This window comes from Carcharhinus amblyrhynchos, chromosome 14 (assembly GCF_965287045.1).
Source record: "Carcharhinus amblyrhynchos chromosome 14, sCarAmb.v2.hapA, whole genome shotgun sequence".
Lineage (NCBI taxonomy): Eukaryota > Metazoa > Chordata > Chondrichthyes > Carcharhiniformes > Carcharhinidae > Carcharhinus > Carcharhinus amblyrhynchos.
In genome coordinates, this window is record NC_137337.1 from 68,158,583 (window position 1) to 68,230,671 (window position 72,089).

Genomic DNA, 72,089 nt, shown 5'->3' on the forward strand with positions numbered 1-72,089 from the left:
CTTCACTGAACTTGTGGCCTCGATTGGAAAAGAGTAACATATTTAAGTTTAAGTAAAATACTGTGGATGCTGGAAATCTGAAAGAAAAGTGGAAATTTGGGAAAATAAAAATCTGCTCGCTCCGTAGAAGAATCCTGGAAACTCAAAATGTTTCCAGCTCTGCTGAATTTTTCCAGCATTTTACCAGTTTGTCCATTCTCTCTTCATAAGACAGTCACATGCATCATCCCCAGAACAAGTCTACTGAACCTTTACGGCAATAATATCCTTCCTGAGAGTAAACTCAGGTAAACTGGACACAGTACTCCAGATGTGGTTTAACCAAAGCATTATATATTGAAATAATACTTCACTATTCCTGTACTCAAATCATGTTGTGATAACATTCCGTTAACTTTCCTAATAGCTTGCTGCACCTTCACATTAGTTTGCCTTCAGTGACTTATGGATAAGGGCATCCCAATCCCTTTGAACACCTACACTCCTTAATTTCTTACCTTTTAGTAAATACTTTGCATACCTATCCTTTCAGTCAAACTGGATTACGTCACATTCTCCACATTATATTCCATCTGCCGTGTTCTTTCCCACTCACTAAACCTGTCCAAATCACCCTGTAGCTATTTTACATCTTCCTCACAACACACATTCCTGCCAGCTTTGTATCATCCACACGCTTGGAAACATTACATTTGGTCCCCACAGCCAGATCATTGATATATATTGTCAACAGCTGGGGTCCAAGTAATGATCCTTGTGGTACATCACTAGCCACAGCTAGTGCCCCATTTAATCCTATAATCTGCTGCCTGTTAGCCAATCCTTTATCCATTTCAATACATTGCCTCCTATCCCATGTGCTTATATTTACTAATCAATCTCCTGTGAGGGACTTTATCAAAAGCCAAACATATTACATTCATTGAGTCTCCTTTATCAATTTTGTGAGTAACATCTTCAAAAAAATCCAACAAGTTTATCAAACCTGATTTCCCATTTGTAAATCCATGCTGACTATGCCTAATTAAATCATGATTATATACTTATCATATCCTTTGTAATTGATTCTAGCATTTTCCCTGCTGCTGGTGTGAGGCTAACAGGTCTGTCGTTCCCTGTTTTTCCTCTCCCTCCTTTCTTAAATAATGGGGTGACATTTACTCCCTTCCAATCTCCAGGAATCATTCCAGAATCTGTAGAATTTTGGAAGCTGATCACAAATGCATCCTCTATCTCTATAGCAATCTCTTCCAATTCTCTGGGATGCAGAATATCAGGTCCCGGGGAATTATCAAATTTCAGTCCCATTAATTTCTCCAATACAACCTTCTAATTTGTATTAATTTCTTTCAACTCCTCAATCTTCACAATCGATTAGATCTCTACGTCTGGGAGATTTTCTGGATCATCCTAAGTGAAAACAGATACAAAGTAATCATTTAGTTTCTCTGTTATTTCTCCATTCTTCATTATAAATTCTCCTGTCTCTGCCTGTAATGGACCCACATTTGTCTTCGCCAATCACTTCCACTGACCTTCCAAGAGAAGCTTCTACAGTCATGCTTACATTCTTTGCTAGATTGTATTCATAGTGTGTTGTCCCTTTCTTTATCAGTGTCTTGGCCTTCCTTTGATGTATTCTATGGCACGGTGGCACAGTGGTTAGCATTGCTGCCTCACAGCACCAGGGACCCGGGTTCGATTCCCGACTTGGGTCACAGTCTATGTGGAGTTCGCACATTTGCGCCATGTTTGTGCGGGTTTCCTCTGGGTGCCCCGGTTTCCTGCCTCAGTCCAAAGATGTGTGGTTTAGGTGGATTGGCTGTGCTAAGTTGCCCCTTGGTGTCAGGGGTCTAGCTAGGGTAAATGCATGTGTTTGTGCGGATAGGGCCTGGGTGGGATTGTGGTCAGTGCAGACTCAATGGGCTGAATGGCCTCCTTCTGCTCTGTAGGATTCTACGATTGTATGATTCTAAACAAGCCTCCCAATTCTCGGGTTTACTTCTATCTCTGGCAACTTTATAAACCTATCCTTTTAATCTTATACAATCCTTACCTTCCTTTATCAGCTATAGTTGACTGGATTTTTTGTTGTTTTTGCACCTTGGAAATGCTTGAAAGAGTTAACCAATCCTTACTCCACTTCAGTATATTGCCTCCAATCCCATGCGCTTTTATTTTGCTAAGCAATCTCTTGAGAGGGACTTTATCAAAAGCCAAATATATTACATTCATTGACTCCTTTTTTATCAATTTTGCGAGCAACATTCTCAAAAAAATGCAACAAGTTTGTAAAATATGATTTCCCATTTGTAAATCCATGCTGACTATGCCCTTGCTCTTCTTCAGTATTGTCTAACTCGTCATCATTGGGCGGCTTGGAGGCACAGTGGTTAGCACTGCTGCCTCGCAGCGCCAGGGACCCGGGTTCAATTCCAGCCTCGGGTCACTGTCTGTGTGGAGCCTGCATGTTCTCCCCATGTCTGTGTGGGTTTCCTCCGGGTGCGCCAGTTTCCTCCCACAATTCAAAGTTGTGCGTGTTCGGAGGATGTGTCGTGCTAAATTGCCCCTCAGTGTCAAGGGGACTAGCTAGGTTAAATGCATAGTATTATGGGGATAGGGTCTGTTGGGATTGTGGTCGGTGCAGACTTGATGGGCCAAATGGCCTCCTTCTGCACTGTAAAATTCTATGACTGTATCATGTATATTCGGCTGAAGGGGCTGACAGATCCTCGATTCAGCCCCATCACCAGGTTCAGCACCAGGTTCAGGATGACTTCTGGGCTGGAATCCGAGGAATTGCAAAAATTCCATAGGAAAGCCTGGAGAATGTGAATGCTGATACTGGAGTGCCCTCTGCTGGGGTCTGGCCAGATTAACTCTGCATCAGCAAACCTGTTTCTTGATTTGATTTATTATTGTCACATGTATTAGGATACAGTGAAAAGTATTGCTTCTTGTGCACTATACAAACAAAGCATACCATTCATAGAGAAGGAAAGGAGAGAGTGCAGAATGTAGTGTTACAGTCATAGCGAGGGTGCAGAGAAAGATCCACTTGACGCAAAGTAGGTCCATTCAAAAGTCTGACAGCAGCAGGGAAGAAGCTGCTCTTGAGTCAGTTGGTATATGATCTCAGACTTTTGTATCTTTTCCACGAAGGAAGAAGGTGGAAGAGAGAATATCCGGGGTGCATGTATCCTTAATTATGCCAGTTGCTTTGCTGAGGCAGTGGGAAGTGAAGACAGATTCAACGAATGGGAGGCTGGTTTGCGTGATGAACTGGGCTTTGTTCACACCTGTACCACACCGCTGGGATCTGAATAACAGCAACCTGCTTTTACATAGCACCCCTCAACATGGGCAGCACGGTGGCACAGTGGTTAGCACTGCTGCTCCACAGTGCTAGGGACCCGGCTTCGATTCCCAGCTGTCACTGCCTGTGTGGAGTCTGCATGTTCTCCCCGTGTCTGTGTGGGTTTCCTCCCACAGTCCAAAGATGTGCAGGCTAGGTTGATTGGCCACACTAAATTGACCCCAAGTGTCGGGGGATTAGCAGGGTAAATGCATGGGATTACAAGAATTGGGCCTGGGTAGGATTGTGGATAGTACAGGTTCAATGGGCCAAATTGCCTCCTTCCACACTGTAGGGATTCAATGATGTTCCCCGAACTGCCAAATACCTTGTTCTTGCGTGGGTTTCCTCCCAGTGCTCTGGTTTCCTCCCACAGTCCAAAAGACGTGCTGGTTAGGTGTATTGGCCATGCTGAATTCTCCCTTAGTGTACCCGAACAGGCACCGGAGCGTGGCGACTAGGGGATTTTCACAGTACCTCCATTGCAGTGTTAATGTAAACCTACTTGTGACACCAATAAATTCTACGATTTTATTTTTCAATGTGCTTTGCTGCAGTATGTATAAACATCAGCATTCCCCATTGAGAAGGGAAAACTCTGAGAGTTAAAATGTCTTTTCTTTTTCCACCTGCTCTGGTCCAGGATTTTATTAACGAGTTGCTAATTCGAATAAAGGGCCTCCGGAAAATGACGGTCTCTCAGAAGAAGTGACACAGAGTGCCACCATCAACGGAGTGGAGTTGCAGCAGCGGAACGGAGCATGTGATCAGACTTGCCCTCCCCACGTTTTGGTTAACAAAAGGGACCAAACAGGACTGAACTGTCAGGCTGAGGGGTCAAATTCGCGGGTTTTTAAAACGAAAACAGACACCGAGCGGGATACGTCTGTGACTATTTATGGATTTTTTTTGTTAAAATGTTAATAAAATATGACGTGTAAGTGTAATTTCTTCTCCGCTGTCACTCAAGCCAAGTAGGCCTTAAGCCTCGGGCCTTGCCGAATGCCAGCCTCTTATTTGGGATCCAAAGCGCACAGATTCAAGTCCCACACCAGGGAGTTCAGCGCTCAATCCAGACCGTCAATCCTAGTCCAGCACTGAGGGAGTGCTGCACTGTCAGAGGTGCCATGTTTTGCGTGGGATATTAAAGAGATTGGATGTTAAAAGATCCCATGGCACTATTCCTCTAATCCCCAGGAACCAACCCACCTCAGACACAGGGGTGGGGGTCAGAAGGCTGGAGAATTGCAGATGTTACTTGCTTGTAACTCCTGGTGTCCTGGCCAAAATTTATCTCCCAATCAAACAGCCAAAGAGACTTGGTTGTGATCATAGCATTGGTGGATGCCTCCTGTGTAAATTGGCCGCTATGTTCATCACCCCCTCCCCCCACCCCTCCACCATCATTGTAAGAGTGACGACACTTCAAAAATGATTTATTGACTGTCAAATGTTTTGCGATATTCTGAGGACAAGACAGACACGCAAGATTGTTCATTATTTAAAGATAAGTCATCTCACAACACCAGGTTAAAGTCCAACAGCTTTATTTCGTATCATGAGCTTTCGGAGCGCTGCTCCTTCATCAGGTGAGTGGAGAGTTGTGCTCACAAACAGGGCATATATAGACACAGGCTCAATTACAAGATAATGGTTGGAATGCGAGTCTTAACAGGTAATCAAGTCTTTACAGGTACAGACAACGCGAGCTGAGAGTGGGATAATGACAGGTTACAGAGATGTGTATTGTCTCAAACCAGGACAGTTAGTGAGATTTTGCAAGCCCAGGTCAAATGGTGGGGGTTACAGATAGTGTGACATGAACCCAATATCCCAATTGAGGCCGTCCTCATGTGTGTGGAACTTGGCTATCAGTCTCTGCTTGGCGATTCTGCATTGTTGTGTGTCTTGGAGGCCATTTTGGAAAATGTTTATTCGATGATTGGAGGCCGAATGCCCTTAACAGCTGAAGCGTTCCTCATCAGGAATGGGAAAGCTCCTGCTGATGCATCCGCTATCATAGAGACTGCATGGTCTCCCCAATGTACCATGCCTCAGGACATCCTTTCCTGCAGCATATAAGGTAGGCAACACTGGCCAAGTCGCAAGAGTATGAACTGTGTACCTGGTGGATGGTGTTCTCAGGTGCGATGGTAGCATCTGTGTCGATGATCTGGCATGTCTTGCAGAGGTTGCTGTGGCAGCGTTGTGTGGTGTTGTGGTCACTGTTCTCCTGAAGGCTGGGTAGTTTGCTGCGGACAGTGGTCTGTTTGAGGTTGGGCGGTTGTTTGAAGGCAAGAAGTGGGGGTGTGGGGATGGCCCTGGTGAGATGCTCACCTTCATCAATGACATGTTGAAGGCTCCAAAGAAGATGTCGTAACTTCTTCGCTCCGGGGAAGTACTGGACGACGAAGGGTACTCTGTCCCGTGTTTGTCTTCTGGAAAGGTCAATGCAGTTTTTCATTGTGGCGCGTCAGAACTGTCAATCAACGAGTCGAGCGCCATATCCTGTTCTTACGAGGATATGTTTCAGCATCTGTAGTTGTTTGTTGTGTTCCTCCTCATCTGAGCAAATCCCGTGTGTATGAGAGCTTATCCATAGGGGATGGCTTCTTTAACGTGTTTAGGGTGGCAGCTGGAGAAGTGGAGTATTGTGAGATTATCCATGGGCTGGCAGTACAGTGAAGTGCTGAGGTGACCGTGTCTACGTGGGTTTCCTCCAAGTGCTCCGGTTACCTCTCGCAGTCTGAAAGACTGGTTAGGTGCATTGGCCAAGCTAAATTCTCCCTCAGCGCTCACCCTGAAATTGGAAAATCTCACCCTCACCCACGACAATTCCCGTGGTGAGCCAAACGGGAAAATTCCCAGAACAAAGTCTCAAGATAACTCTCTCCCTTCCCTGGCGCTCTGCAATGTCTGTAACTCAGTGCATCTCAGAGCCCAGGTTGTTCGAGTTGCAAACACTTGCTGTGGGGGCGGTTATTTGGGACTATTTTGCATTTCACAGATTTCCACACGTCGCACGCCACCATCCCCGCCATATCTGTCTCACCTCATTTATTTAATTAGTCAGTTCCTTGGGGTTACCATTGACCAGAAACTCAACTGGACTGACCACATAAACACAACGGCTACAAGAGCAGATCAGAGGCTAGGAGTCCCGCAGGGAATAACTCACCTCCTGACTCCCCAAAGCCTGTCCACCATCTACAAGGCACAAGTCAGCAGTGTAATGGAATAATCCCCACTTGACTGGAATGGGTGCAGCTCCAAAAACACTCCAGAAGCTCTACACCATCCAGGACAAAGCAGCCCCGCGTGATTGGCACCCCATCTACAAACATCCACTCCCTCCACCACTGACGCTCAGTAGCAGCAGTGCGTACTATCTACAAGATGCACTGCAGAAATTCACCAAAGATCCTTAGACCGCACTTTCCAATTCCACAATCCCCATCTAGAAGGACAAGGGCAGCAGATACATGGGAACACCACCGCCTGCAAGTTCCCCTCCAAGCCACTCATCATAAGAACATAAGAACATAAGAAATAGGAGCAGGAGTAGGCCATCTAGCCCTTCGAGCCTGCCCCGCCATTCAATAAGATCATGGCTGATCCGTCGTGGCTCAGTTCCACTTTCCCGCCCTCTCCCCATAACCCTTAATCCCCTCTCTTATCAAAAACCCATCAACCCGCCTCTTAAATATATTTAGCGAGGTAGCCTCCACCACTTCAACAGGCAGAGAATTCCAGAGATTCACCACCCTTTGAGTGAAGAAGTTCCTCCTCAACTCCATTCTAAACCGCCCCCCCCTTTATCTTGAGGCTGTGCCCCCTAGTCCTACTGTCTTTTTTGAGCGGGAAGAGTCTCTCCATCCTGAGTTGGAAATATATTGCCGTTCCTTCGCAATCGCTGGATGAAAATCTTAGCGTTGCCTCCATAACAGCATTGTGGGTCAACCCACAGAACATGGACCGTAGTGATTCAAGAAGGCAGCTCACCACCACCTTCTCAAGGACAACTAGGGATGGGCAATAAATGCTGCCCATGAATGAATAAAAAAAGGTGGTAATTTTCCAATGCAGTCAGGCATATAATCTGTCACCAAAAATATCTAATTAGACCTACACTCCTGCAATAAACTAAGAACAGGAGCACCAAGGAACAGACCTCCCTTTGTTTTAGACATTCTGGAGTTAATGTATGTCAGCGAACACAGGGGTAACTGGGTGAGGAATTGGGACTTACTAATACCTTGAGGTGGCCAACTGGGATTTTGGACAAAAAAAATCATAAAACATAGGAATGCAAAAGGAGACAAGCAGAAGTGAACTTCAGTGTTTTCACGTTGAGGACATTAATCAGATGTTGTAAAGTGGTTTAAGAGACAATAAAACATAATTCTGGACAGAGAGAGGGAGAGAGGGAAGAAAGGACTTGGGATGACAACAAGTAGACTGGGGTTGTCCCAAGGAAATTGATGAATTTGTTAGTCTGAGACAGTCTTTACTGCTCTTAACACTGGGAGGCTTTTCGAAAAGAGGGGCTTCCATACTGTCAGGAAGAGACACTGCATTGTTTGAGTTCTTTGGCGGAGGCTTCTAAGAATGTTGTGGTATGAAAGTCAAGTTATCTCATCTTTAATGCTGAACTAACACTTGGTGGCACGGTGGCACAGTGGTTAGCACTGCTGCCTCACAATATCAGGGATCTGGCTTTGATTCCCGGCTTGGGTCAGTTTATGCAGAATCTGCACATTCTCCCCATGTCTGTGTGGGTTTCCTCCGGGTGATCCAGTTTCCTCTCTAACAGTCTAAAACACATGCTAGTGAGATGGATTGGCCATGCTAAATTCTCCCTCAGTGTACCTAAACAGGCGCTGGAGTGTGGCGACGAGAGGATTTTCACAGCAACTTCATTGAAGTGTTAATGTGAGCTTACTTGTGACACTAATAAATAAACTTTAATTATTTTGGTAACATTTTATTTGACCTTTATATACAGCTGATTACACTGCTTACAGGTTTGTTTAGCTTATTCCATAGTGGTTTGCTGCAGTCTTGTTCTATGGGAGTAGCATTGTCTTTCCAAACCAGCCAATGTGTTAGCACCAAATATAAGTGATGATCACTAGTCTGGTGACTCCAAACTGCTCGTACTCACAATGTAGCCATCTGCCAAGCTGGCACATTTATTGCAGCTCCCTCAGGAAGGTAAGTGCTCCCCCATGCGGACCAGGCGCTCATCAAACAGGAAATTACAAAACACTGACCCCCTCCCCTGCCCAACCTAGCATTCAGTGTCGAGGTGTTCTGAGATCGAGCACTCCCATGAACTCTGACACGCTCCACTTTAGGCCCACTGAGAACAAGACTACAGGCAAGTTAACCTTTGAACCAAACCCGTTCCTGCGATCATCAGAACACCAGGGCCTTGAGAATAATCCTTCCTTCTCGTGTCCCTTGCACTGAATATGGGCCCCTCCCCCTGCTATAACGCAGGGGTTTTAATCCCAGGACTCACTACGTTATCTAACTCAGGGTGGCCAGACCAGCGTAGTAGGCCACAGGACTGAACCTGTGCCTCACTGTGATTCAGCGCCTCCGATCCCAGATCCTAAACTATTGCAGTGGTTAGTTCAGTTCAGTTACAAAGCAAAGCTGTCTTCGACTCTCCCCGAGGAAACAGGATTGACTTCTCTGGTCACGCCCAGCGTGCGACGTGCTTCTCACCTGGAAGGAGAAAGGATCACCAGATTACATTCATTGCCTGTTCAATCCATTTCCTTTCCGCTTCACGTAAGTCTAATCACGACCAACAGGCCACATGTCCTTCTGTCTGAGGTAGAGTGGGTGCCACAGACACTGGAGGGGGCAGTTGCAGTCTCGGTTCAAAGTCTCGATGGTTGCTGGAATCATAGATTCCCCACAGCGCAGAAGAGGCCATTTAGCCCACTGGGCCTGCACCAATTCTGCAAAAGAGTATCTTACTTAGGCCCTCTCCACTGCCTTATCCCCACAACCCCACACATTTACCATGGCTAATCATCCCCTAACATATGGGCAGCACGGTGGCACAGTGGTTAGCACTGCTGCCTCACAATGCCAGGGGCCTGGGTTCGATTCCCAGAGTCACTGTCTGTGTGGAGTCTGCACATTCTCCCCATATCTGCATGGGTTTCCTCTGGACACTCCTGTTTCCTCCCACAGTCTGAAAGACGTGCATTGACCCGAACAGGCACTGGAGTGTGCTGACTAGGGGAGTTTCACAGTAACTTCATTGCAGTGTTAATGCAAACCTTACTTGTGACTAAGAAATAAACTTTAAAATTTAAACATCTTGGGACACCAAGGGTCGATTTAGCATGGCCAATTCACCAAACCTGCTACAGTACAGAACCTGCACATCTTTGGACTGTGGGAGGAAGCCAGAGCACCCGGTGGAAATCCACGCAGATACAGGGAGAACGTGCAGACTCCAAACAAGCAGTCACCCAAGACTGGAAATGAACCCGGGTCCCTGGCGCTGTGAGGCAGCAGTGCTAACCACTGTGCCACCGTGCCACACCGACAGTGTTCCAAAAGCACGGACGCTGGGATGTCAGGCTGGATTATAGATCCGTGGAGCTGAGTCCACGAAAAGGTCAGCCATGATCTCATTGCGATGTTGGCGTTGGACTGGGGTGGGCACAGTAAAAAGTCTCACGCCATCAGATAAAGTCCTGTTGGACTTTAAACCTGGTGTTGTGAGACTTCTTACTATGATCTTACTGAGTACAGGAGCAGGCTCGAGGGGCTGAATGGCCTACTCCTGCACCTGGTTCTTATGTTCCAGTCACCAGAGTGGGACTCAAACTCATTGACTGAGAGATGAGATTGCTACCCATTCAGCCCTGGCTGAAACTGAGCTAGTGACACGTCTCAGTAAGTAAATGAGTGCGGAATATCATCATGCCAACACTGACATTACTGAGGCACTTCAGGGCAAACGATACAATCGTAGGATCCCTGCAGTGCAGAAGGAGGCCATTTGGCCCATCGAGTCTGCACCGACAATAATCCCATCCTATCCCCATTACCCCATGCATTTACCCAAACTGTCCCCCTGACACTAAGGGGCAATTTAGCAAGGCACATCAACCTAATCCGCACACCTTTAGATTGCGAGTGGAAACTAGAGCACCCGGAGGAAACCCAAGCACACACAGGGAGAACATGCAAACTCCACACAGACAGTAACCCAAGCCGAGAATCGAACCTGGGTCCCTGGGCACTGTGAGGCAGCAATGCTAACCATTGTGCCACCGTGCTGCCCAATATTTGGAGGAAACTACACAATGGATGCTGGACATGGCTTTGAACAGGAGGGGGCAAGACGAGGTGCCTTCAGTGTGCTGCCTATCCCTCCACCAGCCAATTCTCAGTTTACCGCACTAGTACATGGCCCACTTCAGTAGAAAGAGGTGGCACTCACTGAACTGGCAGATGTATCTGTTCCGAGTCTTGCAGCGTTGGTCATTCCAATTGAAGGCACTCGAGAGTTGGAGCTCAACACAATTTCCAAAACTGTTAAACACAAAAGACAGTCCTGTGAGTGTGCTGTGAAATGCACCGAGCACACGCCCCCATCCCATTTCTGTTAAGACTATAATGTCCACTGTTCCACCAATACCGGAGGGTTCACTCTCACAGGGATAGGGGGATATTTCCCATGGTCTGCTCGTTAATGCTCCGTGTCAATGTTACACAGCAATGTCCTTCCACTATCACAGTTCTTCATTCACAATCCTTGAATTATTGGTGTGAAGAGGGAGAGTATCTGGCCCGTGCTAGTGAGGCTATCTCCCTGACTTACCCTTGGTTATCCGGCTGCCCAAAGGCAAAGCTGGAAAAAGTGGGAAGCTCCCCAGAGTCCCAACGGAAAGAATCCCTCGATGTTTTATACGTCAAACCTAGAAGCAGAAATAAAGAGCCAATTAACTTCAAACAAAAGGATCAAAAACTGCACTATCTAACTCCATCAGTAAACATTCACCGTGTTACTGACTATATCTCTACTGATGTTAATCCAGCTCCCTCACACTGTCACTCAGTAACCCCTCTCTCCCAGCACCCTGTGTTACTGACTGTATCTCTACTGATGTTAATCCAGTTCCCTCACACTGTCACTCAGTAACCCCTCTCCCCCAGCACCCTGTGTTACTGACTGTATCTCTACTGATGTTAATCCAGCTCCCTCACACTGTCACTCAGTAACCCCTCTCCCCCAGCACCCTGTGTTACTGACTGTATCTCTACTGATGTTAATCCAGTTCCCTCACACTGTCACTCAGTAACCCCTCTCTCCCAGCACCCTGTGCTACTGACTGTATCTCTACTGATGTTAATCCAGCTCCCTCACACTGTCACTCAGTAACCCCTCTCTCCCAGCACCCTGTGTTACTGACTGTATCTGTAGTGATGTTAACCCAGTTCCCTCACACTGTCACTCAGTAACCCCTCTCTCCCAGCACCCTGTGCTACTGACTGTATCTCTACTGATGTTAATCCAGCTCCCTCACACTGTCACTCAGTAACCCCTCTCCCCCCAGCACCCTGTGTTACTGACTGTATCTCTACTGATGTTAATCCAGCTCCCTCACACTGTCAGTCAGTAACCCCTCTCCCCCAGCACCCTGTGTTACTGACTGTATCTCTACTGATGCTGACCATAGAAATGTCCATTGACCTTGACGGGATTTTCCGGTTTTGGTGTGATTGCATCCAGAAAAAACTGCCCAAAATTTCTAGGGGCAATAAGTGACGTGAATAAACTCACCAATCCAGAAGTTACGTGTTTCGAAGTCTGGGTCTGTGACCTCATTTGTATTCTCTAACTGAGTGAGATAAAAGGCCAGAATATCTTGCACCTTCTGGTTTTTAACTTGTGCCAAAATCCCACCTCGTTCCTGAAAAGTGAGAACAGGGATGGATTTAGCTGTAAGTTTATCAGAAGAAGACATTTGTGCCATATTTTACCATCAGGCACCCCACTTGATGTAGAACAGGTTAGGTAGAGAATCAATCTCACAGAATCACAAAATAACTCATCGGAACACAAAATAATGTAATCTTCAAATCATTCATGTGCAGTAGGAGGTTACACAGCCATTGAGTCTGTGTCTGCATTGCACTGTCCAAGAAACATTCCCAGGACAAGTTAGACGCAGAATAAAGCTCCCTCTACTCTGTGCTCATCAAACACTCCCAGAACATATACAGCAAGGGGTTAGATACAGTGTTGGGGCTTGATCTACACTGTCTCCATCAAACACTCCCAGAACAGGTTCGATACAGAGTAAAGGTCCGTTTACACTGTCCCCATCAAACACTCCCAGAACATATACAGCAAGGGGTTAGATACTGTGTTGGGGCTTGCTCTACACTGTCTCCATCAAACATTCTCAGAACAAGCTTGATCAGAGTAAAGGTCCCTCTACACTGTCCCCCATTGTAAGAAGTCTCACAACACCAGGTCAAAGTCCAACAGGTTTATTTGGTAGCAAACACCACTAGCTTTCAGGGCTTTGCCCCTTCATCAGGTGAATGGGAAGTGGGGAGAACTCCCCACTCACCTGACAAAGGACAAAGCCCCGAAAAGTAATGGCGTTTGCTACCAAATAAACCTGTTGGAACTTTAACCTGGTGTTGTGAGACTTCTTACTGTGTTTAGCCCAGTCCAACGCCGGCATCTCCACATCATGACTCCCATCAAGCATACCCAGGGCATGTATAGCAAGGGGTTAGATACAGAGTAAAGCTCCCTCTACACTGTCCCCATCAAACACTCCCAGGACAGGTACAGCACGGGGTTAGATACAGAGTAAAGCTCCCTCTACACTGTCCCCATCAAACACTCCCAGGACAGGTACAGCATGGGGTTAGATACAGAGTAAAGCTCCCTGTACACTGTCCCCCATCAAACACTCCCGAACAGGTACAGCACAGGGTTAGATACAGAGTAAAGCTCCCTCTACACTGTCCCCCATCAAACACTCCCAGGGACAGGTACCGCACAGGGTTAGATACAGAGTAAAGCTCCCTCTACACTGTCCCCATCAAACACTCCCAGGACAGGTACAGCACAGGGTTAGATACAGAGTGAAGCTCCCTCTACATTGTCCCCATCAAATACTCTTGTGTCCCATCACAAGGGTAGATGAGAGAAGCAGTGAGGGGTGGCGTGTCTGATTTGTTTTTCTATTACCTGACACTTGTTCTTTGCTCCATAGTATGTGTTTGCTTCTGGAGAGACCATAAAACAATCCCCATCAATCCGGATATCACAGGTATGGAATGGAAACTCCATCTTTTCTGGGAAGGGAAAGGCATGCAGGAATTAGGAACTAAAAGGAAAATTTTACAGGGCAACTGGGAAAGGGCAGGCCTAATTTGAATAATTCTTTCAAACGGTTGGCACAGGCACGATCATATATCCCAAAGAATCATAAATCCCTACAATTCAAAAAGAGACCGTTCGGCCCATTGAGTCTGCACCAACAACAACCCATGCCCTAACCCTGTGACTTCATGTGCCGTGCCCAAGGTCAACAGATCTTTGACTAACCGTCAAATTTTCCATCCTGCCTGTGGCAGTGCTTCCCGCAATGGGCGGGACTGGAAAATTCCAGCCCCTAATTTCTAAATCCAACCTTAGCCCCTACTCCTAAGTCCCCATCCTTTTTCCCATGCCTAACCCCTAATCCTAACCCCCACTCCTAACCCCCACTCCTTACTTTGAACCCAATGCTATTTACTTTAGCGGTCTTCTGCCTCATGAGATGAGGGTGATGGACAGAGCAGAGAAGGCTGAGGGGTGACCCGATTGAGGTGGACAAAATTATGGGGGATTAGAGAGGGTAGATAGGAAGGAACTTTCCCACTTTGTCAAGGGGTCAGTAACTGGGGTGGGGGGGCGGGGGGCAAAGGTTTAAGACAAAGGGCGGGAGATTTAGAGGGGATTTGAGGAAAAACTTGTTCACTCAAAGGATGTTGGGAATCTGGAACTCACTGTCTGGAAGGATGGTAGAGGCACAAAACATTTAGATGAGCTCTTGAAACACCTCAGTGAACAAGGTTACGGACCAAGTGCTGGAAAATGGGATTAGAACAGATAGATGCTGGATGGCCAGCACAGACACAATGGGCCGAAGGACCACTTTTCGTGTTGTCAAACTGTGTGGCCAGAATGTTACCACTGGCAGGATTTTCCCATCCTGCTACAGTGAACAGAGGTTGGTAGGTTGTCAAATTCTCCAACCTCGGTGCAGCCGGAGTGTGGTGTGAACGGCCGGGAAGATCGCGCCCGATGACTCGGGTGGAATTTTACTGCCTCGCCCAAATTGTAGTGGGCGGGACTTGGACCTTGGTTGGGATTTTCCAGTCTTGGGGACAGCGCGAATGGAAAATCGAGCCCTCTGTGTTATACATTACCTGGCATGACAGAACTCTGAAACACTTACTACAGGTGAAGGCAGTCGGCTGAGAAGGTGCAAGAGCTTTTCAAATCTCTTCATCTCTTCCAGTTACCTTCCAACCAGTCAGCCTCCAGTGAGCATTGGCTATCGCTGGTTATCCCTGAGATATGTGTGTCAATGTCCACCAACTTTATGTCTCATTCGCTCACAGGTGAGATTTTCCAGCCTCCCGGCCCTGTGTTTCCGGCTGGCGAGAGCTGGCGCATTGTTTACTAGCGGTGGGAATCTCCGGTCCCACCATAATCAACAGGAATTCCCATTGACGTCATATCACGCAGGAAGGAAACCCCGTGGACGGGATGCGCTGCCGGCGACGGGAGCAGAGAATCCCGCCAGTGTGAACGTCCGGAGAATTCCGGCTGTTGCCCTTGTTGTGGAGATATGGACACTCTGCAGCTCATGACCCAGTGACCAGTTCACCATACTGGGAATCTGGAACTCACTGTCTGGAAGGGTGCTAGAGGCACTGAACATTTAGATGAGCTCTTGAAACACAACAGCATACAAGGTTACGGACCAAGCGCTGGAAAATGGGATTGGCATAGATAGGTGTTTGATGGCTAGCACAGACAGGATGGGCCGAAGGACAATCAGGTCACCCCTCAGTCCTTGGGTATGTGGCCCTCATCCATCTAATGAACGTGTTGAGGGTTAACCCAAATAATGCACGGTGAGTACTCAAATCTTTCAAGATTTTAATTACTTGTGCACAAATGAGAACACAATACAGTGCAAAGCATTGCAGGGTGTTCCATTGATTCTTCTAGAAAACACAATAGTTATAGTTCGCCGTATCTTGCTTTTTGGAATTTTGTTATTGAAAAGGGTTTTAGTTTCATCTTGTGGCCAAGACCAAAAACACGGTGCTTATGGAACTAACCCAAGGTTTAGTCGCTTATCCTGAGTACGTAAGCATTGGCCTTACTAAAGGCCTTGTTTGGCTAATAATCACTTTCCATCACTTAACAGAGTTGTTTTTGACAATTATGGAACAATTGTTGTAACCTTGCTTCCACAAATGTGGCTGAGCCATTGCGGACATTGTAATGAAAGTATGCAGATGGAATTGGCACTCTCTGGAATCCCTCAGTCGATAACCTTGACCTGCTAAGAGACCTGCTAAGGTTACAACAATTGTTCCATAATTGCCAAAAACAACTCTGTTAAGTAATGGAAAATGTCCTCACCTTAATACTAACTCTGACCCCAAAGTCTAATCTCAATACCCAATCTTCATGTCTAACCACATGTCTAATCTGTTAACTCTGAACATAATTTAAATTCTAACCTTTCAGCTTAACTGAAATCCTTAATCCTAGTTTTGGGAAGTTGCAATGTGATAAAGGTGAACCCAGCTGTGAAGACTTGTCGACCGACATGTGTTTTGTTACCCTTAGTAACTATCACCCTGGGCCACAATGTGAACCTGTTGCCACTCTCTTTCAAGGCATTATTCCTTTCCCAGAGTTACAAAGCCAATGCGCAGAGGATGAGCCCTTAACCCATCTCCTTCCTTGCTCCAAAACCCAATTCCAATTCAATTTGGATCCAACTCACGTACTGGTATTTTACCATCTCGCACGCCTGTAGCTCATAAGATCCTGATCAAGGCCAAAAGGGAATGCTGTTTTGCAAGCCTCACCCGCACTGATTCTGGGGTGGGCAAGGTGGTAAAATTCTGACCATGGTCTCCACAGGAGAGACATATAAGATTCAAGCTGACAAGAAAAGGCATTGCACTCCGTCTTGGACTGGATCTGACACTCGATCTTAGCCAAAGGAATCATAGAATCTCTACAGTGTAGAAGGAGGCCATTTGGCCCATTGAGCCTGCATCGATAACAATCCTATCCAGGCCCTATCCTGTAACCCCACATATCAACCCTGCTAATCACCCTGACACCATGGGACAATTTAGCATGGCCAATCAATCTTGACTGCATATCTTTGGACTGCGAGAGAAACCGGAGCACCCGGAGGAAACTCACACACACATGGGGAGAATGTGCAAACTCCGCACAGGCAGTGACCTGAGGCCAGAATTGAACCTGGGTCCCTAATGTTGTGAGGCAACAGCGTTAACTCCTGTGCCACTGTACCGCTCGAAAGATTGGGAAACTTTATAAAATTCTCTTCTGAATTGCCTTGAGAAAGGAAATACTGACACTGGAGGGGGTGCAGAGGAGATTCATTAGGTTGATATCGGAGTTAAGGGGTGTTGGCTTATGAGAAGAGACTGAGTCAACTGGGACTATACTCATTCAAATTCAGAAGAATGAGGGGAGATCTGATAGAAACATATAAGATTATGAAGGGAATACATAAGATAGAAGCAGGGAAGTTGCTTCCACTGGTGGGTGAAACTAGAGCCAGGGGGCATGGCCTCAAAATAAGGGGAAGAAGATTTAAGATTGAGTTGAGGAGGAACTTCTTCACCCAAAGGGTTGTGAATCTGTGGAATTCCCTGCCCAGTGAAGCAGTTGAGGCTACCTCATTGAATGTTTTTAGATAAATGTTTGAACAGTAAAGGAATTAAGGCTTACGGTGAGCGGGCGGGTAAGTGGAGCTGAGTCCATGAAAAGATCAGCCATGATCTTATTGAATAGCGGGGCAGGCTCGAGGGGCCGGATGGCCTACTCCTGCTCCTGGTTCTGATGTTCTTATGACTGGGGAAGTTTCCTTACTTTGGAATGAAATGTCCCCACAATGGAGGCATACTAGATCTAAGCAGAGAACAACAGACATTACACCTCACCACAGCCGTCATCCAACGCTTGATTTTAGATAATCACCTCCACAGACAGCACCTCCAAACCCCACATCACACACGCAGGAGCATTCTTCTTCCCTGTACTTGCCGTGAATGCACTGCATACTGCACCTGACTGGGAGAGGAAAGAAGGTTCGTCACAATAAGAGACCGTGCAAGACATCTCAATGGACCACAGCAACCGAGATATTGTCCACTGGATTCCAACAGACCAAACTCCTCCCCATTCAATCTTATTATTCAAAACCCGAATCAGTAAACTACTCATCCACGTTATGGCTCACCAAGTACAGCTCATTCCTCAAAGTCCAAAGGCTATAGTTTCAATACCCATACCAGAAAGAGGAGAAAAAACACAATGGGGTGCAAGCTTACCAAAAAAATTCTAAGTGCTGAATAAGCCTGAAAACAGGAGATATTACACCCAATTTTTAAGTAAGCTCCCAGACATAATCTTATGGCACCTAGTAAAAATAAAGAAGGCAAAGTGTGTTTCTCGCCAGGAGGGAGAGTGGATGAAATATATTCACATTGGGAAGCTGGCTGAAGACTGCTAGAGTGCGCAATTGTACATGCACCCTAATCTCCCAGTGCACTGAGTGTTCATACAATGCATAGGGAGATTGTCACTCCGTCCGCCCGTCCCACACACACATTGCACTCTCCCCTATTACAGCCCTCACTCCACTTAGCCGGCATGATGAGCTGGAAAGATTACCTCCGAGATTTTGCTTGTGTTTACAGGACAAGTATTGCAACTCGGAGGTACTGCATTTTCAAATGAGTTATTAAACTGAGGCAATACCTGTCCTACCAGGTAGATATCCAAGTTTGCACAGCAGCAGTTGAGAAAGATCAAGGGATCCCTGCTGTCCTGGTCAATACTTATATCCCAACTACTTGGAAATATATCAGCCATTCCTTCGCAGTTGCTGAGTCAAAATCCTGGAATTCCCTCCCTCATGGCATTGTGGGTCAACTCATAGCACATGGACTGCAGTGATTCAAGAAGGCAGCTCGCCACCACCTTCTCAAGGGCAACTAGGGATGGGTAATAAATGCTGGCCAGCCAGCGATGCCCATGTCCCACAAGTCAATTAAAAAAATTACCAGATGTGGTTAATATTTCATTGCTGATGGACCTTACAAACTGCCCGCTGTGTTTGCTACATTACAGAAGTGATGACGCTCTGTAATTACTCAGTTGCCCTGTGCACTGGGATGTCCCGAGGTCGCGATAAACACAACTTTTCCTGTTACAACAGAGCAGGAAAAAACACTCGGAAGCCCCAAGGTCCAAGGGGGTGAATGGGTCCCACTTCCTGCTTCCTCGCGCGTACCTTGGCAGTATCTCCCAGTGAATCCTGGTAAACATTCACACCGACACAAGCTCAGGTTCAGCCGACCCCTGTTACTGCAGCTCATCCGACACGGGTTCCTGGGCACCTCTGGAAGAAAAGGTTTGAATTTACAAAGCATACAGCAGGATCCCACAAATAGAAACACCTAACACAAACAGATCATCTGTTTTAGCGAAACTGGCTCAGGGATAGCCAGGATGCTGGGAAAAGTCTCTGGCCCTTCTTCAACGTAATATCACGGGATCTCTTGCATCCACTTGGATAGCATGACAGACTCTTTGTTTACTGTCTCATTCAAAGAACAGCACTTCCAACAGTGCAGCACTCCCTCAGTGCTGAACTGGGATTGGGAGCCTGTTCAAGTTTCTAGAGTAGGCTTGAACACACAGGGGCCTGACTTAAAGGATTAGAGTGTTATCCATAGAACACTTACAGTGCAGAAGGAGGTCATTCGGCCCATCGAGGCCCACTAACAACTATCAGACCCAGGACCTCTCCTCATAACCCCAGGTATTTATCCTGCTGGACCCCCTGACACGAAAGAGCAATTTAGCACGGCCAATCCACCTAACCTGCACATCTTTGGACTGTGGGAGGAAACTGGAGCACCCAGAGGGAACCCACGCAGACACGGGGAGAATGTGTAAACTCCACAGATGCTGGTTGGGTGCATTGGTCGTGCTAAATTCTCTCTCAGTGTACCCGAACAGGCGCAGGAGTGTGGCGACAAGGGGATTTTCACAGTAACTTCATTGCAGTGTTAATGTAAGCCTACGTGTGACTAATAAATAAATTTTAGACCTCCAGGCCAGAATTGAACCGGGTCCTGGCGCAGTGGGGCATCAGCTCTAACTACTGTGCCACCGGGAACACTTTGTCTTAGATGTTGAGTTCTGAAGTTATAGTTCAATTAGCCACGAGGATACAGTGAACAAAACAGTTTGTATTGGCGACAGGTTTGGAACGAAAGCATTTATCCCAGACTGTGATTGTTAACACAGAGCCTCAGATAGTGAGATTTGTAACATCAGAGGGTTATTATGCAGACTCCTGGTGGTGTGGTACATGATGGAAAAATGGGTCAGGTGCAGCTACTCACCGCACAGTCCGCCATGGTGGTCCCAGGATTTAAAACAGCCTGACATCTGGGAGGTACAGAGGGAGCATGAAGGCCCTTCCTTGTAAGGAATGATTGTCCTTCCATTGATTTCCCAGTTTCCTCTGAAACACAAACAATGATGTGTGAGACATGACCCGATGGAGTTCAGACTGATGCACCAAGCTCAGCAATCTCACCAACTTTTACAGATGCACCATGGAAAGCATTCTTTCTGGTTGTATCACAGCTTGGTATGGGCTCCTGCTCTGCCCAAGACCGCAAAGAACTACAAAGGGTCGTGAATGTAGCCCAATCCATCCTGCAAACCAGCCTCCCATCCATTGACTCTGTCTACACTTCCCGCTGCTTCAGAAAAGCAGCCAACATAACCAAGGACCCCACGCACCATGGACATTCTCTCTTCCACTTTCATCCGTAGGGAAAAAGATACAAAAGTCTGAGGTCACGTACCAACCGACTCAAGAACAGCTTCTTCCCTGCTGCTGTCAAGCTTTTGAATGGACCTACCTCGCATTAAGTTGATCTTTCTCCACACCCTCGCTATGACTGGAAAGTTACATTCTACACTCTGTCCTTTCTTTCCCTATGTACAATATGGTTTGTCTGTATAGCGCGCAAGAAATAATACTTTTCTCTGTGTACTAATATATGTGACAATAATAAATCAAATTAAAAATCAAATCTAATACTCAATTGGAAACTGCGGCAATGCCTGGGGCTGCACTGGCAAAGAAGTGTCTCACTGGGCTTTTCTATATGGTGATTACACAAGTTCCATTACAGCAAACAGGACTAATGCTACTGGTGAGCAGAGAAAATCAACCTGGCCCCGATCGCCAGAGGTGACAGGTGAATGGTTAGTGTACCAATGTAGTTCGTCTCAGTATGCAGAACTTCAATGTTACCCACTCTGTGTTGTGCTTGTGTTCAGTGCTCTCTTGAGATGCAATGTCAGGTATGAACTGAGAGGAATCCTCTTGGCAAAAGCCAATTTTGTGTCCTTATGATCTGGTACATCCACCTATCAGGCTTGGTAGGCTCATTCAATTGGGTAGTGTGCTGGTACGGGCTGGAAGGATTGAGCACATGTACCAACTTGGTCACACCACCGGGGGGCGGCATTTGTGATGAGGCTCCATCATCTTTTCTGATGAAGGATCATCCAGACTGGAAACGTTGGCTCTATGGGGCAGGTATCCCTATCAGGTCTGACCAAAGCCATCAGACCTCCCGAGATTTCCCAGCATTTACTGTTTATACGGCAGATTCCAGCATTTGCAGTATTTTGCCTTTTCATTCTTCTTTTCTAGATTCTGTGCTCAAGCATATTTGGAATGGCAACTGGATCTTTTTGTGGAGGGGTCAGGGGTCAGAGAGCTAACACTGGGCCACAGCTGACACATTTGGCATCTCACTTTTGAAAAGAAATCACTTTAAAAAGTGTACTGGGCAGCACGGTAGCACAATGTTTAGCACTGCTGCCTCACAGCGGCAGGGTCCCCAGGTTCGATTCCCGGCTTGGGCCACTGTCTGTGTGGAGTTTGCACATTCTCCCTGTGTCTGCATGGGTTTCCTCGGGGTGCTCCGGTTTCCTCGCACAGTCCAAAGATGTGGGGGTTAGGTGGATTGGCCATGCTAAATTGCCCCTTAGTGTCAGGGGACTAGCTAGGGTCAATGATCGAGATTATGGGGATGGGGTCTGAGTGGATTGTGCAGACTCAATGGGCTGAATGGCCTCTTCTGCACTGTAGGGATTTGATGATTCTTTCCAACAAAAAGGGAGAGCAGGAGCAACAAACTGTACATTGTTATAGTTTTCATTTAAATCCCTGAAATTTTTGTCTATTCATTTTAAAAGATTTGCGGGTGTTTGAGTGACAGAAAGCAATGATCCGATTGGATAATGAAGAATCCATTTTACTTTCCAGTCAGGCATGATGAGATTGGCATTTCAGCTAACCAATGGCAAATCTGGGCATGGAGACAGAAGGTCGTGTCAGTTTATTTTTATTCATTCACAGGACATGGCGTCACTAGCTGGCCAGCATTTAATTGCCCATCCTAGTTGCCCTTGGAAGACATAGAATCATAGAAACCCTACAGTACAGAAAGAGGCCATTCGGCCCATCGAGTCTGCACTGACCACAATTCCATCCAGGCTCTATCCCCATATCCCTACATATTTTACCCACTAATCCCTCTAACCTACACATCTCAGGACACTAAGGGCAATTTTTAGTATGGCCAATCAACCTAACCCATACATCTTTGGACAGTGGAAGGAAACTGGAGCGCCCAGAGGAAACCCACGCAGACACAAGGAGAATGTGCAAACTCCATACAGACAGTGACCCAAGCCAGGAATCGAACCCAGGTCCCTGGAGCTGTGAAGCAGCAGCGCTAACCACTGTGCTACTGTGCCGCCCTTTTTGAGAGTCAACCACATTGCTGTGGTTCTGGAGTCACATGTAGGCCAGACTAGGTAAGGATGGCAGATTTGCTTTCCTATTACGGAACCAGATGGGTTTTTCCAAAACTCAACAATGGTTTCATGGTCATCAGTAGATTCATAATTCCAGATATTTTTTGTTGAATTCAAATTCCACCACCTGCCTCCCCAAACTAGAGTTAACAACCATATCATCAACAATGTCTTACCCTGGGGAATAGGCACAGACGACCACCTCCGTCCACTCTCCATTCTGGAAACAAGTGTGCCTCCCACATCCAAGCTTGCTGGAGGTAGCCCAGACAAGCTGTAAAATAAACACAAAGACATCAGGACCCTTTCCATCTCCTCCTTTAACTTTCCTTTCACCTGCTGGACCCTAGATGGCCAGCTGTAGTTGGGATTGAGTGACCCTTGGGGGCAGGGCACCGGGCAAAAAAATGTGAGGCAGGGCAAAAGGCATAGAGTCAGGCAAAAGGCAGAACATTGGAAAGAGAATAACACAAGATAGAACTGAAAACAACTTACAATTTTCTATTTAATCGTGGAAGTGGAAAATTGCAAGCATGCACCTCCTAACGTAATACCCACAATTTTAATGTGTGTCTATTTATAGGGAGGTTTTATAGTAAAGAGTACAGGCAGGATGTTAGTTGTATATTGACTGTGTTTATGCAGGTGGTGGGCATTACCTGGGGATTCACTTGAGTCCCTATAAATATTGGGGTGGCACGATAGCACAGTCCTGGTGCTTCACAGCACCAGGGGCCCAAGTTTGTCTCCCGGCTTGGGTCACAGTCTGTGCAGAGTTTGCCCATTCTCCCCGTATCTGTGTGGGTTTCCTCCGGGTGCTCTGGTTTCCTCCCACAGTCCAAAGATGTGCGGGTTGGGTGATTGACCCGAATAAACGTTAGACTGTGGTGATTAGGGGAATTTCACGGTAACTTCATTGCAGTGTTAATGTAAGCTGTATTGTGACTAATAAATAAACTTCACTCTTTTACTTTCCTTTTTCAATTCAATTTGATTCAATTCAACTTTATTGTCATTGTATAATGTACAAATACAAATACCCAACGAAAATTAAGCTTGCAGGCTCCCCAGTTATAAGGAGAAAAGCAAATACAAATAGTAATTATAAAATAATGCCAGTAGTCATTCAGTGTACGCATGCATATGGCACAATGCTCAGTGCCTGGGAATATGTTAGAGGGTGAGTTCAGCTGGGTAACAGAGCTGGGGAAGACGCTGTTCCTAAGACTGGTCGTACAGGCTCAAATGCATCTGCAGCACCTTCCAGGTAGCACTTCCAGGTTTGGGGTGGGGGGATGGCGAAGGAGGGTGGGAATCAGTCTGTGGCTGGGATGGGTGCAATCTCTGGCGATGCTGAGAGATCTCCGCAGACAGCATTTGGGGTAAGTGTCCTGGATGGCTGGTGGCTGGGTGCCAATGATGTACTGGGCAGTTTTGACTACCCACTGCAGAGCTTACTGGTTAGAAATGGAGCCATACCACACCGTAATGCACCTCGACAAGATGCTGTCTATTGCACACCGGTAGAAGTTTGAGAGAAGCTGGGGAAGAACAGGTTGGCTCTCTTTAGCCTCTTCAGGAAGTATAGCATCACTGAACCTTCTTCACCAGGGAGGAGGAGTTGAGGGACCATGGTAATCCTCCGTGACATGGACGCACATTAAAATTGTAGGTGTTACGTTAGGAAGTGTACGCTTTCAATGTTACCTTCATAAATAAATAGAAAATTAAGAATATTTAAGAGTATTGAAAGGCAAAAGAATCTGGGTGTACAGGTACACAGGTCACTGGAATTGGCAACGCAGGTGGAGAAGGTAGTCAACAAGGCATACGACATACTTGCCTTCATTGGCCGGGGCACTGAGTTTAACAAATTGGCAAGTCATGTTGCAGCTTTATAGAAGTTTAGTCAGGTCGCACTTGGAATATAGTGTTCAATTCTGGTCGCCACACTACCAGAAGGATGTGGAGGCTTTGGAAAGGGTACAGAAAAGATTTACCAGGCTGTTGCCTGCTACGGAAGACATTAGCTATGAGGAGAAGTTGGAAAAACTTGCTTTGTTCTCACTGGAATGACAGAGGTTGAGGGGCGACCTGATAGAAGTCTACAAGACTATGGGGAGCATGGACAGAGTGGATGGTCAGGAACTTTTTCCCAGGGTGGAAGAGTCAAATACTAGGGGGCATAAGTTTAAGTTACGAGGGCAAGGTTTAAAGGAGATGTACAAGGCAAGTTTTTTTTTTACACAAAGCATGATGGGTACCTGGAACTCGTTGCCGGGGAGATAGCGGAAGCGGATACGGTAGTGACTTTTAAGGAGTGTCTTGACAAAAACATGAAAAGGATGAGAATAGAGGGATATGGTTCCTGGAAAGGTAGGGAGTTTTAGTTCAGACGGGCAACATGGTCGGTGCAGGCTTGGAGGGCCAAAGGGTCTGTTCCTGTGCTGTAATTTTCTTTGTTCTGTGTAAAAGTGTTTGTTGTTTTGAGTTCTACCTTTCACCAACTGGCTCTAGAGAACAGGACAAGATATAGCACAGGGCAGGACGAGGGTGAGTCATGAGGCCGGATAGGACAATGGACAGTACAGAACAGGACATAGTGGTACATCAGAGCAGAAACAGCACAGGACAAGCTTAAGGTGACATTGTGTTTACCAGGCAGTGTGAAAAGACACATAGGTTTCAAAAATTAGCTAATTAACATAAGATGGGCATTAGAGACGGGCAATCTTATACTCTGCTGTAAGATGAGATGCTTCGCTCAGTTCATGGGCACCAACCTGAGTATAATGGTGGCAGGAAGCGTTGTATTTGCACTGACCGGTGTGGTAGTGATAGTTCTGAGCTTCCCGGAACCACAGGTCAACGATATCAGAGAGGGACATCGTCCTGGCCAGCGAGGAGTGGTAATTCCAGCCGATCTCCTCCTCCTCTTCTCTCCGAGCCCAGTGGTCCTGGTGTTTCGTGTGGCAGCCTCTGGCCCTCAGCTGTGCCAGGCGGGCGAGCTTCTCACTCCATTCCTGCAGGGGGTGAGGGGGGTGGGGGAGGAACAACAGGCAAGGAGGGAGGAGAGAGCGTTTACAATGTTCAGTAAACTCACCTTCCAGACGAGACTGGGGACTGTTCTGGCCTGTCAGATAATCGCACTGAACTGCACAGTGTCAAAGGTCAGTAGGGTTCCGTCCTGTTGTCCTGGGCCAATAATTATCCCTCAACCAACATCACTGAAACGGATTCTCTGCTCATTATCACATTGCTGTTTGTGGGATCTTGCTGTGTGCAAATTGGCTCCCATGCTTCCTGAATTACAATATTAAGACATTCAAAGAACAAAGAAAAGTACAGCGCAGAAACAGGCCCTTCGGCCCTCCAAGCCTGCGCCGATCATGATGCCTGCCTAAACTAAAACCGTACGCACTTACGGAGTCCATATCCTTCCATTCCCATCCTATTTAGGTATTCACCTAATTGCTCCTTAAATGCCACTATCGTACCTGCTCCCAACACCTCCCCGGGCACCGCGTTCCAGACTTTCACCACCCTCTGTGTAAAATAAACTGCCTTGCACATCTCCTCTAAACATTTCCCAAAGCGCCTTAAACCCATGTCCTTTAGTACTTGACTTTGCTACCCTAGGAAAGGGCATCTCTTTATCCACTCTGTCCATAATCTTGTAAAGATCTTTCAACGTCTATCATTCCAGTCAAAACAAACCAAGTTTCTCCAACTTCTCCTCAAAGCTGATACCCTCCAGACCAGGCAACATCCTGGCAAACTCTTCAAAGCATCCACATCCATCTGGCAACCAGAATGGTACACAATATTCTAAATGAGGTCTAACTAAGGTTCTGTACAGCTGCAGCACAACCTGCCAATTTTTATACTCAACTTCCCGACCGATGAAGGCAAGCATGCCGTTATTCCTCAGTTAAGTTGCTGAGTTTCAATATTGTTGTGTGAGAACCGCTTTTAAATCATTCCTAGTCGCTCTGTTAGTTCCTGAATTATTGGCCTGGATTTGGTAGCTCAGTGCTCACCTTAATCGCATCGACTACTTAAGGACATTTGAGTGGCAACTTGTGGTATTTAGGGATCTTTCTCGAGGTGGTGACGGGAGGTGGAAGCTATGGTGAGTTTACTGAACAGTGTAAACGCTGTCTTATCCTCCTTGCCTCACAGGATAAGCAACAGTACTGCTCCTCAACCAATCAGACTGAAGGATTCTGACTGAGTCACATACACCCTGAAGGTAGAAGATGGCCGCTTGGGGCAGGGGGGGTGGTTGCCAGGGGAAAGCACCCTTGCTTCTCCAGGCCCACAAGCAGTGCTGTAAAGATACTAACCCTTTCCTGAACACTGTTCCCCCCCCCCCTGCCCTCAGCAGTTAGGTTTCCCCGAGGTCTGAGAAACCCAGCATTTAGGATAAAGCTATTAGATAGGTCCCAACCCTCAGTGCAATGTTTAAATACCCAACCCGGCTCCTGGGCACAGACTCAGGCCCGATTCACCTCCCACCTCCCAATTTGTAGGCAGGGCCTAGAATTATAGCATGGTAACCGTAGAGACGGCTCTCTGGCCAATCATGGCTTTGCTGACTCTCTGTAGGAGCCACTCAACCAGTCCCACTCCTTCTTTCTCTTTCTAATCAGAAAAGTATTCCATTTCCCATTGAAAACCATACTCTCTCACTGCAGAAAGAAGATATTCCACAAGTACAAGGTAAAGACTCCTTGATTGGCCCATCAATTGGATCCTTAATCAGGGAGTTCATACTCCAATAGGCCAAGCTCAATGGCCTGACTGAAGCCATTACACTCCTGTTTAACCATCTGGTCTTCCTGTAAATGGTATTCTGAAAATCTGGGCCAATATGTGTGCACGATCGTGTAGATTTTCTGTTTTACGAACAGCGTAATGGTTTCTCACCGCGTAACTGTATAGTCACTGTTTATTCAGGGTGGGATTTACTCAGTAACTGTACACAGTCAAAGATTCTAAGCTTATTTTACCCTATATGCATGACACTCACTGCTTGTGTTTTGTTTAATTTACAACACCTCATAGCCCACGTGTTATGTGTGTACAGCCTTTCAATCCATTGTACATTTCTATCTATGCCTGCATTACATACTGTACATTCTGTGCACTGCACTTCAGTCCATGTGTTATCCCACGCACAATGTGTGTGTTACCCCATTCAGCACCTGTGTTAATCCATGTACAATGTGTGTGTTACCCCATTCAGCACCTGTGTTAATCCATGTACAATGTGTGTGTTACCCCATTCAGCACCTGTGTTAATCCATGTACAACGTGTGTGTTACCCCATTCAGCACCTGTGTTAATCCATGTACAATGTGTGTGTTACTCCATTCAGCACCTGTGTTAATCCATGTACAATGTGTGTGTTACCCCATGGGAAACACATTCAGCACTTGTATTATCCCACACGCAACACATTCCAGTCCGTGTGCGATCCTACACGCAACATGGACTTGATGAAAGCAAATTCCCTGTCAGATTGATTTGTTCCCCCTTTCATCCAGAGTAAACACTTGCCTTTGATTTGAGCAAAACTCATTCGATTAGTCACGAGTCACCAGCAAGTCTTTCTCCTGAGCATCTGTGGTTACGGAGCAAACCAGATCACTGGATACATAAACACCATGTCAAGCTCACCCCTGGCATCGAACACTTTCATGTCAGATAAGACTCCAGAACCTTCCCTGGCTGTTACAGGGAAGCGGTTTGAATCGTAGAATCCCTACAGTACAGTAGGAGGCCATTTGGCCCATCTGCACCGATCACAATCCCACCCAGGCCCTACTTCTGCCACACCACATATTTACCCCGCTAACCTCCCAATACTAAGGGTCAATTTAGCACGGCCAATCCAACTAACCCGCATATCTTTGGACTGTGGGAGGAAACTGGAGCACCCGGAGGAAACCCACGCAGATACGGGAAGAATGTGCAAATTCCACAGACAGTGACTCAAGCCAGCAAGTGTATCTGCGTCCCTGGTGCTGTGAAGCAGCAATGCTAACCACTGTGCCACCGTGCCAGGCAAAGCTTGACGCAAGCTCCGGATACACCAATCACAGCCTGATTGCCAACTCCCCCATTTCATAGCAGAGAATTGCCAACTGCTTTCCATTTAACCCATTGATATCAGCGGGTAAATTACTACCTCCCTTCCAAATTGCTTCTCTCGACGCCAGAGCAGAAAATTCCAGCCTTTAAGTAGCACAGTGGTTAGCACTGCTGCCTCACATTGCCAGGGACCCGGGTTCAATTCTAGCTTCACACTGTCTGTATGGAATCTGCATGTTCTCCCCATGTCTGCGTGGGTTTCCTCCCACTCTCCAAGGATGTATGGGTTCGGCTGATTGGCCACACTAAATTGCCAGGGCGATTATAGAATCCCTACTGTGCAGAGGGAGGCCATTCATCCCATCGAATCTGCACTGACCACAGCCCCAGCCAGACCCTATTCCTGTAACTCCACACATTTACCCTGCTAATCCCCCTGACACTAGCGTCAATTTAGCAATGGTCAATCAACCTAACCTGCTCAGCTTCGGGCTGTGGGAGGAAACTGGAGCACCTGGAGGAAACCTACGCAGACATGGGGAGGATGTGCAAACCCCACACAGACAGTGACCCAAGGCTGGAATTGAACTTGGCTCCCTGGAGCTGTGAGGCAGCAGTGCTAACCGCTGTGCCACTGTGCCACCTCTTATATTCTCCTTATCCTGAGTTTCAGTCCTGTCAGTATTTACACTTCGGATTAACTTCTTGCTGCTTTCTTAAAGAGACTAGATTTTGTGGACCAGTGGCTCCCAACTTCTTGTGTCTCTATACTCGAAAAATATTTTGAGACAGGCCTCTTATATTCTGTCTACTTCCCATAGAGGTAATTTTGTTTCTAATTTCTCCCTATCCTCTTTCCTGTTTTTTCTTTAACTTAAGGGGAATGTGAGGAAAAATGTTTTCGCTCAGAGGGTGGTGATGGTCTAGAATGCGCTGCCTGGGAGGGTGGTGGAGGCTGGATGCCTCACATCCTTTAAAAAGTACCTGGATGAGTGCTTGGCATGCCATAACATTCAGGACTATGGGCCACGTGCTGGCAAGTGGGGTTAGTTGGACCTTTCAGGCATGGCGCGGACTCAATGGGCCAAAGGGTGAGTCTGTGATTCTCCCCGTCTCTCTCACTTCTCCCAGGAATTTTGCACCCTTTTGGAGTTGTTGCTTTTTGTGGGAAGACGCACGGGACCTTTGCCTTTAGCTCCCAGTCCCGTTGGTCAAGTGTGTGGGCCTGGCCAGTGTAAAAAATCTAAACTGCGCACGGATGGCTCTTTCCCAGCTGGCGCATGTGTGGGAGGCCCAAGATTCGGCAGGTCTTGGAGATGAAGGTGAAGTTTAGTTTTTGTTTAATTACATGAATTGTGAATCATTTGGAATCTTTTCTCACCGCACACTTGGTGGGACGGTTCTTTATGGCACACTGACGCGCCACAACACACCACTTGGGAACCACTGATGTAGACATCATACAACCTGCTCTTCAAGAGATGAAGCAAAATTCAGAACAGGTAGCGCAGTGGTTAGCACTGCTGCCTCACAACGCCAGGGTCCCGGGTTCGATTCCCGGCTCGGGTCACTGTCTCTGCAGAGTTTGCACGTTGTGCCTGTGTCTGCGTGGGTTTCCTCCAGGCGCTCCAGTTTCTTCCCACGCTCCGAAGACATGTTAGTCGGGTGCTAAATTCTCCCACAGTGTACCCCAACAGGAGTGTGGCGACTAGGGGATTTTCACCGTAACATCATTGCAGTGTTGATGTAAGCTGACTTGTGATGCAAGTTCATTCAAATGCAAATTAGATAGATTTAATTCAGAACATAATATTTAAGGGATGCAGCATGTATGTAATTTGAGACATGGGGCCACGGTTCTCCCACCCTGCTGTGCTGACCCCCTCCCCGTCCTGCTAAAAAAAAATTGGCGCTTCGGGGTGGGAGACTGTCACATTGGCCAATTTGCAGGGTTCTCTGTGCCAGAAATCATCGGGCAGGCGCAAAGACCATTAACGTGGTCACTTTAATCTCATTTAAATTAAATCCAGTAATCCGTCGCACAACACCAGGTTCAAGTCCAATAGATTTATTTGGTAGCATGAGCTTTCGGAGCGCTGCTCCTTCATCAGGTGAGTTTTACGGTGTCTACCCCTGTCCAAGGCTGGCAATCCACATCTTAAATTAAATTAGCAGCCCCAGGACTGAATTTTCCAGGCCCGCTAATATCTCCCTCCCTGCCAGGGTGATTCATTCCAGTAGGGATGGCAATAGCTCCCCACTTACGAGGAACTAGCATTCCAACCCCACTGCAGTGAAGTGGGGGCAATCGGGAGCCTCCCCAGAAGGTTGGGCAGCGGGCAGGGTTGGTGCCCCTGTGGCCTTTGGCACCCTGGCAGTGCCAGCCTGTAGCCGTGGCACTGCCCAAGGCACAAAATGCCCATGCCCAGGGGACAGCTTGTCACTGGCCAACTGGCACTGAGCAGTGCCAAGGGGGCAGAGCCAATTAGGGGTGGGCCATATTGGGAGGGGCCTGATGGGTCAGGGCCTCGGGGGCAATCAGTGAGGGTGGGGCGTGGGGGTCCTGCTGCCACTCTGCACAGGGATCAGTGGGGGGAAGAAGGGAGGCCAGTGATTGGGGCGGTCTGGGTGTGGGCGGTCAGCTGGGTGGGTCAGCCTGCTGGTGGGGTGGGGTTGGCACTGTGGGGGAAGGGGATAGGCATTGCAGGGGTGTGGAGGGAGGGACGTGTTGGGGGGTGGGGGTTACTTTTGGTGGGGGGAATCAGTGTGAGGAGGGCTGGAGATTGGATTGGACTGGGAGGGGGCGGTCGGGACTGGGCCTGGGACCGGCGATTGAGCTTGGGGGGTGGGGGGAGAGCTGGCATCATGGAGCCACTGCACATGCACCAATCTCAGCACCGACAGATCAATATATGCACAGTCGCCCACTCAGCTCGCTGATTCCAGCCTCTCCTGAGGGGATAGGCCCCTCTCCCTGGTTTTTAACAATATTCATGCTGGTAACCTCTGCAGTTCACAGAGTGTGGGAGATTCTTCTCTCAATTCCCATTGAAAAAAACCAGCGTGAATTACTCCAGTTTTCCCACCAAGTCGACACTTGGAATTTTTTGGGGAGAACATGACTTTTGGCGAGTTTAGATTGTTTGGGAGAACATGTGGCTTTGGACCAATGGCGCAAGGCTTTTTGGATGATGGAGTGACCCACAACATCACCTGAAGATCCTGCAGCTCCACCAATCCCCGCAGCTCTGCAAATATTTAACGCTCAGTGGGGTGTTAATGGGCTATGGGTGAGATCACTGCCCCCAGCTGGTTAAGTTTAAAGTTAATTTATTAGTGTCACAAGTAGGCTTACATTAACGCTGTAATGAAGTTACTATGAAAATCCCCTAGTAGCCACACTCTGGTGCCTGTTTGGGTACAGTGGGAGAGAATTTAGTACGGCCAATGCACCTAACCAGCATGTTTTTCGGACTGTGGAAGGAAACCCACACAGATACGGGCAGAATGTGCAGACTCCGCACAGGCAGTGACCCAAGCTGGGAATCGAACCCGGGTCCCTGGGGCCATGAGGCAGCAGTGCTAACCACTGTGCCACCATGCTGCCCCACCCTCAGCTGTGTTGCTTCTGAGCAAAGCCCTTGCAATTTGTTGCCTCTTATCTTCAATGTTGGTCTTCTTAATTATATTCTTGGCTCACACTCCTCGGTATCTCTCATTGCCAGGGTGAGAGACACCATGCAGCCAAATAATTATTATTGAACAGCATCCCCGGGTATTTCCTTGGTTTTGTTCCCATGCTGCGTTGCCTCCTCTACTCAAGCCAGGATTTCTGTTGTATTTCTGGGGCTATTGCAACAAAGGTTCATGTCCCATGTCTTTGTTAAATAAAGCAGAAATTAATACACTCCGGTCCTTCCTGTACCTTTCTCTGGAGCAGCTGTTGACATTTCTCCAAAGTTTGTCTGCAATTGTTGACTATCTCAAGGAAGCTAAATAAGATGGGAAGACAAGCAGGCTTGACTGTCTCAAAGGTCTTTCCTCTTTACACATATCTTTTCTCGATCCTGCATCATTGACTGATATTATTTCCATTCCTTCCCCAAGTGATCAGTGCCCATCACTGGGCTTCATTATTAGATTATGGCCAGAATTTGTGAGAAGGGACATCTTACGCTTATCTTCCCATTAGACCTTTCTGCAGACTTCTCTCTTGCAAAGAAGGAATCACTTGGCTCAAAGAATTCTTTTGCATTCCTCAGGCGCTACGAGTATAACAGAATTGGTGCCAACTCAATATGTGATGACCTTGTGTTCCCTTTTGGTCTCTGCTTTGCTTGCCAGGTTGCTGGATGGATTTGCACGGATCGCTATAGGTGCCAGGCGAGATCCAATACTAGTCCATACATGACAACTAAGAATCATGGCATCTGACAGAAGGAGGCCATTTGGCCTATCAAGTCTCCACCCACCACAATTCCACCCAAGTCCCTTCCCCCATAACCCCATGCATTTATCCTAGCTAGTCCCCCGACACTCAGGCGCAATTTAACACGGCGAATCCACCTAACCCACACATCTTTGGACAGTGGGAGGAAACTGGAGCACCCGGAGGAAACCCACGCAAGCACGGGGAGAATGTGCAAACTCCACACAGACAGTGACCCAAGCCTGGAATCGAACCCAGATCCCTGGCATTGTGAGGCAGCAGTCACAATTAGTCCTGACTCCATTACACCTTACACCTAATCTTGCCACTTTACACAGAGTGGCACAATGGTTAGTGCCAGGGACCCGAGTTCGATTCCTGGCTTGGGTCACTGTCTGTGCAAAGTCTGCAATTGAGGCCCCTCAGGGGGTTGGGTGGCGAGGGGGGGGGGGAGTGCCCCATGAGCATGGGCACCCTGGCAGTGCCAGCCTGTGCCCCCAAGGGGCAAAGTGGCCATGCCTAGGAGGCACCTTGGCACTGCTCACCGGGCATCAGGTGGGGCCAAAGGGGCGGGGCCTATTGTGGACAGGGCCAAGGGGTGATCGGTAGGGGCAGGGGGGGCCTGCTGCCAATCTGAACTGAGATCGGTCTGGGATGGAGGAAGAGCAATGATTAGGGTGGGCCGGGGTGGGTAGGGGGTGGTGGTCTGCCAGAGGCGGGGGAGGGCTGCCTCCCGGGGTCTCGGGCTGGCCAGCAAATGGTGAGACTGAAAGATCGGGATCACTGCGCATGTGCAGAGCTCTGGAACTGTCAGACTCCAGCGCAAATAGGCCCTGCCCCCCCCCGGGTTTTTAGTGACATTTACGACTGGGACCTCTGCAATGCACAAAAGTGCGGAGATTCAGGTGAGAAGCTGAAGTGACAAAACAGTTGTGATCTAGAACAGTTTTTACTGGACATTTTGAACTTGTATACCACAAGCTGATTAATCTCTGTGTGCCTATTTCTTCATCTCTGCTGAAAAAGTGAATTATCCAGCATCGGTTTTCAACCTGCTGATACCGGCAAAGGAATCCACCATTTGACTAATGAGAGTGAGCTAATAGAGGTCATTAAAATTCTAAAAGATTTTGATCGATTGGATAGAGAGAGAGAGAGACAATGTTTTCTCTGGTGGGGGAGAGCATAACTAGGGCCTGTCAATTTAAGATAGTCACCAAGAAATCAGATAGTGATTCACCCTTCAGCCAAAGAGTGATGAGAATGTGGAACTCACTCCCACAGCGAGAGGTTGAAGTGAATAGTACAGGTAGCAAGGTGGTTAGCACTGCTGCCCCACAGGGCTGGGCAGCTGGGTTCAATTCCAGTCTCGGGTCACTCTCTGTGTGAAGTTTGCATGTTCTCCCCGGGTCTATCTGGGTTTCCTCCGGGTGCTCCGGTTTCCTCCGCCACTCCAGAGATGTGCGGGTTAGGTTGATTGGTCGTGCTAAATTGCCCCATAGTATCAGGAGGACGAGAGTAAATATGTGGAGTTATGGGGATAGGGCCTGGTTGGGATTGTTGTCAGTTCAGGCTCGATGGGCCAAATGGCTTCTTATTGCACGTAGGGATTCTATGGGTGCTGATGCATTTAAGGGGAAAGTGGAAAAGCATTGCAGGAAGAACAACAGGGTTACGATGGTAGAGATAGGAGAGACCCGTAAAATCCCTACAGTGCAGAAGGAGGCCATTCAGCCCATCGAGTCTGCACCGACTCTTTACTCAGGCCCAAACCCCTGCCATATCCCTGTGACCCAGCACATTTCCCATGGCCAATCTATCTATCCCACACATCTTGGGACACTAAGGGACAATTTAACATGGCCAATCCACCTAACTGGCCCATCATTGAACATAAGAAATAGGAGCAGGAGTAGGCCATCTAGCCCTTCGAGCCTGCCCCGCCATTCAATAAGATCATGGCTGATCTGACACTAAGGGACAATTTAACGTGGCCAATGCACCTAACCTGCACATCATTGAACACTAAGGGACAATTTAACATGGCCAATCCACCCAACCTGCAGATCATTGAATACTAAGGGACAATTTAACACGGCCAATCCACCTAACCTGCACACCTTTGGACTGTGGGAGAAAACTGGAGCACCATGCAGACGTGGGGAGAATGTGCAAACTCCACACAGTGACCCAAGTCGGGAATTGAACCTGGGTCCCTGGTGTTGTCAGGCAGCAGTGCTAGCCACAGTGCCACCGGGCCACAACTACTGACAATCTAGAAAGAGAACAAGGGTAGTTTGTTAGCATTATGTTCAGAGTCACAGATCCCGATCACAGGCTGCCAGGGAGTGGGATTGTTGGGAGGAGTTCCCACGGTTGGAGTGTGAGAAGATAACAGCTGGGAGGGAGACAGATGTTCATTGTTTATCTGGATAGCGTTGGACTGTGGAACTGTTTTTGTAGGCCGGGAAAGCCACCTGTCTGAAGATAGACGCGATCCAACAAATAAAAAGCACTGAGGACCGTAAGTCAGTCCCAAACTCTTAACCCTTTGAGGACCGCAGTCAGGCAGATTAGCAGAGCGGGGAATGTATCATTTCCTAACTCCTGCTGCCTACATCTTCTGATATGAGAGGAGACAACAGCTGGTTCAAGGCTGTTGCAGAAGCAATCCAGCCAGGTTATAAATACACGGGGAGGCCTGTAGTTTTGGTTACCTAGCAGCTAAAAGGGCATCGCAAAACAGTGACTAGAAAAAGAATCTGTTCACCCGATTAAACTGTATGGTGATAAAAATCACTACAGATTGTCCCAGTAAATGGGCCAAAGATTCCGAGTTTGAGGAGAAACAAAATGAAAACAACATTTTTCACTGGTGTTCCAAGGGAATCTCATTCCATGTGATCAGAGGGATTACGGATGTAGTGCCATGCGGATATTAAAAGCTCAGAGTTACAGTGACAGGGACAGCTGGTGTAAGGGTGCAGTACAAACACACAGCTCCCCCTCTCCCACAAGCACGTGAGGCAGAATGAAACTCCGATGTGAGGTATTCCCTGATTCATGCGGAGGTTTGACACTGTCGCGCTGTGCTGTTCTTTTCACCATCTGGTTCAGGTCCAACCCTGCAGACCTTGGACACCCAATCCTGGGCAACACACCCAATGGGCCACCGAAGGAGTTCTCCACCATCAACTCCGACCCCGTCTGTCCTCTCAGGACCCCACAGCCAATTGGGTCTCCTAGCCAACACAGAATCCTATAATGCAGAGGAGGCCATTCGGCCCATTGACTCTGCACCGACTCTCTGACAAAGCATCTTACCCAGGCCCTAACTGTAAGCCCTCTAATTCCCCCTAACCTACACAGCTTTGGACACAATTTAACATGACTAATCCCCCTAACCACACACCTTGGGACATTCAGGGACAATTTAGCATAGCTTTACCCACTAAACTACAAATCTCTGGACACTAAGGGGCAATTTAGCATGGACAATCCACCTAATCGGCACATCATTGGACGCTAAGGGGCAATTTAGCATGGTCAATCCATCTAACCTGCACATCTTTGGACTGTGGGAGGAAACTGGAGCATCTGGAGGAAACCCACGCAGATAAGGGGAGAATGTGCAGAATCCACACAGACAGTGACCCGAGGCTGGAATTGGAAACCAGGTCCCTGGCACTGTGAAGCAGCAGTGCTATCCACTGTGCCACCGTGCCGCACTTCTGCACAACGTCTCCTTCCGTGCAATATTTATCAATCCACCAACATTATACCTGGCCGTAATCACACTGTCATTTGTGGGATCTTGCTGTGCTTGAATTGGCTGCAGCGTATCTAATGTTATAAGAGTGGCTACACATGAAAAGTATTTAATTGATTGCAAAGCATTTTGGGAGCTCCTGACTTTGTGAAAGACACAATATAGACACAACTCTTCCTTTCCGATGTACACTTAGTAAGGGATAGAGTTCAATCTCTGCTGCTGCCTGATGTACTGGAACTTCCAATCCAAGACTGGTCCAACATGAGAAAACACAACTCGTGCTGCTCTGACTCCCCACATTAACCTTGTGATTCCTCCCAGGTCCACAGGTCCACATACACCAGCCTGCATCCAATATCTCTGTGTTACAATCAAGCCCCAACTCAACTGCTCACAATCCAACCCACTCTCACTGAGGACAATCCCACTGGTTGCTCCTCCCTCTCTCGACACTATCCCCCTCCCTCGACACTATCCCCCTCCCTCAACACCCTGATCCCTCCCTCGACACTATCCCCCTCCCTCAACATCATCCCCCTCCCTCGACACTCTTACCCCTCCCTTGACATTATCCTCCTCCCTTGACACTCTTACCCCTCCTTCGGCACTATCGCCCGCCCTCGGCACGACCCCTCTCCCTCGGCATTACCCCCCTCCCTCTGTACTACCCCCCCGACACTATCTCTCTCCCTCGGCACTCTCCCCCTCCCTCAACACTCTTACCTCTCCCTCAACACTATACCCCTCCCTCAATACTATACCCCTCCCTCGACACTATTCCCCCTCTGTCGGCACTATCTCCCTTCCTTGGCACTATCCATCTCCCTTGGCACGACCCCCCTCCTTCGGCACTACCCCCCCCCCCTTGGTACTACCCTCCTCCCTCAACACTACCCTCCTCCCTTGACACTATCCCCCTCCCTCAGCAGTAAGAACCTCCCTCAGCACAACCTCCCATCCCCAGCTCTGCCTCGGTTCTGCCTCCCTCACTAAACTCTCCCTCTGCCCTCACCTTCTACAGACACACCACAGAGAGCATTCTTTCTGGTTGTATCACAGCTTGGTATGGGCTCCTGCTCTGCCCAAGACCACATGAAACTACAAAAGGTCGTGAATGTAGCCCAATCCATCCTGCAAACCAGCCTCCCATCCATTGACTCTGTCTACACTTCCTGCTGCATCGGAAAAGCAGCCAGCATAATTAAGGATCCCACGCACTTCAGACATTCTCTCTTCCATTTTCTTCCATTGGGGAAAAAGATACAAAAGTCTGAGGTCATGTACCAACCGACTCAAGAACAGCTTCTTCCCTGCTGCTGTCAGACTTTTGAATGGACCTACCTTATATTAAGTTGATTTTTTTTACACCCTGGCTATGACTGTAACACTACATTCTGCACTCCCCTGTTTCCTTTTCCCCTATGCACTCTGTGAATTGTATCCTGCGTCTTTATAGTGCAAGAAACAATACTTTTCACTGAGTACTAATACTCATGACCACAATAAATCAAACCAGCTCATCCTGCCACCCTCTCCCTCCCTCATCTCTCCCTCTTCAGCGCTGCCTCCCTCATTCAGCTGTTCCTTACTCCCTTCCCTCTCCAGCCCTTGCCTCTTTCTCCCTCGCCTCATAAGAACATAAGAACATAAGAAATAGGAGCAGGAGTAGGCCATCTAGCCCTTCGAGCCTGCCCCGCCATTCAATAAGATTATGGCTGATCTGTCGTGGCTCAGTTCCACTTTCCCGCCCTCTCCCCATAACCCTTAATCCCCTCTCTTATCAAAAACCCATCAACCCGCGTCTTAAAAATATTTAGCGAGGCAGCCTCCACCACTTCAACGGGCAGAGAATTCCAGAAATTCACCACCCTTTGAGTGAAGAAGTTCCTCCTCAACTCCGTTCTAAACCGCTCCCCCTTTATCTTGAGGCTGTGCCCCCTAGTCCTACTGTCTTTTTTGAGCGGGAAGAGTCTCTCCACCTCTATCCTATCCATCCCATTCATCATCTTATACGTCTCAATGAGATCTCCCCTCATTCTTCTAAACTCTAACGAGTACAAGCCTAGTTTATTCAGCCTCTCCTCATAGCTCAACCCCCTCAACTCCGGTATCAGCCTAGTAAACCTCCTCTGCACTCCCTCCAAGGCCAAAATATCTTTGCGCAGGTGCGGCGCCCAAAACTGCACACAGTACTCCAGCTGCAGCCTCACCAATGCCCTATACAGCTGCAGCAAGACCTCCCTACTTTTATATTCAATCCCCCTCACTATGAAGGCCAGCATCCCATTCGCCTTCCTGACCACCTGCTGCACCTGCAGGCTGGGTTTTTGCGACTCATGCACAAGGACCCCGAGGTCCCTCTGCACCGTCGCCTGCTGCAGTTTTTCGCCCCGTAAGTAATAGTCCTTCCTACCATTCTTCCTACCAAAGTGGACCACCTCACACTTGCCAACATTAAATTCCATTTGCCATTTCCTGGCCCATTCGCCCAGCCTATCTAGATCCTTCTGCAGACTCTCCACACCCTCCGCACAATTTGCCGTTCCCCCAATCTTGGTGTCATCAGCAAATTTCGACACCCTACACTCGGTTCCCTCCTCCAGATCATCTATATAAATGGTAAAAAGCTGAGGCCCCAGCACCGACCCCTGGGGCACTCCACTAGTCACCATCCGCCAATCTGAATAGCACCCGTTGACCCCCACTCTCTGCCTCCTATTTGACAACCAATCCTCTATCCACGCTAACACCCTACCCCCAACTCCATGTCTCTCGACCTTCTGCAATAACCTCTTGTGAGGTACTTTGTCAAACGCCTTCTGAAAATCCAGAAAGACCACATCCACCGGCTCTCCTCTATCCACCGCCCTAGACACATCCTCATAGAACTCCAGTAAATTTGTCAGACACGACTTCCCTTTAATGAAACCGTGCTGCGTCTGCTCTATCAAGCAATTCCCTTCAAGATGCCTCGCTATTTCCTCCTTAATGACGGATTCTAACATTTTACCTACCACAGACATTAAACTAACCGGCCTATAATTCCCCGCCTTTTGCCTGGCACCCTTCTTAAACAACGGCGTAACATTAGCCGTTTTCCAATCTTCCGGCACTTCCCCGGAATCCAGCGACGTCTGGAAAATAACCACCAAGGCATCCACTATCACCTCCGCCATTTCTTTCAGAACCCTCGGATGCATTCCATCCGGTCCTGGGGACTTGTCCGCAATCAGCCCCTCCCTCCCTCGCCTCCCCATCCCTCGCCTCCCCCTCCCTCGCCCCCTTTCCTCGCCTCCCCCTCCCTCGCCTCCCCCTCCCTCGCCTCCCTCACTCTTGCCTCTCCATCTCTTGTCTCTCCCTCTCTTGACTCTCTCATCCCTCGCCTCTCCCTCCCTCGACTCTCTCATCCCTCGCCTCTCCCTCCCTCGCCACTCCCTCTCTCATCTCTCCCTCCCTCACCTCTCCTTCCCTCCCATCCCTCTCCCTCGCCTCTCCTTCCCTCACCTCTCCCTCCCTCGCCTCTCCCTCCCTCGCCTCACCTTCCCTCGCCTCTCCCTCCCCCGCCCCTCCCTCCCTCTCTCGGCCCTCCTGCAATGTACAGGCTCCCACTCTGCAGCGTCACTGCTGTCTTGTGCTACTTTCCCTTACTATTTGACCTTGCTGGCAAGCTGCAGTGAAAAGTTCCTTGGCTTACATTTTTCAGCCTAAAACAACATAGGTGTTACCCTATCACAGTAACAGTGTTGAAGAGTCAGACCCTGAATCCTGAAGTACCTCTAACATCAAAGTCTCAAAAAAAGAAGATTGGTCAGATTAGAGAGGGTAGATTTTACCCTTGTCCTTCCTGCGAGTTGCTATCACAAAAATAAAGAGCGTTTTTTTTAAATAAAATATTTACAGCCTGCCTCAAGATGCCAGTTCAGAAGCTGGCTAGACTTCGAGGCTCGATTAAAGGGTATCAAAGGACAAAGTGTCAGAAAGATTTAACATTATTAAAGAAAGTAACTCGTAAGGACTGGTTATAATCACCTGCAAACCCCATCGCCCAGGGCAGTGTTTATATTTTAAAGTTTATTTACTAGTGTCCCAAGTAGGCTTACATTAACACTGCAATGAAGTTACTGTGAAAACCCCCCAGTCACCACACTCTGGTGCCTGTTTGGGTACACGGGCAGAGAGTTTAGCGTAGCCAGTGTGTCCATGCAATGCTCATATTCACCTCCAACCCCATCACTCATGGAAGCAGTTGTAACAGCACCCAAAATGCATTCCTTTTGGCCGTGCCTCAACTCAGCTCATTGAAACCCCTTTCACTCACCCCTCCAACGAACCATCCCAATTGCAGAAATTATACCCAATCCCAGCTCAAGAAAACTTGCATTGGCATAGCACCTTCAGTACATTAAAATGTCCCCAAGGCATTGCCCCGTGGAATGTACCAGCGAATGACTATCACTTATTTTGTTTTGCTGAAAGAGATGCAACAGGTGTACATGTTCTTTCTATTAACAAAACAGGTGATAGCTATTGGCTGATGCATTCCAAAAGGTAATGCTTTGACCAGAGTCAACCTACTTGGTATAATTTCAAGCAATTCCCGGCAGTTAACTCTCAGTCACCATCAACTGGTACATTCTCCATGGCAACACCTTCAGCAATCAGAGACCATGTGCTAACCAATCAGCACTTTCTTCTCATGGAGTATAAAGTTACTGTTTTTCCTAACATTGGTATTCTTGGGATTGTCCTGATGAGTGCAAGATGAAAAGCTTTGACGAAATGTTTTTTTCCCAGCAATACAATGGCAATGTATCAGCTGTGATACGTAAAGTTTTAAAGTTTATTCATTAGTGTCACAAGTAGGCTTACATTAACACTGCAATGAAGTCACAATGAAAATCCCCCAGTGGCCACACTCTGGCATCTGTTTGGGTACACTGAGGGAGAACTTAGTATGGCCAATCCACCTAACCAGAATGTTTTTCAGACTGTGGGAGGAAACTGGAGCATTCGGAGGAGATCCATGCAGACATGGGGAGAATGTGTAGACTCCACACACACAGCGACCCAAACTAGGAATTGAACGTGGGTCCTGGCACTGTGAGGCAGCAGAGCTAACCACTGTGCCACTCAACTAGATGGAACTTGTAGTTAGTCCTTGATATGACGGACCCCTGAGCGGGACTGGTGACCTGTTGTCCCAGATGGGACTCATGTACATGTACCACAGGGTTGTGGCTTATCTTTTGCCTTGATGAATAAACCTCATTTGTTTAAGTTGGCTTCCTGAGTTGTTAGACTGATATTGGGTAAATGTATCAGGGATATGAAGCAAAAATGGGTAAATGGAGTAGAGGTACAGATAGACCACGATCCAAGTGAGTAATAGAGCAGTTCCAGAGGGCTGAGGGGAGGGGAGAGGAGGCAACACCTAATGGTGTTATTGTCACTTGAGTCTTAATCCAGAAACTCAACTGATGTTCTGATTTGAATCCCACCACAGCAGATGGTGGAGTTTGAATTCAATAAAAAAAATCTGGAATTAAGAATCTACTGATGACCATGAAACTATTGTCGATTGCCAGAAAATCTCATCTGGTTCACTAATGTCATTTAGGGAAGGAAATATGCCATCCTTACCCAGTCTGGCCTACACGTGACTCCAGAGAAACAGCAATCTGATTGACTCTCAACTGCTCTCTGGACAAGGGCAATTAGGGATGGGCAATAAATGCTGGCCAGCCAGTGACTCCCATGTCACATAAATGGATAATGTGATGAAGAAGGTATTTGGCATGCTTGGTTTCATTGGTCAGAACTTTATATGTCTGTGCTTTATATGCTCTGTCTGAGGCCAGAACTCTCCATTCACCTGACGAAGAGGCAGTCCCCTCGAAAGCTTGTGAGTATATTATCAAATAAATAGGTTGGACTAAAACCTGGTGTTGTCAGGCTTTTTACTGTCAGAACATTGAATGCAGAAGTTGGGACGTCTTGTTGAAGTTGTACAAAACATCAGTAAGACCACACTTGGAATACTGTGTACAGTTCCGGTCATCCTATTATAGAAAGGATATTATTAAACTAGAAAGAGTGCAGAAAAGATTTAGTAGGATGCTACCAAGAATTGACGGTTTGAGTTATAAGGAGAGGTTGGATAGACTGGACCCTTTTCAATGGAGTGTAGGAAACTTAGGGGTGATCTTATTGAGGTCTCAGCTAGAGACCTCAGCTAGATAGTCAATATCTTTTCCCAAAGGTAGGGGAGTCTAAAACTAGAGGGCATTAGTTTAAGGTGAGAGGGGAGAGATACAAAAGGGTTCAGAGGGGCAATTTCTTTCACACAGAGGGTGGTGAGTGTCTGAAATGAGCTGCCAGAGGTAGTAGTAGAGGCGGGTACAATTTTGTCTTTTAAAAAGCATCTAGACAGTTACATGGGTAGGATAGGTGTAGAGGGATATGGGCCAAATGCGGGCAATTGGGACAAGCTTAGTGGTTTAAAAAAAGGGTAGCATGGATAAGTTGGGCTGAAGGGCCCATGCTGTAACCTCTACGATGCTATGGTCTGGATTTTATGACCCCATTCAGGCGAGGCTTGTAGAATCTTGCTCAAGGCCAACAGGGAGTTCTATTCCGCGAGCCTTGCCCGCCCCAATTCTGGGTGAGGCGGTGAAATTCCGGCCTATGACTCCATGAAAAAAATCCCAGCCTTGCCAGCTTTTCCCACTTCCCAAAAGCAAACTGAAGCCAAAAATGCTTCAACAACACGTCACTCCTTGGATAATCACAGTCACCCAAATAGCCCTGGTTACAGTGTCCACTGCCTTCCAGTCGCTGCTTGCGAGGGTCAGTCCTCCCCCCCTCTCCTTATTCACAAACAATGACTGGCCGTTCTAAGCCTGACAGCAACAATATAAAACACTGTAAACACAAGACAAAGACTCAAGGTCAGATGCCCGAGTAAAGCTCAGTCTGGGCGAGGCACTTCAAACAGTAACACCAGGGAACTGGAACATTGCCCCGAGCAAAACGCACGTTACAAGCCCCAGCGTGTACAATCTACAGCGAATAACTGTAGATTATTCTGAGGTCATACAACAAAGCCCTGGATCAGGGTGAAGGTTTTTCATTCATTAGCCATTCCCAAAGACAATAAAGGGAGAGAAATCACTGGAGCATTAAAATTACTGCCCTTTTTTTTGACACGGCAAGTTCAGGCAGGGAGGGCGATGGTCGGTTGGTTTTATCGCTAGACTATTAATCCAGGAACACAGCTAATGTTCGGGGGGGGACCCGGGTTCGAATCCCGTCACAGCAGGTGGTGGAATTTGAATTAAGTAAAAAATGTCTGGAATTAAGAATCTGCTGATGACTGTGAAACCATTGTCGATTGTTGGAAAAAACCCCATCTGGTTCATTAATGTCCTTTAGGGAAGGAAATCTGCCATCCTTACCCGGTCTGGCCTACATGTGACTCCAGAGCCACAGCAATGTGGCTGACTCTCAAATGCCCTCGGGCAAATAGGGATGGGCAATAAATGCTGGCCTGCCAGCTACACCCATGTCCCATAAATGGATAATAATTAAAAAGCGATGAGGAGAATGACCAGGTATTTCATTGCAATGACGTTGTCTGGGGGATAAATATTGTCCAGGACACCAGGGCGATCTCCTCAGTGTCGTGCGGTGCAATCTTTACTGTGGATCTCAGAGGACAGGTGGTGGTAACAGATTAACACCTCATTCACAATTCTGACAATGCAGCACTCCCTCAGAGCTGCACGGAAGCATGTGGCCTGTATTAGGTGCTTAAGGATGTTGAGTGGGACTTGAAGCTACAACCTTCTGAGGTGAGATTGCTACCTACAGTAGTCAATACAATGCAGAAGGAGGCCATTTTTGGCCCATCGAGTCTGCACCGACCACAATCCCACCCAGGCCCTATCCCCATAGCCCCACATATCTACTTTGCTAGTCCCCCTAACATTAAGGGTCAATTTAGCACGGCCAGTCAATCTAACCCGTGCATCTTTGGAGTGGGAGGAAACTAGTGCACCTGGAGGAAACTCAGGCAGACACAGGGAGAATGTGCAGACTCCACACAGACAGTGACCCAAGACCGGAATTGAACCCAGGTCCCTGGTACTGTGAGGTAGCAGTGCTAACCACTGTGCTACCGCCTTATGAGTGAGTGCCTCAGTAAAGCTAATGTCCCTCTCTTGGTGTTGACGTCCCAAGTCTCAAAATGCCATTTACCCCCTCCCATGTTTCAGGCAGGAAAGTAGAACAGCTCCTGCAACCTTCTCCCTCTCTCTTCCCTGAGTGGCCGTTAACATTTGACTCAGTTTACCCGAAAGCAGCAGCGTTATTACGCAGCAAGGATTGTCTATGAGGCTGACAGCAGAGGTGGGTGTGATCCACTGACTTCATTAGTGTTTGGTGAAACTATAGAAGTCCCAACCATTGCTTGGAAACAATAGGAAGTTAACCTTTCCCCTTTGTAAAGGGGCAATAACCTGCAGGCTGTGTTCTGGCCAATATTTATCCCCTGAGAAACATCATTGCAATGAATTATCTGGTCATTTTCCTCATTGCTTTTTTCTTATTGTTCACTCATGGGACTTGGGCATCACTGACTGGCCAGCATTTAACAAAGAACAAACAGCAAAGAAAATTACAGCACAGGAACAGGCCCTTTGGCCCTCTAAGCCTGCACCGACCATGCTGCCCGACTTACCTGAAGCCCCCCACCCATCCGGGGACCACATTCCTCTATTCCCATCATGTTCATGTATTATCAAGACGCCCCTTAAAAATTACTACCATATCCACTTCCACTACCTCCCCTGGCAATAAGTTCCAGGCACCCACTATTGTCTTGTAAAAAATCTGCCTGGTACATCTCCTTTAAACCTTGCCCCTCGCACCTTAAACCTGCGCCCCCTAATAATTGATTCTTCCACCCTGGGAAAAAGCTTCTGTCTATCCACTCTGTCCATGCCTCTCACAATCTTCTAGACTTCTATCAAATCGTCCCTCAATCTCTATCATTCCAGTGAGAACAAACCAAGTTTCTCTAACCTCTCCTCAGAGCTAATGCCCTCCATACTAGGCAACACCCTGGTAACTCTTTTCTGAACTCTCTCCAAAGCCTCCACATCCTTCTGGTAATGTGGCAACTAGAATTGAACACTATATTCTAATTACGGCCTAACTAAAGTTGCAACATGACTTGCCAATTTTTCAACTCAACACCCTGGCCGATGAAGGCAAGCATGGCATATGCCTTCCTGACTACCTTCTCCACCTGCATTGTCACTTTCAGTGACCTGTGTATCTGTACACCCAGATCCCTTTGCCTATCAATGCTCTTAAGGGTTCTGCCATTTACTGTATATTTCCTACCTGTATTGGACCTTCCAAAGTGCATTACATCACATTTGTCCGAATTAAATTCCATCTGCGATCTCTCCGCCCAAGTCTCCAACTGATCTATATCCCGCTGTATCCTCTGATGGTCCTCATCGCTAGCCACAAATCCACCAACTTTTGTGTCATCCACAAATTTACTAATCAATCCAGTTACATTTTCCTCCAAATCATTTATATATATATTACAAACAGTAAAGTCCCAGCAGTGAGCCCTGAGGATTGCCACTTGATGTGGGTATGCCGGCGTTGGACTGGCGTAAACACAGTAAAAAGTCTGACAACACCAGGTTTTAGTCCACTTGCCACAGCCCTCCATTCAGAAACTCTTCCACTGCTACCCTCTGTCTTCTTTGACCAAGCCAGTTTTGTATCCACCTTGCCAACTCACCTCTGATCCCATGTGACTTCACCTTCTGCACCAGTCTGCCTTGAGGGACCTTGTCAAATGCCTTACTGAAGTCCATGTACACAACATCCACTGTCCTTGTCACTTCCTCAAAAAACTTGATCAAGTTCGAGAGACACGACCCTCCCCTTCACAAAACCATGTTGCCTCTCACTAATACGTCCACTTATTTCCAAGTGGGAGTAAATCCTGTCTCCAATAATTTCCCTACCATTGATGTAAGGCTGACCAGCCTGTAATTACCTGGGTTATTCTTGCTGCCCTTCTTAAACAAAGGAACAACATTGGCTATTCTCCAATCCTCTGGGACCTCCCCTGTAGCCGGTGAGGATACAAAGTTTTCTCTCAAGATCCCAGCAATTTCCTCCCTTGTTTCTCTCAGTATTCGGGGGTGTAATCCCATCAGGTCCTGGAGACTTGTTTGCCTTAATGTTTCTCAAGAACCCCAATACCTCCTCCTTTATTGCCCATCCCTACTTGCCCTTGGGAACGAGTTGAGAGTTAATCACATTGCTGTGGCTCTGGAGATTTAAGGTCAGGAGCAGGAGACTCGAGGAAAAACCTTTCCACCCAGAATGGGAATCTGGAATCTGCCTGAAAGGCTGGTAGAGGCAGGAATTCTCACGACAGTTAGCTGAACACTTGAGAACAAGATAATCAACACAAGAGAATCAACCAGCTTCCCTTGACGTTCAATGGCATTGCCGTCACTGAATCTTCCAACGTCAACAATGACACAGTGGTTAGCACCGCTGCCTCACAGGGACCTGGGTTTGATTCCCAGCTTGGGTCACTGTCTGTGCAGTGTTTCTCTGCACTGGTTTCCTCCGGGTGCTCAGGTTTCCTCCCACATTCCGAAAGACTTGCTGGTTAGGGCGCATTGGCCGTGCTAAGTTCTCTCTCAGTGTACCCGAGCAGGTGCCGGAGTGTGGCGACTAGGAGATTTTCACAGTAACTTCATTGCAGTGTTAACATAAGCCTAGATGAGACATTAATAAGTTCAGTTATCAGTGTCACAAGTAGGTTTACATTAACACTGCAATGGAGTTACTGTGAAAATCCTCAAGCTGTCACACTGCGGTGCCTGTTCGGGTATACTGAGGGAAAATTTAAGTTCAGTTAAATTCTCCCTCAGTGTACCTGAACAGGCACTGCAGTGTGGCGACTAGGGGATTTTCAGAGTAACTTCATTGCAGTGTTAATGCAAGCAACTTGCGACACTAATAACTTAAACAACCTTTATTCCAATAACTGAAACCCCGCTGTATATAATCATGAGTACTGAAGTCTGGGTGCCGACCTGCGACTTTTATCTGTCTTCAATACAGTTTATCACTGTTTGCATTTCAGTGAATCTGTCGTTGAAAATATATCTTGGTGGGAACTAGGGCACAATCTCCGAGCGTCAGCAGGGAGTGCCAGATTTGAGAGATTAGTGCTCTTTGACTGGGTATCATTAGCCTGACTGATCCCTTTTTTCTCTCTAGTGCTCCCGACCCAATACCGAACACCTTTCCCCTGCTCTCAGGGGCTCCCTCGAGTCGTACGTATTTTTCAGAAGAGGATCTCTTTGGGGTGAGAAAGGGTGATCTTTTGTGGGGTATTTTTTTTGTTACCGGGTCACCACGGCAGCGAGCGACAAAGGATGTGAAGTAAACGTCTTCAGATATTTGTGGGCCCTTTATTAGTAGCAGGTTCCTGTCGGAGATCGTGTTACTGAATACAAGGCCAATTAATCCTCCGCTTCTCTTTGGTGGAGAGAATTTTTCTGAATCATCATTTAGGTTATAGCTGAGGGTTTGCTCATTTGTAGTTTGCATGTTTCGGAACACTGGTTACCATGGTGATTCCCTCCCCCTCTCCCCCACTTCATCACAGACCAACGTGCTGAATAAAATCATTCTTATCTATTGGGATCCCCTCCCACCACCGCCCTCCCCTAACATCCCTCCCCTCCCCCACCCAGCCAAGGTCAAAGCCCTTTCCTTACTCCTGCACAGTTATTTATCGCCCCGTTGCCACACACCTTTGCCATGTGGGGGTCAGTCAGACCATCACAGCGCCAGGAGTGGGTGGGGAACATCCAGGGAATGAAAGGAGAAATCAAATCAGGACCAAAGCAAAATCCTGGATGTCACGGTGGCACAGTGGTTAGCACTGCTACCTCACAGCGCCAAGGACTCAGGTTCAATTCCCAGCTTGGGTCACTGTCTGTGTGGAGTTTACACATTCTCCCAGTGCCTGCGTGGGTTTCCTCCGGGTGCTCCGGTTTCCTCCCACGGTCTGAAAGATGTGCAGGTTGGGTGCATTGGCCGTGCTAAATTCTCCCTCAGTGTACCTGAACAGGTGCCAGAGTGAGGCAACTAGAGGATTTTCACAGTAACTTTATTGAAGTGTTAATGTAAACTTACTTGTGACACTAATAAATAAGCTTAAATTCTCCTTCAGTGAACTCAGACTGTGGCGACAAGGAGATTTTGACAGCGACACAGCGGTATGATGATTCGCACTGCTGCCTTACAGCGCCAGGGACCCGAGTTCAATTCTGGCCCCAGGTCACTGTCTGTGTGGAGTTTGCACAGTCTTCCTGTGTCTGCGTGGGTTTCCTCCCACACTGCAAAGATGCGCGAGTTAGGTTTATTGGCCATGATAAATTGCCCTTTATTGTCAGGCAGATTAGCAGGGTGAATATGGGGTGTTACGGGGATAGGGCCTGGATGGAATTATTGTCGGTGCAGACTCAATGGGCCAAAAGGCCCCCTTCTGCACTGTAGGGATTCTATAACTTAATTGCAGTGTTAACGTAAGCCTACTTGTGGCACGAATAAATAAACTTTAAACCTTATAATAAAGTCTCGACAGTTATACAGCGCCTCTCACAACCTCAGGATGTCCCAAAGCACTGGGTGGGATAGTGGTCAGTGTGGACTCGATGGGCCGAATGGCCTCCTGCACTGTAGGTTTGTATGATTCCATACAGTGCACCCTCAGTGCCAGCTTGGACCATATACTCAAGTCTGTAGAGTAAGATTTGAACCCATGATTTATTGGCGTGAATCTTGTCTGACCTTTGGCTAAGATCAAGTTTAGGATCCAGCTTAGGATCAGGTGTAATGCCTGTTCTTGTCAGCTTGTATCTGGGATGTCTGCTTTGTGGGAACCACAAATTGAATCCATTGTGAAATTGATTTTTGGAGCAAGCAAAGGGATGGATGAAGGGCTTGCCCTGTCCACTCTGTACATTGATTTTGTAACTCGAAGGAAGGAATAGTGACTCTCCATGCATGCCTGAACTCTCTGCCCCACTGCATGCTGCCTTGGATGTGGCGAATGGCCTGGGGGCAGGTGGGAGTGAGACAATCGCACACCTCCTTGTGGAATACGTCTATGCAAGGAATCATAGAATCCCTACAGTGCAGAAGGAGGCCATTTGGCTCATCGAACCTGCACCAACCACAATCCCATCCAGCCCCTATCCCCGTAACCTCACATATTTCGTGCTGATTTGGTTTCTCCTTTCATTCCATCGACCCCTGGATACTCCGCTCCTGGTGCAAGTCCCCCTGTCACTAAGGGGCAATTTAGCATGGCCAATCCATCTAACCAGAACATCTTTAGACTATCTAAAGATGTTCTGGTTTTCTGGGAGGAAATCGGAGCACCCAGAAGAAACCCACACAGACACGGGGAGAATATGCAAACTCCGCATAGACAGTGACCCAAGCTGGAATCGGGCATGGGTCATTGGTGCTATGAGGCAGCAGTGCCTATCACTGTGCCACCATGCCGCCCCAGAAGATAATCTGGAGAGCGATGCAGTGGTATTTGTTGAGACTCATCCTGAGCTAGTCTGTGGCACAGGATTCTGTGCTAATTGGGTTGCTACCCGGGATGCGCATCAAGACAATCATTAGCTATTGCTGGAGGATCATTAACTCAGTAAAAGATGCTTTTTGATCTGCCTGAAACTTGTTGATCTTCCAGTGGGAAGAACTGTCCTCGACCGAGCATTGCAGACTGGCACGTTCCAAGGTCCTGAGGGATGCACTCAAGCCTGGGGCAGCTGATGCCAAGGCACAATGGGGCAAAGTCGCGGTGTAAGGCCCTTCAGCCAATATAGACAGAGAGGCAATAACTGGGTCAAACCCCCCGGACTGCGTGTATTATCCTAACTATGTATAACTCTATTGAAGCACCGCAGGGTGCAACATGACCAATGTATATAGTTTGTAATGAATTTTGGACTCTGTAATGAGGGACGCACTCAACTTGAGGCAGTGACTGCAGAGGGGCAATGGGGAAAAGTCGCCATGTAAAACCTTTCCGCCAAAGTAGACTGAGGGGCAAGTCAAAGCCTTCAGACCGTAAGCTTAATCCTGACTATATATAGTAAATGTGAGTAGGTTAAAGCAACGCAGTGTGCAATATGACCCATGCACATAACTTGATCAGCACTGAACTCCCTGTTACAAAAACATTGGAAGGTTTGTAATGTTCTCATTTTCAAACCTCAGAGTGCCTCTAGATTCTGTGGAAAATGGGAATACCCTCGCATTTTTCTGTTCTGGCGATTTGAAATGTTTCTCCCAGGCATTGTACAAATAAAGTATATTTTTTGCAAAAAAAAGGTTGCTTTCACTGAATCACGGCTGACTCAGTTGTATCAGTTACCATTTGATACATTAGCAACTGTGTGGAGGGCACTACCCATTGGCTAAAGGAGGGTTCAATCTAAATAGGCCCTTCCTCGGGCATGAATAAATTTTGACTCAGACAGGCCAGGACCGAGGCCTGGGTGGACCTAATTCAAGAAAGAAGCCCTTATCCTGCACCAGTGATGCCCAACCACAGCACATCAGCATGCCACAAAGATTCTCTTAAGTGTGCCACGGGAAAAAGACTCAACATCACTCCTCATTAATGAAGTGAAACTAAGACCAATCTTCATCTTCAGCTTGTGGTCAGTGTCTCCAAGACCTGCCGAACGTTGGACCTCCCCAAGAAAGAGGGGGACCGAGCCATCCATTCACCGGTTAGGTTTTTTTATGTTGGTCAGGCCACATGCACACGACCAATGGGGCTTGGAGCTAAAGACAAAGGCCGACATCTGAAAACGTGAAAACTCAAAAAGAGTGCAAAAGCCCTGGGGGGAGCGAGAAAGGCAGCGAGAAGTTAAAAAAAAATCAGGAGAGAAGACAGGGAGAAGTTAAAAATGAAGATTCCGGTAAGTTCCCCGAGTGGGCGGCACGGTGGCACAGTAGTTAGCATCGCTGCCTCACAGGGACCCGGGTTCGATTCCTGGCTTGGGTCACTGTGTGGAGTCTGCATGTTCTCCCCGTGTCTGCATGGGTTTCCTTCGGATGCTCTGCTTTCCTGCCACATTCCGAAAGACGTGCGGGCTAGGTGCATTGGCCGTGCTAAATTCTCCCTCAGTGTGCCCAAACAGGCGCCGGAATGTGGCGACTAGGGGATTTTCACAGTAACTTCATTGCAGTGTTAATGTAAGCCTACTTGTGACACTAATAAATAAACATAAAACTTAATCTTAAGAAGATAGAGTGTAAGAGGTGTGCCCCAAAATTTGTTTCTTGTATAGAGGTGTGCCATGACATATAAAAGGTTGGGAACCATTGCCCTGCACACAATTGGCTAACATGTGGACAGGAATGCAGAGATCTCCTCCTGGCTCCAACAGGCAGGAAGATAGCAACAGGGAATAAATGGCAATGATGTATTTGAAATAGAATTCCAACAGAATGATCAGCATCCGGGAACAACTGGATAACTCTAAAGACAGTAAGAAGTTTGACAACACCAGGTTTAAGTCCAACCGATTTATTTAATAGTAAACTCACAAATTGGACTTAAACCTGGTGTTGTCAAACTTCTTACTGTGTTTACCCCAGTCCAACGCCGGCATCTCCACGTCATAACTCTAAAGACCCAAAGGGTTAAAAGTAATGATCCCAAGTCTACAGGAATTTAAATCTATTTGTCGCATTACATGAGGCAGGTTCTACTAACATTAAATATTGTGGGTGGCACAGTGGTGAGCATTGCTGCCTCACAGCACCAGGGGTTGGGGTTCAATTCCAGCCTCGGTTGACTGTTCGAGTCTGCAAGTTCTATCTGTGTCTGTGTGGGTTTCCCCCCACAGTCCAAAGATGTGTGGGTTAGGTGGATTGGACATGAGTAAACTAACCCTTAATGTTTAGGGGGATTAGTGGGGTAAATATGGGGGCTCATGGGGATTACAGCCTGGGTGGGATTGTTGTCAGTACAGGCCCAATGGGCCAAATGGCCTCCTTCTGTATTGTAGTGATTCTAGAACATAGAACATAGACCAGTACAGCACAGTACAGACCCTTCGGCCCTCAATGCTGTGCCAAGCCATGTACAAATCCAAGATGAAGCTATCCCACTCCCTATAATTCTGGTGTGCTCCATGTGCCTATCTAATAACCGCTTGAAACTTCCTAAAGTGTCTGACTCCACTATCACAGCAGGTAATGTGTTCTACACCCCAACCACTCTCTGAGTGAAGAATCTACCTCAGACATCCCTCCTATATTTCCCACCATGAACCTTATAGTTATGTCCCCTAGTAACAGCTACATCCACCCGAGGAAATAATCTCTGAGTGTCCACTCCATCTACCCTCCTCATCATGTTATAAACTTCTATAAAGTCGCCTCTCATCCTCCTCCGCTCTAAAGAGAAAAGCCCCAACTCCCTCAACCTTTCCTCATAAGACCTACCCTCCAAACTAGGCAGCATCCTGGTAAATCTCCTCTGCACTCTCTCCAATGCTTCCACATCCTTCTTATAGTGAGGTGACCAGAACTGCACACACTATTCCAAATGTGGTCTCACCAAGGTCCTGTACAGTTGCCGCATAACCCCATGACTCTTTAATTCAAACCCCCTGTTAATAAATGCTAACACACTATAAGTCTTCTTCACAGCTCTATCCACTTGAGTGGCAACCTTCAGGGATTTGAACCCCAAGATCTCTCTGCTCCTCCACATTCCTCAGAAAAAGGAATGATTCTATGGTTAAAAAAACTTAACCGCCAAAAAAAGTCTAAAAACTGAAGGTGATTTCTTGGTGCGATATCATATTCTGAAGATGATGATGAATGGATTGAGCTCAGGGCAATTTTTAAATGAGCTATTTGTCACTCTAAAAACAGGTGAAACAATAAGGCCAGCTAGGTATTTTTTCTATGTTTAGGTGAATGGAAATGTTACAATCAAAGACTTTTGCTCAGACTTTTATCAAAGACACAGCAATAAAAGAGAGTCAGAAACAGAGAAAGACTCTCTATTTAGCATCGTGGGACCCACGCGGATAAAGCAAGCAACTGAGACCCACTGAAAACCAGCACGGGGGAGACAGAACCAGGAAGCATGACTTGGACTAATGATTTTAATACCCAATCTGGTACACAAAGCAAAATATAGAGAGGAAAGAAAGATTGGATTGAGAGAGAGAGAGATGAAAGAAACAGAAAGTCATTGTTAAATAAATTACAATTAAAAGCAGAAGGGATGGAATCATTATTTTTCAGAGAGGTTGCTTTGATAGATATTACTAAACCCTAAAAAAGGACACCTGGATTGAAATGTTTAAGTTGCTGTGGTAAATCTAGCCTATCACCCCAGTATGAGTTCACATCATTCAATGTATTTGACTGGAGAACAAGATGGGGTAATGCTATTTAAAAAATTATTTATTCATGTCACAAGTAGGCTTACATTAACACTGCAATGAAGTCACTGTGAAAATCCCCCAGTTGCCACACTCTGGTGTCTATTCAGGTACATTTAGGGAAAATTTTAGCAGGGCTAATGCACCTAACCAACATGTCTTTTGGACTGTGGGGGGAAACCAGAGCCCCCAGAAGTAACCCATGCAGACACAGGGAGAATGTGCAGACTCTGCACAGACAGTAACCCAAGCTGGGAATCGAACACAGGTCCCTAGCATTGTGAGGCAGCAGTGCTAACTACCGTGCCACCCCATTCCCAGGAAGCTAAAGCAGAGTGGCACATGTCCTGAAGTTGCTGCACAATTTGTAGATAAATACCCATTAATCTCGCCACTATCTTGATAGTGACTCATGTTTACTGCCTCGTGTGGTGAAGGTGATTATGTAATAACATCACAGCCTCAAGAAGCTAATGCAAAGTAAACCAATCAGATAACACACCACAGAACGATCCTGCCAACACTGTATCATACCAAATCTTACAGTCAGATTCAGAGTTTCAGAGTTAAATAGGGAGTGGGATAGCTTGATCTTGGGATTGGACACAGCTTGTCACAACACTGAGGGCCATGTTCTATATAAATTAGAGTGAGACCCATTATTCTGGGGATAGACTTTAATGGATCTTTACTGTCTCAAGAACAAAATTCCATCAATCCTTCCACCATCCAAATGATGAACAATTAATATACAAATAACAGAGTCCATTCTTTCTTATGCTGCATGCAGGGTAAATAATGATCAGTCATTATTCCTCTGCCCAATCCCCCAGGAAGATGTTGCTTCAGTTTACCCATCATCACCCTTACCATGACTAATTGAATTCAATTCAAAATCTCAGAGGTTCAGAAAAAGAATGACTGATTATCCTACTCAACTGTGACCTTGTAACACTCAATGAAATTCACTGGCAGTTTATCTTACAGTGTACCATCTCATTGTCTGTCTCTGTTACACTGTACATGTCTTTGCCTGCCCCGGTACACTGTACATCTCATTGCTTGTCCCAGACACAGTGTATATCTCACTAGCTGTTCCCACTACATTGTATATCTCACTGCCTGTCCCTGTTACATTGCATGTCTCACTGCCTGTCCCTGTTACAGTGTATATTTATCTGCCTGTCACTGTTACCCTGTATATCTCACTGCCTGTCTCTGTTACAGTGTATATCCATCTGCCTGTCACTGTTACCCTGTATATCTCACTGTCTGTCACTGTTACCCTGTATATCTCCCTGTAACAGTGTATATTTATCTGCTTGTCACTATTACCCTGTATATCTCACTGTCTGTCCCTGTTACAGTGTATATCTCACTGCCTGTCTCTGTTACATTGTATATTCTCTGCCTGTCTCAGTTAAGTGTATATCTCACTGTCTGTCCCTGTTACCCCAATATCTCACTGTCCCTGTTACAGAGTATATCTTGTTGCTTGTTCCTGTTACACTGCATATCTCACTGCCTGTCCCAAATACAATGTATAATCTCACTGCCTGTCTCTTTTACGCTGCATATCTCACTGCCTATCTGTGTTTTATTAGTGAAAATCTCACTGCCTGTTCTCATTACATTGAGTATCTCACTGCCTGTCCCTGTTATATTATACATTTCACTGCCTGCCCCGTTACATTATATATCACACTGTCTGTCCCCACTATATTGTATACCTCACTGTCTGTCACTGTTACCCTGTATATCTCACTGCCTGTCCCTGTTACATTGTATATCTCACTGCCTGTCCCTGATACTCTGCATATCTCATTAAGCCATATATTATTCTCTGTATCTCACCGATTGCCCTCCATTACCCCCTGTGTACCTCACTGACTGCCTCCAATGTCCCCATGTACCTCACTCACTCCCCTCTATAATACTCTGCGCACCTCATTTGTACCATTTGTAGCCACTCCCCCTCCCGTGCCAGGCTGTGATGAGCTGGGTGGTGGCACTGCCCCAAGGCACCCCAGCAAATACCACTGACCGACAAGTCGGGGTCAAACTGAGAGTTTGCCAATCTCTCGGAACACAGTAAGGTTCACTCACCATTTTCTGCATGTTAGCAGCTGGGGGCTGAACTTTGCTCCTGACACGGTTATGGTGGGCCAGGATGGCGAAAGCCTCTTTGGGTGCCAACTCTGCAAAGGGAAAGTGATAAAAGTGTAAAAATGCAAATGTTGGGGCCTGGGCTGGCTATCTCCATGGCAACAACTGAATGTGTCTCAAAGGTCCAACTCTGACACTGGGGCACCAGCAGAAATGTTTAACTTCTCTGTGGCAAACAACGCCTAATAAAAGACAAATCTTCGGCAACTTCTAGATATAACTTGACCCCTTTACAAGATCAGCTTCTAAAACTGGTCAACATTGTGCATAAGATGGTCAATAAAGATTGAGGGCATTCTGAAAGTTTTTTTTTCTGCCACCTGCAAATTTTTATCTGAAGTTTTCTACAAGCTTCCAGAATAGGAGTGAATAACTGGGGCGAGTTTCAATCAAATGCAAATCCCCTCTCTCAGCACAGAACTTCCCTTACCTTTCAGATCCCAGTTGAGGCTCCCTTTTCCGGGCGCTGTGTCGGCTTCTCCCGTAGCGGGAGGTGTCAGACCCAGGCTGGTCAACAGGACCGCTAGCACTGCCGTTCCTCTCATCTGGGCTGGGTGGTGGGAGCGTTGATGCAGGAGAGAAAACTTCCCTTCAGACACCAGTGTGTCCTACTGCAGCAAGGGGGGTTGTAGAGACACAGAGAGAGAAACAGGCAGAGAGATAGAGAAATAAGCAGGGAGGGGAACAGAGAATGCAGTCCAGCGAGAGAGAAACAAGCAGAGAGACAGAGAAACAGGGGAGCAGAGAATGCAGTCTGGGGAGGGAGAGAGAAACAAGCAGAGAGACAGAGAAACAAGCAGGGAGAGGAGCAGAGAATGCAGTCCAGAGAGACAGAAACAAGCAGAGAGACAGAAAAACAAGCAGGGAGGGGAGCAGAGAATGCAGTCCAGAGAGAGAGAAACAAGCAGGGAGGGGAGCAGAGAATGCAGTCCAGAGAGAGAGAAACAAGCAGAGAGACAGAAAAACAAGCAGGGAGGGGAGCAGAGAATGCAGTCCAGGGAGAGAGAGAGAGAGAGAGACAGTGAAACAGGCAGGGAGGGGAGCAGAAACTGCAACCCACAGAGACAGGGAGTGAGAAACAGTCAAGAGACAGAGAATTCAACTCCGGACTGCTGCACACTGCGTCCAGAGACAGTTAAATGCACTGCCCCATCCAGTACATGAGTGTCTCACTGCAGTGACTGTGGTTCCCACTGCACCCCGCACTGAACTGCGTGCAACATGCAAAGTGTCACTTCTTGCTTGCATAGTGCCAGTGCCACTTGTGTCTGATCTGAATGCCAACCCTCTCAGGGGTGTGGTTTTACATTCCACACACCTCACTGGCTTGTCTCTATCGCTGCTTCTGCCAATTCAGGCTTGATCTCCGATTCTGAGCAAGTTGAGATGGAGATCTGCTTTTTGCTTTGATTTATTATTGTCACATGTAGTAACATACAGTGAAAAGTGTTGTTTCTTGCGCGCTATGCAGACAAAACATACCGTTCTTAGAGAAGGAAAGGAGAGAGTGCAGAATGTGGTGTTACAGTTACTAGGGTGTAGAGAAAGATCAACTTAATGCAAGGTAGGTACATTTGAAAATCTGACAGCAGCAGGGAAGAAGCTGGAGGAAGGTGGAAGAGAGAATATCCTGTTCTGTAAGCCAGCGTTTGTTGCCCATTCCCAATAGGCCAGAATCTTACCACCCTTCACACCAGCGGGATATTCCCATCCTCCTGTAGGGAACGGGGATTTGGCTAGCTGCCAAATTCTCCAATCTCACTGCTGTGGGAATGTGGTGTGAACAGCAGGTGAAATCACATCCTTACAGCCGTATGGCTCAAAAAAGACCCTTCAGCCCATCACATCTGCACCGACAATAACTACCACTAACGTCACACTAACCTTTTCTTCTGGCACTTCAAATTTATTATTTCCTTAGTGTCACAAATATGGGTGACATTAACACGGCAATGAAGTGACTGTGAAAATCCCCCAGTCGCCACACTCCGGCGCCTATTCGGGTACACTGAGAGAGAATTTAGCATTGCCAATGCACCTAACCAGCACATCTTTTGGACTGTGGAGGAAACCCACGCAGACACAGGGAGAATGTGCAGACTCCACACAGACAAGCCGGGAGTCAAACCCATGTTCCTAATGCTGTGAGGCAGCAGCACCAATAAGTGTGCTACCGTGCCGCCCTCATATCCCTGAATGTTACGATGTTTCGAGTGCTCATCCAGATTCTTTTAAAGATTGTGAGGTTTCTGGCCCCCCCCACCATTCACCTGATGAAGGGGCAAACCCCGAAAGCTTGTGAGTTTAGTATCAAATAAATTGGTTGGACTTTAACCTGGTGTTGTGAGACTTCATACTGTGTTCTCCCCTACTTTCCCAGATGGAGCATTCCAGATTCCCACCATCCTCTGAGTGAATGTGTCCTTTCTCAAAACTGCTCTGAATATATCCCACGTATTGGGGGAGGGGGGGGGGAGATGTTGAGAAGTCAGGGCCTACATCAATAACCTCAGCCGGTACAGGAATTGAACCCACGCTGTTGGCGCCGCTCTGCATCACTAACCAGCCATCCAAGCTAACCGCCACCCTACAATAACTACACTCAAAAAGCAATTCTTTGGTTCTAAAAGTGCTTTGGGATGTCCTGAGGGTGTGAAAGGCATTATGTGCATGCAAGTTCTTTTTTTAGTCATACGATGAAGGAAGCACTCGTTCTAATGTTACATGATGTAACTAAGAGACAATGTAAAGAAGAATTGACACATTCAATCAAAGCCAGATCAAGGAAGGATTGATTCTAATGCAGAAAACTATGATCGATCACATTCCCCTCACTAACGCCTGGAGTCTTGTCCCAAAACTGGGAAAACTGTCCCATATTCCAGGCAAGCAACAGCCCCACACAATCACACTCACAGAATCAAACCTTCTATCTACTCTCCCACATTCCATCACCACCATCGAAAAGTTACAACACAGAAGAAGACCATTTGACCCATCCTGTCCATACTAGCCCAATGACACTCTTTCTAACCCCACTTTCCTTCACCCAACCCATTGCCCTGTAGCTTACAGCACCTGAGGTGCCGATCCAATTATCTTTTTAGAAGAGTTTAGAATCTCTGCCTCCATCTCCTTCTGCGAATTCCAGACACCCACCCCACCCTCTGCGCAAAATGTTCATCCTCATGTCCCCTCTGCACCTACTGCCACTTATCTTGAATCTACATCCCCTGGTTGTAGGATTCTCTGCCACAGGGTGTGTCCTGTCCCAGTTGAAGGTGGACAAGTCAGATTTGGTTAGCTGTCACAAATCAACGAATCGTAAACCCTTACAAGGCAGAGCAAGGTCACTCGGCCCATCTGGCATGTGCCAGCTCTTTGAAAGCACAAGTCTATAAATCATCGCCTTGCAAAATGTCTCCTTTCAAGCGAACAACCAACTTTCCTTTGAAAATTACTGTTGAATCTGCTCCCAGCTGCCCTGTCAGCCAGTCTGTTCAAGATTATATCAATCCACTGCTTAATCTTCATCACCTCCACCCTATTACATTTGCCGATCGGCTGATGAAAGTCAATGTTCCTGCTGCAATCTGAAATCTGCATTCAGTCCCTGCCCAACGTGTAAACTCAGGAGTTATCAAACATACCATGTGCTGGAATCGAGATAGGATTCAACCTAACCAGCCAGTGGGAAATCAAGACTGAGTGATAAGCACAAGAACACAGGCTGAAATTATTATTTGAGAAATGAGAACATTGAGACAATCTGCAGTAGGGTCAAGGATCATTTGATCAATGAAGAGCTTGTCGTATGAGGAACGGTTAAGGAATCTGGGTCTGTGCTTGTTGGAGCTTGGGAGGATGAGGGGGGATCTTATTGAAACTTACTGGATACAGCGAGGCCTGGATGGAGTGGATGTGGAGAGGACGTTTCCATGAGTTGGAAAAACTAGAACCAGAGGGCACAACCTCAGGCTAAAGGGACGATCTTTTAAAACAGAGATGAGAGGAATTTCTGTGGAACTCTTTGCCACAGAAGGCTATGGAGGCCAGGTCATTGAGTGTCTTTAAGACAGAGATAGATAGGTTCTTGATTAATAAGGAGATCAGGGGTTATGGGGAAAAGGCAGGAGAATGGGAATGAAAAAAATATCAGCCATGATTGAATGGCGGAGCAGACTCGATGGGCCGAGTGGCCTAATTCTGCTCCTATGTCTTATGGTCTTATTTCTGGGTATGGGGTGCCAAATAACACTGAGAGACTCAGGGAACTGTACCCACATTGTTGAACCAACCTGTCCTGGTCCCTCCATGCTGATACTATAGTTATGAAAGCCCACCAAAGCTTCTACTTTCTCAGAAGACTAAGGAAATTTGGCATGTCAGCCAAGACTCTCACCAACTTTTACAGATGCACCACAGAAAGCATTCTTTTTGGTTGTATCACAGCTTTGGTTGTATGGCTCCTGCTCTGCCCAAGACCACAAGAAGCAACAAAACGTTGTGAATGTAGCCCAGTCCATCACGCAAACCAGCCTCACATCCACTGACTCTTTCTACAGTTCCCACTGCCTCAGAAAAACAGCCAGCGTAATCAAGGACCCCACGCACCCCGGACATTCTCTCTTGCCTCTTCTTCCATCGGGAAAAAGATACAAAAGTCTGAGGTCATGTACCAACCGACTCAAGAACAACTTCTTCCCTGCTGCTGTCAGACTTTTGAATGAACTTACCTTGCATTAATTTGATCTTTCTCCGTACTCTAGCTATGACTGTAACACTGCATTCTGCACTCCTCTCCTTCTCTATGAACGGTATGCTTTGTCTGTGTAGCGCGCAAGAAACAATACTTTTCAGTATATACTAACACTTAACAAAAATAAATCAAATCAAATAAAAAAAGGTGCATGATTTTATTTAAGTAAGAGAAACTTAGCGGCACAGTGGCACAGTGGTTAGCACTGCTGCCTCGCAGAGCCAGGGACCCCGGGTTCGATTCTGGCCACGGGCCACTGTGTGGAGTTTGCACATTCTCCCGTGTTTGCACGGATTTCCGCTGGGTGCTCCAGTTTCCTCCCACAGTTCAAAAGATATGCGGATTAGGCTGATTAGCCATGCTAAATTGATCCTAGTGTCAGGGGATTAGCAGGGTATATATGATGGGTTATAGGAATAGGGCCTGGGTGGGATTGTGGTCAGTGCAGACTTGATGGGCCAAATGGCCTACTTTTGCATAGTAGGGATTCTATGATTCTATGAAATGGATAATGCAAAGGCAAAAGTTGGAGTTCTCTGGCTGTCTACATCCCGCTGCCACTGACAGTGAGAATTTGGCACTCAACCAAATCTTCTTTCTTATTCATTTGTGGGATATGGGCATCGCTGGTTGGGCCAACATTTATTGCCTCTGTCTAGTTGCCCGAGACAGTTAAGAATCAACCACATCGCTGTGACTCTGGAGTCACATGTACGCCAGACTAGGTAAAGATGGCAGATTTCCTTCTCTGAAGGACATTAATGAATCAGATAGGTTTTTCCAACAATCGATTCATGGTCATCAGTAGATTCTTAATTCCAGATTTTTTTTATGGAATTCAAATTCCACCATCTGCCATGGCAGGATTTGAACCCAGGTCCCCAGAACATGAGCTGAGTTTCTGGATTAATTGTCTAGCGATAATACCACTAGGCCACCGCCTTCCTATCGCTGGTCACTGCAGAGAATCCCAGCCACGAGCAAGGTTGGAGAATTCAGCCCAGAGACTGAAAATAAAATAAAGGAGCAGAAACAAAACTCATTAGCTTCCAAAAGCCTAGTGACTAGAACAAATTGTTTCCCTACAGAAAGAAAGAAAGCATTTGCTTAACGCCTTTCACATTTTCAAAACCAAAGGAGTAATTTTGAACTGTAGCCACTGTTACAATGTAGGGTAATACTGGATGGTGGATGTAGAATAGATTTCCGCTATAACTATTTAATGCTGCATTGATCGGAGCTGGATAACTATGGAATGGGATTGGGAGTTCGGAGGATCATCATGGTAATTAAGTATATAACACGGTGCTTATGAGATAATGCAACCATGGTAACATCAGTAACAGGAACTTTTATTTACATACATTTACATATATCTGCATTTATGCTTTAATGTAACAAACGCTGGATTTCTACCTCCTTGCTCGCCAGGGGAATCGGAGCGGGAGAGGCGCGGACAATGGGAAGGTCCATTCATCTCAGGTGGGGTTTTCCGGATGTGGGTCGAGCGAGGCCGTAACATCCCGCCCAAAATGTCCCAAGGCTCCTCGCAGGGATCTCAACAAATTTAATTTGGTGCTGAGTCATTTATGGGAACGCTGGGGCAGGTGGCAAAAAGTTTGGCGAATGATTTCATCGAGTGCAGATTCATCAGATGGATTCCGGGGATGAAGGCGTTGATGTAGGAGGAGAGATTGAACAGTTTGGGTTTGTACGCGCTGGAGTTTGGAAGGACGAGAGGGGATCTGATCGAGGGATCTAAAATTCTAAAAGGGATTGATAAAGTAAATGTATGATTCCTCTTGTGGGGAAATCTCGAACAAATGTTCACAGGTACAGGCTGCGACGTGGTAGATTTAAAATTGAGATGAGGAGGAACTACTTCTCACAGAGGGTGGTGGATTTGTGGAACTCGCTGCCTCATCACATGGTGGAGAATGAATCATTGAATGGTTTCAAGAAGGACGTGGACACATTTCTAATAAAAAAAAGGATGAGGGGAATATGGGGAGCAGGCGGGGAGGTGCACTTAAAACATAACATCATGGAAAATAGGTGCAGGAGTAGGCCATTTGGCCCTTCAAGCCTGCACCATTCAATATGTTCATGGCTGATCATGCACTTTCAGTATCCCAATCCCACTTTCTCTCCATACCCCTGGATCCCTTTAGCTGCAAGGGCCATGTCCCAGCTCCCTCTTGAACATATCCACTGAATTGGCCCCAACAGCTTTCTGTGGTAGAGAATTCCACAGGTTCACAACTCTGAGTGAAGAAGTTCCTCCAAATCTCAGTCCTGAATGGCTTACCCCTTTTCTTGAGACTCTGACCCTTAGTTCTGGACTTCCCCAATATTGGGAACATTCTTCCCGCATCCAGCCTGTCTAGTCCCATCAGGATTTTGTATGTTTCTGTGAGATCCTCTCTCATTCTTCTAAATTCCAGTGAGTACGAGCTCAGCTGATCCAGTCACTCTTCATATGACAGTCCTGCCATTCCAGGAATCAGACTGGTGAACCTTTGCTGGACTCACTCAATAACAAAGAATGTCCTTCCTCAAATTTGGAGACCAAAACCATCCACCAAGGCCCTGTATAACTGCAGAAAGTCATGATGTAGAGATGCCGGCGTTGGACTGGGGTAAACACAGTAAGCTTGTGGAGCTACTATCAAATAAATTGGTTGGACTTTAACCTGGTGTTGTGAGACTTCTTACTGTAACTGCAGAAAGACCAGGGAGAGGTCAGCCACAATCTGATTGAATGGCGGAGCTGTGTGAATTGCTTATTTTTCTCCTAATTCCTATGTTCCGCTGTGCCGCCCAAATATCTAGATGGAGAAAATTTCCACGCCTTCACTCCTGGATGTCAGTCCAACAACACAACACATCAAAGCCAGCGGAGGCGGTCAATGAGAGGTTTGTGTTCAGACATGTGGGAAGAGTGGCGTGCATGTGTACCCAGAGAGAGAGAGAAAACACGGCACAAAGAGACAAAATGACGCACCGAGGCTTGGGGATTACTTTGTACAGCTACAAGTGGTTAACACAGCCATATCAAACTACTCTCTATTACACCCTTTTATTTTCAAATCGGCGGATCCGTGAATTGGCTTTACATGATAGGATTGAGGGAGCACCTGGTACAAGAATAGCGAAGTGTACGGCTTGAAACCTAATCCCATTTTGCTTGGCTCACTTTCATCTGGGATTTCTGCAGGTCCACCTCTCCCAGTGAAAGCTACTCATTAGACAGTGTAATCCCTCTTGTGATTTGTGTCAGCGTGATTGGAAAGGGCTAGGATGCACCAGTCCATTACTGCGACTCTACCTTTCTGTCGGACAGGGATTACAGTTGTTGACATTATAGTCAGAACTCTTAACATATACATAACACACCCCCGTCTGGAGTATTGTGAGCAGTTTTGGACCCCATATTGAAGGATGTGCTGCCTTGGAAGGGGTCCAGAGGAGGTTCACAAGAATGATACCTGGAACGAAGAGCTTGTTGGATGAGGAACAGTTGTGGACTCTGGGTCTGTACTTGTTGGAGTTTAGAAGGATGAGGATGGATCTTATTGAAACGTACAGGAAGCCTGAATAGAGTGGACATGGAGAGGATGTTTCCACTAGTAGAAAAAAGTAGAACCAGAGGGCACAACCTCAGGCTAAAGGGACAATCCTTTAAAACAGGGATGAGAGGAATTTCTTCAGCCAGTGAGTGGTGAACCTGTGGAACTCTTTGCCGCAGAAGGCTGTGGAGGCCAGGTCTTTAAGGCAGAGATAGATAGGTTCTTGATTAAGAAGGGGATCAGTGGTTATGGGGAAAAGGTAGAAGAATGGGGATGAGAAAAATATCAGCCATGACTGAGTGGCAGAGCAGACTCAATGGGCCAAATAGCATATTCTGCTCCTATGTCTTATGGTCTTATATTAAGTTGTTCTCCCATGTCTGGATGAAAGCTTGAATCAAAGCTTGTTACAGAAAGGAAAGAGGCCATTTGGCCCATCATGAATTTGCCAGCTCCGTAAAAGTGCCATCTGAATGTCCAGGGTCCTATGAGATGTGAGGAAGATGCAGAGATGCTTCGGTTGAGTGAGTGGGCATGTACATGGCAAGTGCAGTATAATGTGGATAAATGTGAGGTTATCCACTTTGGTAGCAAAAACGGGAAGGCAGATTATTATCTGAATGGCTATCGATTGGGAGAGGGGAGTGTGCCAACAGGACCTGGGTGTCCTTGTACACCAGTCTCTGAAAGTAAGCATGCAGGTGCAACGGGCAAATGATACATTGGCCTTCATAGTGAGAGGATTTGAGTATCAGAACAGGGATGTTTTACTGCAATTATATAAGTTGGTGAGGCAACACCAAGAGTATTGGGCCGGTACGGTAGCAGTGGTTAGCACTGCTGCTTCACAGCTCAAGGGACCTGGGTTCGATTCCCGGCTCAGGTCACTGTGTGTGGAGTTTGCACATTCTCCTCGTGTCTGCGTGGGTTTCCTCTGGGTGCTCCGGTTTCCTCCCACAGTCCAAAAATGTGCGTGTTAGGTTGATTGGCCATGTTAAAATTGCCCCTTAGTGTCCTAAGATGCTTAGGTTAGAGGAATTAACGGGTAAAATATGTAGCGATATGAGGATAGGGACTGGGTGGGATTGTGGTCGGTGCAGACTCGATGGGCTGAAAGGCCTCTCCCTGCACTGTAGGGATTCTACGAGTATTGTGTGTAGTTTTGGTGTCCTTATCTGAGGAAGGATGTTCTTGCTAGAGAGGGAGTGCAGCGAATGTTGATCAGGCTGATTCCGGGGATGGCAAGACTGATGAGATTGAGAGATTGAGTCAATTAGGGTTATAGTCATGGAGTTTAGATGCATTAGAAGGGATCTCATATATAAAATTCTAACAGGGCTAGTCAGGGTGGATGCAGGAAGGATGTTCCCAATGATGGGGGTGTCCAGAACGAGGGGTCACAGTAAAAAGATACAGGATAGATGATTTAGAACAGAGATGAGGAGAAATTTCTTCACCCAGGGAGTGGTGAGCCTGTGGAATTTACCACAGAAAGCAGATGAGGCCAAAACATGTGTTTTCCAAGGAGAAAATTGACATAGCTCTTGGGGTTAAAAAGATCAAAGGATATGGGAGGAAAGTAGAACTGGGCTGGATAGTCAGCCATGAGAATAATGAATGGTGGGGCAGGCTCGAAGACTCGAATGGTCTATTCCTCATTCTATTTTCTATGTTTCTATATTTCTCCTTTTTGGATATTTATCTGAAAGTTACAATGGAAAAAGTTCACACCAGCTTTTCAGCCAGTGCATTCCAGATCTGAATAACTCGGTACAGAAAAGAATTTAGAATCCCTACAGTGCAGAAGGAGGCCATTCAGCCCATTGAGTCTGCACTGACAATAACCCCACCCAGGGCCTATCTCCGTAACCCCACATATTTACCCTGCTAAGCTCCCTGATACTGAGGAGCAATTTAGCATGGCCAATCAACCTAACCCGCACATCTTTGGAGGAAACCAGAGCACCCGGAGTAAACCCATGAGACATGGGGAGAATGTGCAGACTGTACAGACAGTGAGCCAAGGTGGGAATTGAATCCGAATCCAAGGTGCTGTGAGGCAGCAGTGCCAACCACTGTGCCACTGTGCCACTCCAATTGCTCCTCCTCGTCTTTCCTCTGGCACTTTTGCCATTAATCTTGAACATGTGACCTTCAGTTACCAACCCTCCAGCCGGTTGAGGCAGTCTCATCTTGTTCATGATATCAAAAGCCATTCATAGCTTTGAGCACTTCAGTTGAATCTCCCCTGATCTTCTCTCCTCTCAGGTGAACAAGCCCAGGTTCTCCGACCCTCCAAAGCAGAGGTCCCTGGTTCTCCTGAGACTCCTCTGCCACTCTCTTGAAATGCATCTTGTCCCGTGACGCCCAGAATTGGGGACACAATACATCAGGTCTAACCATGATTTGTGAAAAGCTCATTGCGTGGGTTTTCAGTGCCTTTTGAGGTAATACTCCAAGTTTTCAGCAGAAGAGGAGGAAGGAGTTAGTGAACACATCCATGAGGTACGTTTCTGCTGAGGAGGCACTTTTCAGGTACCTACATTTGTGCAAATGAAGGTTGAAAGTCCACAGAATTCTCCTTATAGCAACTCCACATAAGCCGCAAAAATGGTCTTCTTCAAACACATCTATGGCTATCCACCAAAGATATGGCATTGAGGGTGGCAGGAGAGGTAGTGAGTAGCAAATAAAGTCTATAAAACCAAAAGAGAAAATGCTGGAAAATCTCAGCAGGTCTGGCAGCATCTGTAAGGAGTGAAGCTGACGTCTCAAGTCCCTTTGTCAAAGCATATAATATCTTAAGCTCTATTTATAGTGGTATAGCGAACAAGAGCAAAAAGTTTATGTTAGACTTGTGTAACACACTGGTTTAGTCTGAACTGGAGTGTTCAGAATGTCAGTAAAACAAAGGAAATAGTCATTGGCTGCGTCTCAGTGCTAGGGACCCGGGTTCGATTCCCAGCTTAAGTCACTATCTGTACGGAGTCTGCATATTCTCCTCGTGTCTGCGTGAGTTTCCTCCAGGTGCTCCTGTCCCCTCTCACAGCCCGAACGATGTGCTGGTTAGGTGCATTGGCCATGCTAAATTCTCCCTCAATGTACCCGAATAGGTGCCGGAGTGTGGCAACTAGGGGATTTTCCCAGTATTTTCATTGCAGTGTTAATATAAGCCTGCTTGTGACACTAATAAATAAACTTTGAACTGAAGTGTTGTGGAGGACATGCCCCTGTCTAGATCAATGGAGATGAAGTGGAAATTGTTGAGAACTTCTCGTTTCTAGCTGTCCACATCACCAGCAATCTGTCCTGGTCCCTCCACATTGACACTGTAGTTAAGAAAGCCCATCAATGCTTCTACTTTCCCAGGAGGCTAAGAAAATTTGGCATGTCTGCTACAACTCTCACCAACTTTTACAGATGCACTTAAGAGAGCATTCTTTCCAGGTGTCTCACAGCTTGGTATGGCTCCTGCTCTGACCAAAACCACAAGAAACTACAAGGGTTGTGAATGAAGCCCAATCCATCATGCAAACCAGCCTCCCATCCATTGACTCAGTCTACACTTCCTGCCACCTTGGAAAAGCAGCCAGCATATTTAAGGACCCCACGCACCACAGATACTCTCTCTTCCACCTTCTTCCATTGAGGTAAAGATACAAAAATCTGAGGTCACATGCCAACTGACCAAAGAACACCTTCTTCCCTGCTGCTATCAGACTATTGAATGGACCTACCTCGCATTAAGTTGATCTTTCTCTACACCTCAGTTGTGACTGTAAAACTATTTTCTGCATCCTCTCCTTTCCTTCTCTATGAATGGTATGCTTTGTCTATATAGTGCACAAAAATCAATACTTTTCATTTATCCCAATACATGTGACAATAATAAATCAAATCAAACAAGTAGGCTTACATTAACACTGCAATGCAGTCACTGTGAAAATCCTTTAGTTGCCACACTCCAGGGCCTGTTAGGGTGCATTGAGGGAGAATTTAGCATGGGCAATGCACCTAACCAGCACATCTTTTAGACTGTGGGAGGAAACGGAAACACCCAAAGGAAACCCATGTAGATACAGGGAGAATGTGCAAACTCTAGACGGTGACCCAAGTTTGGAATTGAACATAGGTCCCTGGCGCTGTGAGGCAGCAGTGCTAACCACCGTGCCGCCCCATGACCAAACATGGCTTGTTCACTAGTCGGATGACTAATCCTATTGAATTGCCAGTGATATGTTGACTGACTGGGTCAGTATATCTTTTCCAATACACATGAATCAAAGGAACGGCTCAGATACAACTACAAAGTAGAAAGGTCCCGGTGTTTCGCGAATGTGTACAATGCGGGGTATGGAGAAACTGGAATTAAGTTCAGTCAGAGCCATTTCTAACCCCCCCCCCCCGACCTTGGCCCCACTGAAAGGCTTGTTCTTAGCTTGACTGCATTCCCCTGGAGTTAGTCAACACTGTGCCTGGAACCAGCAGGTATGAGCATAACCTCAGTGCCTCATGGCTCGACAAGCTGACGGTTTATGTCTGAAAATCTACAATGGGAGCTGGCTTAATGAGGCTTTTGACAGAATCCAAGAGGTCACATGATGCAGGAATGCAGCCAAGTCCTCTCCTTTCAGGACAAAAGGACTGAACAGTGCCACCATTTTTAACCCCTTCTTGCCCAGTTTGGTTCTTCTGCCCCTGCTGTGCAAAGCTTTGGTTAGGTTGCTACCCATCTGGAACTGGCTGTATTTGACAATGCCATTACCAAGGAGGGCTCACTTAGACTCATAGAACCCCTACAGTGCAGAAGGAGGCCATTCGGCCCAGCGAGCCTGCACCAACAACGATCCCACCCAGGCCCTTTCCCCGTAATCCCATGTTTGAGTCTCTCGGCTGTTGGAAAGGAGACACAAGTTCTGCTTTGTCATAAAATACCTTTATTTCTTTGATCCAACGCCACACACAATTCCGCACCAACAAAATGGTGCCATCTGTGACCTCTTTATATATCATTAAGACTTAATTGGAAGGTCTGTTAACCCATTCCTAACACTCCACATATTTACCTTGTTCCCACTGACACTAAGGGCAATGTAGCATGGCCAATCAACCTAACCCGTGCATCTTTGGAATGTGGGAGGAAACCGGAACACCCGGAGGAAACCCACACAGATATGGGGAGAATGTGCATACTCCATACAGACGGTGGTCTAAGCCAGAATCGAACCGGGTGCCTGGCGCTGCGAGGCAGCTGTGCCAATCACCGTGCCACCATGCCACCCTTGCACACATGCAGAGGCAGGAGCTGTGATGCCAAAGCCAGAGATATCCTGGGAAGTTGCCTGCACTAAAAATGGCGGGGATCTTGGCAGAGTTTTCCCAGGCTGCACAACATTGCTCGGAGGACTGAGAGGGGAGGGCACCTCTTGATATGCACACACCCTTGTTGGCATCATGGCCGGTAAGAGGTCGGTGCGCCATTTCTCTTGTCTAAGTGCTTGTTTTTTTTAAGTTGAGTTCCATTCAATTGCATCAATCTTGAGCTTTTAATACCATCTGGCGGTTGTGGTTTAGGATTTACCCACAAGTGTGGCCACAAAACAGCATTTTCTATAACTACGGTCTCACAAAACTCATACCAGGACCGACAAGCAAAACAACTGAGTCCCCAAGATTTGCAACATTAGTTTGGATATTCCTGCTCTATAGGAACACCATGGCCGGAATTTTACTGTCCTGCCCACCACGGGAATGGGAGCAGGAGAGGGGCAGTCAATGGGAAGGCCCGTTGACCTCGGGCAGGATTTTACAGTTTCGGGATGAGTGAGTCCATAGAATCCCACCCCATATGTCTCGACCATTCTCAATATTCTTCGCACAGTAAGTAGTCTCACCTCACCAGTCCAACAGGTTTATCTGGAATCACGAGCTTTCAGAGCACTGCTCCTTCATCAGGTAAGTGGAGGTAGGCTCACAAGCACGGCATACAAAGGCACAATTGCAAGATAATTACAGATTGGAATGTGAAGAATGGTTGGAATGCGAGTCTTTACAGGTACAAACAGTGTATATGGAGACAAGGGTAATAATGGATTAAGGAGATGTGTATTGTCTCCACCAGGCAAGTCATGGGGGTTACAGATAGTGTGACGTGAACCCAAGATCCCAGTTGAGGCCGTCCTCATGTGTGTGGACCTTCAGTTTCTGCTTGGCAATTCTGCGTTGTCGTGTGTCATGAAGGCAATGTTGCAATACTCATTGTAACATTGGATCAGGCTGTCCATTACTGGGGGCAAACCTTTAGCAGATGAGAGATAATGAAGTGCAAATCACTCATTGAGTAGACTTCACCTTGTTGATGTCTACAAACTTCACTGAAGAGACTCCCAGATTCATCAGCCCACATGATTATTAAAATATTAGCTGAGTTTCTGCCATAAGAACTTCTCTCCAGGAAGCTCTCTCCAAGCCACACAGCATTCCACCTTGAGTACATGTTGCTGTTCTTCCATAATCCTGGGTCAACATCTCGCATCTCCCATCAACACTTCAAGACGGTGATTTATCACCACCTTTGCAAGGGCGATTAAAGATGGGCAAAAACTGCTGGGCGATGCCCTCTGAGGAAAAGCAGGGAAGTCATATTAAACTTGCATAGAAGCTTGGTTAGGCCACAGTAGGAATATTGTGCACATTCTCATCTCTAGGGTGGCATGGTGGCGCAGATTGCTATCTCACAGTGCCAGGGACCTGGATTCGATTCCAGGCTTGGATCACTATCTGTGCAGAGTGAGCACATTCTCCCTATGTCTGCATGGGAGGAGTCAGTTGGTGGGGGGCGGGGGGGAGGAGACATCAGGGGTGGGTTAGGCTGAGTTAGGTTGCATTGGGGATGCATTTGAGGGGTCAAGTGAGTCAATTGTCAGCGGGTGGGATTAGTCAAGTTAGGTTGGGAGAGGGAGTCGGAGGTTCGAGCCCCTATCAATGTAAGTTAAATAATAAACAAACATGGTTAGCACTGCAGCCTCATAGCACCAAGGACCTGGGTTCAATTCCGGCCTAGGGTGTCTGTCTGTGCAGAGTCTGCATGTTCTCCCCATATCTGCGTGGGTTTCCTCCCGTGCTCTGGTTTCCTCCCATGCTCC

At 47.1% G+C, this 72,089-nt stretch overlaps 1 protein-coding gene across 1 annotated transcript; it reads right to left on the reverse strand.

The window, feature by feature from the left end:
- Positions 1-8,307: 8,307 nt before the first annotated feature.
- Positions 8,308-57,863, reverse strand: LOC145352760 (C-type lectin domain family 18 member A-like). Its single transcript, XM_080203037.1, has 12 exons — positions 57,047-57,863; positions 56,557-56,648; positions 25,388-25,627; positions 22,781-22,878; positions 20,102-20,223; positions 18,982-19,089; positions 17,664-17,756; positions 13,602-13,708; positions 12,174-12,303; positions 11,211-11,307; positions 10,830-10,921; positions 8,308-9,088 (listed from the first exon to the last, which is right to left on the reverse strand). The coding sequence occupies exons 1-12, from the start codon at positions 57,159-57,161 to the stop codon at positions 9,060-9,062; spliced, it is 1,323 nt and encodes a 440-aa protein (XP_080059163.1). The 5' UTR covers positions 57,162-57,863; the 3' UTR covers positions 8,308-9,059.
- Between the last annotated feature and the right edge of the window lie 14,226 nt (positions 57,864-72,089).

What these genes read in the sequence shown, in the direction of transcription:
- LOC145352760 (XM_080203037.1), bottom strand. Translation starts at nt 57,161, where the DNA reads ATGAGAGGAACGGCAGTGCTAGCGGTCCTGTTGACCAGCCTGGGTCTG. An exon ending in AACACGTAACTTCTGGATTG is followed by an intron (nt 11,308 to 12,173) that starts GTGAGTTTATTC and finishes TTCTGCTTCTAG; the next exon opens with GTTTGACGTATAAAACATCG. An exon ending in CAGATACATCTGCCAGTTCA is followed by an intron (nt 9,089 to 10,829) that starts GTGAGTGCCACC and finishes TTCTCCTTCCAG; the next exon opens with GTGAGAAGCACGTCGCACGC.